Raw genomic sequence first — 72,089 nt, 5'->3', positions numbered from 1 at the left:
AAAAAACGTAACGTCTTTTTGCAGGAGTGAAGTGAGCGAGTGCGCAGTTTGGGCGAATCCTTGGATGAAGTGGCAGAAATATATACATAGCCACAGAATGCATCTCAAATGTTTTACGTTTTGAGGTTTTGCAAAGCCTCGTACCGCAGAAATCGTTTGGTTGTCGGGCCGAACACCTTCCTGATCTTCGAAACATCAAAGCACGAAGTTATGCCGTTCACCGAAGTGACACCTTTTGGAGTTTAAACTTAGCCCGGCATTTTGAATACAGTGCAGCACAAGGCATAGCCGGTCATTATGCTCCTCAAATATCTTTCCATAGATGACTATTTCATCTACAGAGAACATTCCACTTAAACCACGCAGGATTGTGCCCATAAATAGTTCGAAAGTAGCCAGTGCATTACAAAGCCCAACGAGTTATACATTACATTTATAAAGTACGTCAGGTGTCATAAAGGCTGTCTTTACTCGGTCTGATTGAAGGATCAGGATCTGTCAATAGACAGACCACAAATCTACTCACGAGAACTAGGAAGCGGTTTGAAGACAATTTATGGCATCGTAGATATGTGGAAGAATTCAAACGTTATTTTTGCTACTGCGTTTAACCGACATAGCCAACGCTAAATGTCCGAGAGGTATTCCCTGAGAAGGCTGGGACAGCCCAAGGACTGGAGTACTCGCGTATAACACTTTTCTTCAACATATCCTCAGCCTGCTCGTTACTTGCTTTGCGTGCGGCTGGCTATACTCGGAAGGGCTTCTCTGTGGTTGGGGTAGCCTCACCAGTGTTTATCTTATGTGATTACGCGAATGTGGCGGCATAGAAAATATCGCTTTTTGGGCAAAGTCCAACACAACTGCCTAAGGTCCTAGAACTTCATATACGTCTTGATGCGGGTGTGGATCAGGAGGCAACGACCGAATGGTTACGACCTCATAGTAGGCATATGTAGCCTTCTTGAGGGCGAGTGGTGAACAAAGAGGTTCCAGCGAAATGTTCGCATTCCACAATGGGAACAACCAATTCCGACCTCGACAACAGCACGGGCACTACTAAAGTTTTCTTTCCGTCATTCTTCATGTCAGCTTCAGCACAGAGTGGGCACCCGTGCAGCTCAGCAGAACTGTTATCCTGCACAAACATTGCTGCCATAGACTGCGACAATATATCGTTGGCGACATTAATGCGACATCACCTGGGTTAGGTGTGCCGTCTATATAGGCAGAGATAATATTGCGGCACGGAGAAACTTTGCCTGCTGAGTAATTTTGCGTTGCTCCGCAATCGTGCCGAAGATCAATGCCGAGAATAAAATTATGTGCTGCTCATGCTACATCTAAAAATTCTAATAGAAAAGTTTTACAGGACCCACAGGAAGCAAATGTTGTGCTCCAAGACAGGGAAAGCTGGCACTTCGGTCCCCAGCTAACATTACTGTCCAAGGCGATTTTTAGAGCTGAGACTCATCACGAAGTCATTGGCACCACTATCCACTAAAGAATTTTACTAACACCATATACAGTAACATTCACTTTTTTAATCGACATCACTGTAGGCAGAGAAATCGGCGGAGAGGACCGTTCCGTAACCCGAACTTCGTCGGCGGCTCCTCCTAGTTACCCGGCAGTGACCTTTGCAAACGTTGACGTGGTGACGGGTACCGTTCTCGGCGAAGGGGTGGTGGTGTGAAGCTGTGGTCAGAAGCGGAAGAGGCACTGCGAAAGCCGCCGGGGCGAGGCGGTTGTTGGCGAGATTGACTCCAGTCAACGTTGTCGTAGTCCCGAAAACCTGCCCAAGGTCGGGTCTAAGAAGTGAGGCCTGCTGTCGCCAGCGTTGACGAAACTGCGCGATGTACCCTCGGCGGCCGCATTTGTAACAAACGGGCGACTAACGAAACGTGTAGGTACTTGAGCCGAAGGTAGGCCACGGTAGTTGATAGACGGTAGGAGCTGCGCGACGCAAGTTCGATTGTGGAGAAAACCGAGCGCTAAGAGGTTCAGAGGCGCTCATTAACGTAGGAATGTGCGGAAATTCTGGTGGCCATGGCCACGAGGCGAGGTATTCATCCTGCTGTTGCTGGACTGTGCATTCCGACCACACACGTCGTGCGTGGGAGCATTGCTGGTGCTTGGCCATCTTTTCACCCACATCTCTCCGGACCAGGGAGGCAAGATCATTGTGGACAGTGTAATTTACGCTGGCCACGGTTGGGAATTTGGAGAGACGTCCACATTTGAAGAAATGTGCCACGTTTTAAGGCTTAAAATGTACGGCAGTACTGGATGACTCCCGAGGTACTGGCTGGGATTTGTTTTGTGACAAGGAAATGATAAACAACTTCGGTGAACCCATTTAAAATGTGGCCAGTCTTGTCTTCCTCACGCATGCGTCGATTCACAATGCGCTAGGACTTCAGGAATTCAGGAATTCTCGATGTAAGTCGTGAAGGACTCTCTAGGCGACTGTGCACGTTGGGAAAGGGTATCTTGTGCCTTGCGTCTTTTTGATGTGCAGCCTTCAAAGCAGCCATCTCATCCACAAACTTCTCTCATGTAGAGAGGTTGTTTTGTGGTTCCCGAACAACAGCAGCGATGTGGCTGACAGAAAGAAGTCCCTGCTCTCGAGTTGTAAGGCTGAGTGCCAGCAATTGTATTCGCTGACAAGTTTGTAGTGTGAGAGGTACAGGAATCATTACCCAGCACCTCCAACAATTTGTACTGGGATGATTTTATTATATACTAAATAGACGGGCAATACATGAATTCCAGGATCAGTCACATTAAGCGTTGTATCAGAACCAGTCGTCCCGCTTTCACTTTGTCCCTCAATTTTAGCATGCGCAACGCCGAGCTGCGAGACGCAATTGTCGCAACAAAATTATTGCCTATGTCCTAGTCTTATTCGTCCACTTCGGTTTTTCTATCACGCTGGCTACATTTCCTTTCTCTTAAAATGCATTTCTTTCGAGGTATTTGACCACCCACGTCCTTCTCCTGCTCTTGATTTTAAGCAGAATATTTGCACCTGACCGGCTCCGAAGACGATAAAATGGCTATTTTCCTTCCCACAGATTTCAGCGTTGGCCAGTATTTAAGTTTAGCTTTAGAACCTAGCTTTACTATAGGCGGGGTTCAAAAAGGCTGTTACATACTTTCCGTTCATTACAAATGACAGCCTATCCAGGCAAGAGTTTCTTGACATCTTATAGGTCACCGTCGATGCAGTTTCCTGTCGAGTAACCTCAGAAGCCTGAGGGTAGCTCGGCTTATGGTTGAGAAATATGGTAGCAAACTGCTACAGAATAGTATCCATAATCTAGTCTTGTGGGGGACCATATTCTTTAGAGTAATCAACAGATTCTGGTCACACTCGATACCTTTTAGGCTATTCTATCAAAACTCAGATATTTTTCTTTGATCTCATGTGGAATGGCTAGGCAGCGACGTTTAACGCTTGTTATTTATGACTCTATACAAGAGCTGTTCCTCTGCCAATACTGACTTATGACCTCCGTATACCTTCTTATCCGCCTAATCAGCAAAAAGCATAAACATTAGTCTTTATACTCTTCTCATTATGTTGCATATATCTCGCATATTTCACACTACTCAAGAATTCTATCAGGTAATAATATTTTCCAGTACCATTCAAGCCCTCCAATGTCCCTCAGTACACATCGGACGATGTTTGAATACCGGATATCATTCTTCGCACTTCACAGTTCTTAAACGACAGCGTAAGAGACTGGTTAAGGTACACCATAAAAATTGAACATCCAAAATGGTTCTTTCTTGTTAAAGCAGCAGGTATTGTTTGTTTCCAAAAAGTGTTTTACACAGATCAAAACTCAAAGTTGGAGGCTTCTTCACGATAGGTAGGTGCTGAATTATGGTAACACTTGCACCAAAGCTTGCTATACTTCACTACTTTCGAGATTCTCCAGAGTACAATATAGGTTTTTATGTCCTTTATTTAGGAAGCGCCAGTGCACGAAATGAAGGCAAACAGAGGTGTAGTCTCTTTTGTTGCGCTTCACTTCGTTTGTTCTTCGATTGCGAAAGAAATGCTCACCACCCGTCATACATTGCGCATATTCCGCAGGATATAAACTGGCCACCTTCTTATAGGGAAGTCGAGGGCACAATAAAGCGACAAGATAAACGAAGCAGCCTAAATTAGGAACCGTCTTTCACGACGCTTTCAGATATTTTGTGGGTGAAATTCTGTTACAGAATGTTCACACAGAGCCATAACACTAAACCGCTGTTTAAACAATTAAAGAATACCCTCTCATACGTAGCGAATACTGTGACTTCGCAGCATATCCTCCATTTATCATGCTTTGTACAAAACAATTTTGTTTGCCATCTATGAAAACTGTTCGCCTCTAATACAGTTGCTAAAAGTTTGAATAAACTGCCATTGGCGGCGAAACAATGACATTGATATAACGAGGCCTAGTCTACGCCATCAACGCCATGCCTCGTATTTTGCCGAATGGCACATTTAATGAAATTAGCTGCTACGCTTACTCGATAAATTGTTCTGCCTCTGCATTCTGAAGTATTTTATCAATTTCAGTAACTTAAAGCAAGTTCGATGTACCATACAAGTGATTTTAAAGTTTACTTTGTGGTTTCAGTTTCACACATACTCAGGCGAAGGTTGCAGACCGCATATTTTAAGCCAATATGATTTACTCATAACTAATCATGCACATACCGACAGCCTATATAGCTTACAAGAAGAAGCTGTTCCAATCATGTGGATCTTGAGTCTAGTTCTTGAGATGGCATGTATAAATATAGTATGAACGTTTATTGCGCTCTCTAGTACGAAATGCGGGTGCAGGTTGCTTAGAGGTAGCGACAAATCAATCATTTTGAATGGTTGCTTCGCTGTTTTTTTTTTTTGTAGGCAATGCTGTGAGTGGGGGCGTAAGAGGCAGACAATATGTCCTACAAACTACTGAATGCGGTAGCTTTCGTCTTTCAACCCCAAGATGGCCTGAGGTGCCTAGAATATTTTCCCCAATTCAAAACGGACGCCAGAAGAGCGCGGTAGGGTGGAGCCAGACAGGAGATTAGAGTGAGCGTCTGGGGCGTTCGTTGAAGGCTATCTGCTGAGGCCCGCGCTCTGCCCCGCTCGCTTTCTTAGGTGTCCGATGACCCAGCGGCGCAGATGTTTTTTCTTTCCAGAATTTATCTGTGGTTCGCGCCGGTATAATGGCTCGACTCATTTTTGCTTGATTACACCGCCAATAGCATCAACGGCAACTGGACCCAACCGCCGAACGGGTGCATTAGATCGGCGGTCTAAAAATATTGGCGAAGCTGCGTCATTGAGAGAGGTAAACGAGAAGTATGAGTGCTTGTCGGACTCAGCAACTTAGCAGGTCAATATGGAGAATACTGAGTGAATTGAATAATAACTAAGAAACGAACGATATGAAAGAGCACCACAATTAGTGGCAGAATCTTTAATGCATTCCTCGAAAAGAGGCCGAAAAGTAAGATCAGTGGATTTATCTTTATCCTTGCACTGTATGCAAGTCTGCACCAGTCTTGGCAAGCCCATCATGCAGCTCGCCATCATTCATCAGATGAGCGTGAGTGCGTCAGTATTTCAAATGGCATTCGTGGACTATTTTTGGTCAAAATTCGTTGTTTAGACATTCTCCACTTTCTGTTGTTATTCAGTATGTACAACTGGTCGAATCTTATGTCTTGCATGGCTTTTAAATGAATACTCTATGAAAAAATCAACGCCTGATGCGAAATTTCGAGGCTTTTGGAGGAATTACATGGTAGTCGGTTGTGACAGGAACGAGGAAGTACAGTTCCTTGAATAAGCATAATCTAGGCACCATAAAGAGTTTGACCACGTGGGTTTGAATGAGCTTTCGCCTTGACTACCCAGAAAAAATTACACATTAATTCTGTTTTACTGCACATCGCCAGTATAGACGCAGATTACGTAGTAGTGTACATAGTCGTTCATGTCAAATAAAAATTTCATCACGGCGTTTAAACAGTATTTCGTGGTCTACAACGAAATAGTCTAATTTGAATGTTTCAACACGGCAAGCCTTCTAGCTGATGCAGGACTGGCATAAAATATGGCAATCGTACTCGCATGCCAAAGAAAGAAAGGAAAATAGAATGCCACTACCTTAGTACGAAAGCAGGGAACATACTGTCCACCCTGCATCTAGTGCTAGCAAAGTAATTTGGCCATTACTATACCGTGTGTTCCGATCCTCACTACTATAAAACAATTGTATTATACCATTCAGAATAAGTTTATATTAAGAATAAAGACTTTTTTTTCATAGATGAAGTAGTCTATTTTCTATATATGCCGGCAGAAGTGACGCATGAACAGACACTTAGACAAACAAACTTTTCTCGTCGTGAGAAACAGATCGGTCTCCTCTTTGTCGAACATAGGGATAGTTTCCGATAATTACGGAAGTGGTTATTTCGATAGTATTGACAATATTTAGATGAGTTGTGTCATGGGGAGGATGATAGTGGCAATGGTAACAATGTAATCGGCGACAGTGATGATGAGAGTGGCGAAGATTTTGGTGATACATCAATGCGAAAGCGATCGTAGGCACACGGTGAATATCTCGCGTCTGCGATAAGCTTCTGTAACATTTCGCTAGATGTGTCAGCTATATGCCGTGAGCTGTGTCACCAAAGCGTCGCAATATCTTCTGACGCAAACATAATTTCTCCGATAAGGAAGTCGCAATAGATTTGGACGACAAAGCGAAAGAATGTTGTGAAAATATAACGAGTCCACAAACACGCAAGATAGACGAACAAGAAAGAAGTAGACAGCTGAGGAAGGAGAGGAAAATGAGGAAACGACTTCGCCATTAAGCTCTCATACCAAGCTAAGTTCAATCCTATAAGTTTTGCGTTAGCGGATATTAGTTTTGTAATAGTCATATATTTTAAAATGATGGAATAACGTCAAGGACTTGAGAAGAAAGAGGCGGTCGCATACACCGCTTTATATAAAGAAAGGCAACGCTATAAAACGTTTTACATAAAGTTATTTTTATTGAGTATGCTTTTCTAAAACAGGCAACCACTAATATTTATCAGACCCAATTTATAGAAAAAGTATAAAAATGCAACTCAAATTTGTCTACTAACGCGAGGAGAAATTACGTAATTGCTTTCTGAAGACTTTAGGGAAGAGCTAATTTTTTATATTTTTGATATTTAAGACGCGAACTGTTATGATAGTGAACGCGTTAGATTTCTGAACTCATTATGAGTACAACATTTCTGATTTATATAGCTAACAATTATTTGATAATACACTTCAAGTGACACCATTCATTGAAGTGTAAATACGTAATTATGATAAGCAGCATTTTCTTATCTCTAGTGGCATTGCAGTAACTTAAAAGAAGGAATTGTTCATGATTCTAAAGGATCTTTTTTATTCACAGGAAAATTAGTCAGTAACAGACCTCCTGAATACACTAACACAACATCATTGCCTGAACCCTAGTCACAGCAATGCTGAACAATTTTGAATATCCTTTGAGTCACTTTTTGTTTACGGATGCAGGCTCAAAGAAGCCGCATTCCGGAAACAAAAATCACTCAAATGCGAGGAGTGTACGATGAGGGGCTATTTGGCCATGCATCTACTTAGAACAAAAAAGGCACAAATGACGAACAAAATTCTAGAAATGAACAGGACGAGCACGGACTTGCAACAATTTATTGAATCGTGGCCTAAATTCCGCATCCGGACATTCGCATGTACACTAAGCAATGCTACTTTATCGAATTTAAGAACTTCCATTCTTCCTTATCTATAAGGATGTAAACCTCGCTGACACACTTTCTGGACCTATATATATTTGGGACGTTAAACCCCACAAACCAACCAACCATATATATATATATATATATATCTTGACTTCGTCGAAAAATTCACCTGCTCTATTACTATTGGGGCATCTCAGTGTCACAGCATGCTCAAAACTACTGAATCATTACCTGAAAGTGTTTTACAAATGAATACCGCTCTTTGAACTCAAGAAAATCTTCTTTATGGACCATTATTAGTGCAGCCTCCTCTCTGCACCGAGTAACTAAACCGCAGCTGAGTATAATTCCATGTACTATTTCAGTTATGCATGACAAACATTTTTCTCTAAGCTTGACTCCGCAGCCTGCATTCCCTTGTGCATTTTAAAGGCAAACAGCTGCAAGTCTATGACACCTGGGTCCTGTAAATGTCTTTTCTGTAGTTCCTCCTTTGCTCTGATTTCGTTCTAAAATAATTTTCTTTATTCTCTGTTTTGCATCTGTGCGGATATACATGAATTTCCTGTCTCTTTAAAACGTCAATGCGTAATTATCAAGCAAATTTACGCGCGCGCTGTTAGGTAGGATGGGGATAGGAGGGCACTCCGATAAACCGCAGCGGGCGTGAACGCAGAGCCCCGCGTAGTGAGCAAAACGTTGCTCTCCTCTTTTCACTTGCGCTTCCTCCTTTTTTCTTGTTTTTTGTCCCCCCGTGCGCTAGTGGAACGTTGGCTCTCTACTGCTGTTGTATTTGAGTGCTGTATTTGTCGTGTACTGGAGCATAATAAAGCCTCTTGAGTACACAACTCATGTTTGTTCTTTCTGACCCGAGCCTACCGCAGTGACGACTTTTCGCACCACGAGATAGCAGTCAGCGCTCTCCCTGCTAGGGCGGGCAGGCTGGGGCTACAGGGTGACTTCTACATCTAGCCACCCCTTCCCACCTTAGGAGTGTTATACCGAGTGTAACCCCCATACATTGCAATCGGATGCTGTTGGTCGGAGGCACCTCCGACCAACAGCATCTGATTGCAATGTATGAGGGTTACACTCGGTATAACACCCCTAAGAGGGTTCGCCGAAATAAAAAAGTTCATTGTTTTAACATTACAAGAATTTCCTGAAATCTGGAATTAATTATTTCAAGTTAAAAATTTCTTGTGGATAACGAAATGTTACCAAACATAATTCAAACATAGAATCAATAGACAAGGAAATCTTTCTTAGTCATTAAATATCGCAGTTTACTCTTACCATCAAATGGCTGCACCAAAAATATTCCACAGGACAGGTCTGTGCTTGCGAAAAGAAGAACTTCAGTACTTGTCACAAACGGCCCTTAATGTAGGAAGAAAAGAGGACACGGGTAGTTATTTCACATTCAGAGAAGAATATTATGCAATGGCATATTTAAAATTTAAATTAATACTTAGTAGTTCAATGAACATGCTTTCTGCTCAATACCTTCGCGCACTCTGCAAATGCTTTGGAGAATTCGTCCAGAGAAAACGGAGCTTTAAGAACACAGGATATATATATATATATATATATATATATATATATATATATATATATTTATATATATATATATATATATATATATATATATATATATATATATATATATATATATATATATATATATATATATATTCACATGATTCACGGTTTGTAGGCATAGTGCGAGATATGATGTTAACTCTACTGTTATCTCCAAACTTCATATAACTCGATTTGATTCATGCTATTTTAAAACCGAACTTTTGAAGTTTTTATTTTCGCATACTGTCAAATGATCGTCAACAACAACGGACCAAAAACGCGCAACATATTACTTTAAGCGAAGAAGCGCATTTACTCTGAATAAGTTGAAAATCGCGTCATGTTGTTCCAAAACATATAAATGTCCTCAGGGTGTTGTTATTTCCAATAAGAGTCATACTTAGGGCAGCAGATACATAGAAATGTGTGCTATAGAACTTCATCAAGTTACATTTTCTCGGAGCCGTAGAGAAGTAACGCATCCTATTAAGGGATTCAAACCCGCGAATAACGATTCAGCGCAAACCCACTGGCGAAGCTTGTTATACCTTGTCCCAACCACGTGACAATATGACTAATTATTCATTAGGATGCGCCGAAAATCGGCTGTGCGGGGAAAACGAGAAATATACAGCTTTCAAGGAAATTTTTTTGTGGAAGAAAAATTCATCCCGTTTCAGGGTTAGAATACAGGAACACTGCCGCACTAGCAGAAATTCTGCAATGTGAGCCATCTGGGACAGCTGGCACATTGTAATGCAAGAAACTATTGATCATCAAATCAAAGGAGAAACGGTGCTTATCTCACTGGTATGGTTATCTTTATGCGAAAAAATATTTTTGAAAACGAATAATTCATTTCTTGCGTTCACCCTACCGAAAACAGAAAAATTTATTATTAATATAAGAACCTTTACCTGCTGGTCCTACCCTCATCTTGTCTATGCTTGAGCTGTCGAAAACCCCTTGTAGTAGTTCAGCGTGTCTATCGAAGAAATAAAATTCAATTGTAAAGCTTGTTGTTAAACACACACCTAAGATCAGAATGCAAAAAAAATTTCTTACGGCATTGTCTCAATGTATGATCTCAGGAAATAAATCATCCGATCCGTTATGTTCACCATTTTGTCCATTTTGCACAGGCGCGGAACAGTTGCAGTTGTATTGTAAGTCCATATCCGTTTAGTTGTATTTACGAACTGAAGGGAGAATAAATTAGTAATAGCCCTATGTCATTATGCTACATAAAAATGTTGCTGTAATATGAAAATGTTAGCTTGCAATCTAACGCAGGAAGTTGGGCGAGTTGTAGTTTAGATTCCACAGACATACGGTAGTTCTAGCGCTTTAGACCTGGACGAAGGAAAACGCCGATACTACAAACGCTAGAAAACTGAATTTACTGACTGTAATCACGAGTTTATATACGCAAGTACGCTCGTGCTTCAAAAGTGTCAATGGCTAAATCTCATGCGCAACAGCACCATCCTTTACAAAAACTTGACTTCCTTTTTCGTCCAAACAACGTTAGGCTTGCTTACGCATCACTGACTTTCCACATGTATAAGAAATGTTACAAGTATCTCGGGCTCTTTTTTATTTGCGTTTACAGATATGACACGCATCAGCTCATACAGGGGAAGCAATTGTTTTTGTCGTGTTTGCATCGTTTGCAATGCGCCGCCAAATGTCCCGATCCTGGTACTGCGTCTACCAGCCCCTTGTGCTGCATGAGCCTGACGTTAATACAGCGGTTTCTCGCATGATAACGGGATTCTGTACACGACGTTGGTCTTACAGGCAGTATAAAAGTTTGTATGTTTTCTGGGGCAAGGCACTTCTTTGTTGGCGTCATCATTCACAAGCTTGCAGAGTTTGCCAAGCTTGTTCGGTGCTATAAGGCTCTAATCTGCGTGCTTCGAAAAGTACGTCTGGGAAGATGAACACTGAGCGCAGGATGGTTGCCCGCCTTGGGGGGTATGACATTCTTGGGGATTGAAAAAAAAAGCTCTATGTTTCAGACCAAAGTTTTGCGCAGAACCCTCAGAGAATGCAACAGGCCTTGTTTCAATAGTGAAGATGATTGCCTGGAAAAACAGTTCTGGAAAAACTGATCTGAAGGTTAAGGTCACTCTTGACTATCTGAGATCTAATGAACTAGCTCTGCTTGTATCTCTTGTTGCCATTAAAATCTCTCTCTCTGTCCTCTTGTATCAGACAAGGAAGGCGGGTTTCTTGTTTTGCCGAGAAAAGACTTCCTAACCAAGGGGAATGACGCAACCGGAAGAATTTCGTGCAAACGCAATTAACAGGTGCGGGTTTAAAGAAGAAGGCTCTTGCACTGTGTGATCAGATGAACCTGAACACTGTCCAAAAAAGATAAAAGGGGCGGAAAAAGAAACGCTCATGGTAGTTTTCTCAGCAATAACACATAAAGATGTGCGCGTGAGTGTAATTGTAGCAAGGTCTTGGCAAGTTGCCCCTTCCAGGTTCCTTCAAAAGGCTTGAAGCTCCTTCTTGTGACTGACCTGTGTAGGGTAGCGAATTCGAACGAAGTAGTAAAATTTATTTTGAATGAAGGGCTCTGATCGAGGGCTAATCATGCGCTTCCAATTGAAAATTTGTCCTACTCAATTCTACACGATATTTTGACTTATGTGAAGGACAGCATTGAAACAAAACAAAGTGCAGGCTTTTTAAAATTATGTAAGGTGTTTCGTGGACACCTTTTTATTGCTTTTAGACTTTTACCTCTCTATCACTCTAATAAATTTCAAGGGCAGTAACCTTGTGCAGCAGCAAAACGTCTACATGAGATCATGCATTTCCCCAGGGTTAAGTGAACTGTGTTTAGCTAGTTTGGACAAACGCAACAAGGTTTTAAAGACTTTTAGATATGTAGATGATTTCTTGGTGGTCACAAAATTATCTCAGGAAGACGAAAATGAGGCTCCTGTCCTGTCTACCCTAGAAATGTTTAGGTCTTACGCCCGCAATAGGAATTTTATACATGAACTGGTCATTCAGGATACCCTACAGCTGCTTGACATTCGGTTATTCTTTTGTGTTTGACATGTTCGCTACATGTATCAGCCAATGTCCAAAGAAGAAATTTTGTATTATAGTTCAGTCCACTCCAAACAGGTTAAAAGAGGCATCGCAAAGGCGTGCTTGCTGCCTTTGATTATTCCAGTCCGCGCAAGGTCCATGATAGTGTCATGGTGAAGATGGGGTTGCCTATAAAAATGGTGGTTTAGGTTGCAGAGACCCTGATAAAAAAAAAATAAAAACTGGTACAAAATGCAGCGAGTGAGCGAAAATAGGCTAGGTGCGTTCCAATGCACTGCATTCATCAGCTCACGCACCGCATAAAAAAGGCGGCAGGGAAATATGACGTCAAAGCCGCGCTTACCGCACCATACAAGTTTGTCAAACACTTTAATGTTGTGAATTGTGCCATCAAAAACATAGTGTCTTGCCATAGGAAACATAAAAACTCGTATATGGCCTACAGGGTGAGCGTTGTATGCAGGATGCCTACAATCTTCAGGCTCATGTTGCAGAAGTGGCTGGTAGACGCAGTATCAGGATCGGGACACTTGAAGGTGAATTGGAAACGGCGAAAACAATTGATCTCTCCTGTGTGAGCTAACTCGTTTCATATCTGTAAACGCCGATCATGAAAAGCGCGATATTTGAAGCCTTCTTTTATACGCGTGGAAAGACAGTCATGCGTAAGCAAGTCTAACGTTGTTAGGACGAAAAAGGAAGTGAAGCTTTTGGATAAGATGGTGCCGTTGCTCATGAGGTTTAGCTCTTGACACTTTTGAAGCACGAGCGTATTTGCGTATATAAATTCGTGATTACCGTCAGTAAATTCAGTTGATGCCTTGCGTTTCTAGTGTCTGCGTTTTCCCTTCGTCCCTGTCTAAAGAGCCAGAAATATGTCTGTTGAGTTAGGTTGGAAGTTTTACCTCTTTAATAGGCCAAGTGATCAGACTTAGAGACCTCTTCCATAGCTCTTTCATGAAGTTACACTTTTCATGTCAAGCTACCTTTTAAGTTTATATTGTTACGGGGATGTACTTAATGTGACGGCACTGCGATGGGCTGAACTCGACGCTAAGACTTCGGTAGCCGTGCAGAATCCACTCTCTCAGCGTCGTTCTCTTTTCAACGCTTCGTCGTGCCCGCGTTCCTCGATCGTCGTCTTTGTCAGTAAGCACATCACTTTGGTCCCGCATTTCCCGGTAACAATATCTTTAAGAAATAACTGTTATCGTTTTGCCAAATACATTTATTGCTTTTGGTTTGTCTCATATTTAATCTCGCGGGTCGCACAAACTTTCCTGGTACTATGCGATGACATTTTATATTTATCCTTGGAGTAATATTTTACCTCTGTATTGTTATGCTCGCGTTTCCTGTCGAACAAAAGCACGTTTCTTTTAGTTGTATTAAAACTCGAATAATGGTTTCAGCTCTATATATGAATGACAATGAAGTTTTAGAGTATACTGTTCATTAAACTTAATAATGCAATTGTTTTCTATAGCGTAAAAACTGACATTTCATTTTGGCGTTAGGGCGGCAGAATGAATTAATACTAAAATTTTGTTGGAGGTTTTGGAATGGCGCCGTATTATTTTATAATTTAAGCACAATTGCAATGTAGTGTCACATAAAATTAAACCAAGGTGCAATAATCCCATAGAGATAGTACTGGCGGGTAAATGGGAACTATTCAGGGTGCCGTCATTCGTGATACAAAAGTGTATCATCAGATATTGAGATCAGATCTGGGTAGTATCTTTATAGCTTGTTTTTCTTTTGTTATGATCAGTTATGATCTCGAAAAAATGTACTAAAACCACTTTTAGTGTTCCCATATATATAGCTGATAAAAGCTATCTTGTAAAAACTAGCATACCAATTTGTTTGCGGAACTTTATAATAATATTACCCACAAATATTCAAAAACTAAAAAAGAAATAGCGACGGATGTAAAATAATAACGCATATTGTAGTTTTGTTGTTACATACTATGTGAATATTCTTCTACCCTATAATTCTGAAACTACTGCTTCAGAGGTTTTTTTTTTAAATTTTATTCGTAATTGCGCTAAAGAACCTCATATATCACATCCCATCAAAGCGTGCACAGGAATGCACAGTGCTCACAGAATAACAGTTCCCCTTAAAAGTTATCCTTATAACTTTCCAATAAAAATACAGTGAATAGCTTTTCAGCGTACAATTTGTGCCATCAGGAAATAATTTAGGGGGACGCATAGTGCTGTTTGCAAGGTTTCATATTTTTATTCGATGTACCTAAGCGACTCGCAGCTTGAACAAATATACGATTTTAGTTTTAAAGCGTTCAGTTGGGCGATTTGTTATCACTTGCTGTGTTTAGTATTTCTTAACAAATTTCTCTTGTGTTATGCCGGAAAATAGAGCATTTATTCCCCCCCCCCCCCCCCCGCGCATCCGAAACTGCTCCTCTAATTTAATTCTTACAGATTAGGTTTGCGGACTTGTGGTCTTTATTTGGTAGAAATTCCATCTGATTGGCGAAGTCAACGTTATAGTAATAACAAAGTGCTTAATATAGTAGAATGTATTCGTTCAGGTAAAGTAAAAATTAAAATGATTCTCTTTCTACAGGGTTCAAACTTTGCGGCACATTGCGAGAAATGGAAGTGCTACAGACAAAAATATGTAGCGCTTTTATGTGACGGTGTGTGCGAAAATACATATATTTCATCCGAAATTGCGAAATATTAATAAGCCTATGCTTTTTGTTCAAACCTATTAAACTATAGACAGTGTAAGAAAACTAAAGGCGAGTAAATTAAAATATTCGCTGTCTCACTTGACATAAATATTCAAAAGCAGGTTCAAAGCCTAATTCCGCAATGTTTGATAGAAGACACTAAGTATGCCAGAACAATTTCAGAATAAAATTATGTATTTGAATAAGAACGACGACTGCAACATTCTAGCCAACTACAAAGTAGCAATTTTATTTAAAATATTGAGCGCTCAGGGCACATTTTACGCAACAAGTAACCTCAATGTATTAAATGAACACATTGCCAATATTTCCGTAATAGGATGTGCTTGGATTTGTATTTAAAAGGTGTTATCGTGGTGTCAGTGCTAATATTTGGCCCCTCTCAGAGGACACAAGAAGATAAAGAATCCTCTAGAGGAACATGCGCTGGGCTAAAACTGTAGTTCAAATAACAGTGGGAAGAAGGGAAGAGATTTAAAATGACGTGAATGATTACGTCGATCTTCAGCATCGGCTGAAAACGTGAGGCCTGTGCATATACCTCGAGTACATAAAGTCGTATGCGCTGATATGATGAGCAATCAGGCTTTCATGTACACTAAACAGCCTCCAATATCACATTTATCAGTGGAGACTGCATGCGCTTTGATTTATTGAATCTATTATCTTGCAGCATCACACCTTGAAACATCTGTATACAAGAAATAGCTTGACTGCAGAAACACTCTTAAAATATGATACGAGACCTTTGTTTCGACCATGGATTAGTGAGACCTAATAGAAAATAGGAACATACTTGAAGACAATGTCGAACGGTCTACTGAGGATGAACTAGAATAATACAAGACGATTGCCGTTGAGAAAAAAGGTAAGCGTAATATCATCGTACGGCTATTAGCAGTGCGTCGCGTTCTAGAGCAATGCAAAAATTTATCAATGTAGTCGACCTAGAAGAGTGTTCAATAAGCAACCGGTATGGAGCACCGTTTCAGCCAGGCATTTATTTATAATTAAGGGGAAGTTTTCGCATCTCATATACTCAATTTCGTGTCTCTTCGCAAATCTGATTAATTATTATGATGTACCCATATATGAAAAAATAATCAAATTGTGAGAAGACTGCGTCATTGTCCAGGCATCTTTTCTCAAAGTCGCTTGTCATAGTCGCTTGTCTTTATACCCGAATAACCGAAACGTTACGCTAACCTAGTCGCAATTGCCTTAGCGGAATCAAGTCACTGCTTTGTAAAAAAAAATACTTTAAGAACGCACGTTACTTTGAGATAAAACCAGATATGCCTCCAGATTTTATTAGGGCACCTCGTAGTACTAAATTAAGTATGTACCCTGATAAGCTTAAATATTTCTACGGTTTATCAAGTCTTATATGTCAATTCCTTGAAAAAAGACGCAGAATATGCCTTACCATTTTAATATCAGCTTTAGGAGGGTCAGTGGTCACTGCATCAGGAGTGGCATTGGTGACGAGATTATCTTGCGGGCATACAATCTTTATAAAAATTATAACAATACAAAACGACAGGCGGTTCCTTGCCATGACGCCCTCAAAATCGTGGGAGTTCAGCATATTTGTGATCCGGCAATTTTTTATGGTAGCGAGAGCACGAGTAGTAAGAGCGTTTAATGACGTTATACGTCACCCATTAGTAAATGTGAACCAATATGATGTTTGTGCGTTTTCATAAGGGCTCTTGGTGCGTCACATTGTTTTCTGTTGAGGTTGGCGTGAAGGGGAAAAACACCAGCTTCTTTCCTGAAAAGAAAAACGGGGTGAATCGCTTCCGATATTCGTACCGACAAATAATCTTTTCATTGTGATAGCACCTTCTACGTGTTCGGAAAGTTCTGTCGTCATCCGAAATGTGTGTAAATGCAGCGTGTCAACTAAGAAGTATAGCTGAATCTATTTTGAAATAGCAAGACAATATCTGCTGCGTTTGACATTGAGACTGTGTTCCCTGATTCCTTTTTTCGAGATGTGTTTTTGCAGTAATCGATTTTCCTAAAGGGCAAAAGCATGAGAGGGCTTCGCATTCGAGATGATATGTGAGACAAACAGGGACAAACATGTTCTGAATTCTAACAAAAATTTGAAATACATTCATTGGCCTGGTCGTCAGAGGCTCGGTATGTAGCAAACTAATCATCGGTATCATCGTAATGTCTTGGCCAAACGTGAGACGTCTGCTCAAAACAAAAACAGCAAACCTGCCAAACAAGAGGGGAAAGCCTGCGTATGAGCAGGTGTCACTCTAAATTACAGCTATAAATACGAACTCCGACCTTACGCGCCGCCCTCCTTTCTCGTACCAACAGCTCGTGCCATTTCAAGTTTCAGTCAGAATCAGTCCTTGAATTGTTCCTTTCCAAATATCGCCATGTTGCGCTTGAGCGTTAGCAATGCATATTTGAAAAACCACATTAATTCAAAGCATTGACAGTGATTTAAAATAAAAAAAACGATAACAATAAATACGTTTAAATAAATAAACTAATTCGAACTAAATTTCTACCGTGGATTTACGGAATTCAACAGGTTTAAGAAATATTGAGGTGAGCTGCGGAGTCCAGGTTTCAAGGTGGTATAACCCGTGTACTGAAGTGCATCCAGAATGCTACCTTCCTGCATCCTGTAGCTTGCAACGTGCTAACTATTGCACATTTTTCCCTTCGTCGTCTTCATATGAAGGCTGCGTGTTTCAATAAAAGGCCTTATCTTGCACTTCATTATGCAAAATATGAGCTAATATAATTGATTATGCTAAAAACATTCTTTGGCCGTATACGAACAATAGCACGTTGTCAGTGTCTAGTCTAGGCCGACTACACTGCATAAATCTTGCAGCCCACAGAGGATGGTACATTGGGGAAGGGCTCTCGTCATCACTCTTTGACCAAGGAGCGCTGATGGGCGCCCTTGACGGTAGTTCATAGATTGGCTCTGAGAGAGATTATGCCAGGTGGGAGAGAATATGCACTGGAGGCTCAAGAATATCACAATCAGAAAGAAACAAATTAGAGAAGTTTACTATTGACGTTTCTTGATTGGCGCAGTAAAGAATATGCTAAAGAAGAACTCGATCATTGTGGACGTTATTGGCGTACCGCTTCCTAGAAGCAGCGGTACGTATAGTGACAAAGATGGCGAAGGCAATGGTGGTTCGCTATAAGTCCTAGCAAAAAAAAAAACACATAGCGGCTCATGGGCACCAGTAAAAATGCATTTTAGGAAACGTAACGCAAAGAAGACTTGTGTGTGTATCCCTCATTTTGTCTTTGTCATCTTTACGCTACGTTTCCTAAAATGCAAATTCACCAACTCGCCCAATTCAGCATTCTTTTGCAGTAAAAATGCAACTTCCGCACGACACTCATGCCTTCTAAAATGGCTCCAAGACATATACGGTATAAATGGTAATATTCCTTGGTTATCAAGGCCAGGCAGTGATGTCAATACTGGGGTTGCATCTGCATCTGCTTAGAATTCTCACCTGCTCGTGTGCCTGCGGGGCTAGGAATTCTTGAAAAATAATGCATTGTGACGGAATTTACCTCTATCAAAGTGCTGGACTGTCTATCTTTGTATTTGACAAACCGGCGGGAGAAGTGCTCGTATAACATTTATTCGCGAGTGAAAATATGGCTGCTTGAAATTACAAGACTATTTGACGTCTACACGTGTTGCGTGTCCAGTTTGTTCATTTCATTTATCTCTTTACATATTTTGGCTACAGACGCCTCGCTTCATGTTTTGATCGAACATTAACCTATCAGGACTAATACAGTTTTCGCACGCTGAGGAATCAAATCTTTAGGGCCATCTTTTGTATATTATGAGAAGCATAGACTACTTAAAATACTCACAGAAGAGAAGCTATTGAAGGTTAGTTGTCTAACGATGGCGCTTTGAAGCTCATTGATGATATTCCGCTGAAGCGATAATTACGCTTTTAAAATACATAGTGGGTTGGTCTTCGAGCGTTACATATCTCGATTCTCCCGGGTACAAACTCTCCTCAACAAAGCTGGAATACTTTCTCGAGCACAGCCATAAATCATAGCTGATATTTTGAGCACAATACATTTTGTCTCAATGTTTTCATTTCATATGGCCTAGGCATAACCTTTTGTTCAGTGCGATTATAACCTTTGGGTCACAACTATAGAAATGCTTTATAAGAACACAAAAATGGTACAGTGTGTATTTTTGGTATATTTATGTTGCCGTTTAGAACAAGTTGGACTTTCCTCTGACGGAGTACAGCACACAATTATTACACAGGGAAACACTTTGCGCTTAGAAATCTAGACAAGAACAATTATAGTTTCAAAAATGTTACGTGGCGTATGCAACCGGAATATTATGCCTCCGCAAGAAAACAAAATGTACTGATTCCAAAAGGTGTTTTCACATCTGCAGAAGTACATTGTAGTCAACAAGTGGTTTTTCGATTTCAGTACAAGTCACCAATCTCACAGGTAACCTGTTACTTCTCAAAAATCTATTTTTCTTCCCAGTAGCTGCGGAACATTAACGAAAATGTAGTTCCGAATAGCGACTGATGACTTCTTCCAAGAACAAGTGTTGAAATTAAGGCGTCCAAGTCAGATTTGGATGTAGCCATGGTGGCTACTACTGGTAAAACATTAGCTGTCGTTTAGCTTATGATTATATCTGAATTTACGCGATAGCTATCTGCATGGCTACGCTTCGATTCGATAACAAAGTAAAGACATGGCTTTTACTTATAGTAGTCTATGGCTTCAACTTTATTTTTCCTAGGTGGAGTCACTTCCGGTATGAGCACACCTCATCGTTGACCATTCTCATTCGGGTGTAAAAGAGTTCTAGTGATACAACATCATCTCTACGTCGATCTCCGGTGTACAGGCGTCATCAAACGTTCGAACGAACCTTCTCTCCTAGCAACTCACTTTTATCGTTCGCCTCTACTAACTACCGATTTAAGTGCCTTCTTTTTCGTTTTTTTTTTATTTTATGTTTCTTCTCCTTTTTTTCTTATTTGTCTTCTCCTCGTTCTTTTTCTTCCTCTCTTTTCTTATCTTTCTTTCTCTTCTATTTCTTCTTTTTTTATGCTTTCTCCTTTGGCTTCTTTTCCTTCTATTTTTTCTTCTTGTTGGATGTCTTACATGTTTCCACGGTAAGACGGTGCCACACCGGCCGCATGAAAACCTACCGCAGTGTAGCTTTTGCTACAAAATTAATGTGGTTTATCTCTACTACACCCAGACCCAGCGAAAGGTTTTCTAAGCTTGGTGTGTTACACATTTCTCCTCATCATCATTATCACTGTCGCTACTATAACAATCACAATAAATCATCGTCACTGTCATCGCTACTATGATGAATATCATTATCATAACTACAGCGTCATTATGATCACTACAAAATTTAGCATCATCATTATCTACTACATGCATCACTGCCACCGCTACTATCATTCTTACGCCACACAAAACAGAATTACGATCAGTTTCTCACAGGGGTCTTGGGGATAGTGGTTCCATTTCGGGGTGGACCATTATTTTTCGTCTTTAGCATATGGGATATTTCAAGACCGCAGATATGACCAGTTGGCAGGAGCTATCAACTTTTGTTGCTGTTTTGCGATGGGAAGACGAGATAGGAATAGAAGGCTTGAACATTTTATCTGGAATATGAGACGCTAGTAGCCAAACATACGCACTTTCGCACTAAGCAAACGCACGGTTTTATATCCACGCCGGGTGGTTTTGCAAATCCTCTGGTATCTTGTTTCTCTGTCTAAGGCAACAAAATGAAAACATCAAATTCAAAACCATTGACGTCAAGGGGAACTGCACGTACGACAACAAAAATCCTCGCGAAAATTCAAGATACAAAATGTAGATGTTCAGTTACACTCAAACCAAGTTTCACGAACATTAGCCATCGGCTGCAGCGTAATGCCTGCTACCACTTGAAGATTGGCTCGCATTCGTGACTGGTAATCTTTTCTCAAACTGGCTACTCTGACTTTTTGCTGTACAATAGTCTCGGTAGCCTTATTATCACAGCTACTGCTCCTGCATTTATCGATCTGTCTGGCATAACTACTTTGAATAATTCAAGGGGTAGCACAGATGCAACTTCATGTAGATAGCATTGTTTACTGCATAGCGGAACATGAGACATGTTGTACAGGTATATGTAGAACTACCAGTGGAAAGTATGAGTTACTAGGTGTAGAATTGATGCAAGACTTGGGAATAAATGCAGTAAAGCTAATGCTTTAAAGAAATTTTATAGCATTGTGGAATCTAATTTGCATAAATGCGAAATCATAAGCATTGCTAGTGCACACGGTGCATCACCTTTGCTCTTATTATTATTATCATCTATATGCGCCATTATTATCATTGCTGATTGCATCACTGTCATTAACACTGATCGCTGCTTCCATTGACATCACTGCTATCATCCTCAAAGTAGACAAGGAGAAATATAACGTGCGTTTAACAATTTCGGGCGTGGTGCAGATGGTTAAAGCACTCGGCTGGTGTTCCAAAAGATGGAGGTTTGATTCTCGGTAGAGAAAGGAATAATTTATATTTAAGTATCCTCCTTAGGAGCCAAAAAAGTAATCATGATTTGCGTTTTGTTTACTGACGTCATTTTGTTGACAGGTAAAGTGGGACTGGACGCCATTCGTATGAGCCAACAAAGGTTTTTTCATTAAAACAGCTCACTGTAATTCGCAGCACAGAGCACTAGAATGGAGGCACTCAAGTCTTCTTTAATACACGATAACATCTGCTCGCGCTATTCTCAAGGCAATCCGCAGCTAGGAGGTAGTAACGCTTACACATGATAACATCAAAGACGGAGATTATGTGTACTCCAATTATAACACGGTTGAATTAAAGGCGACGCTTCTCAAAACTCAGATGTCGGCATCGATGGCAGTTTCAGCTTCGCCATTGTGAGCAAAAATCAATGGCATAACTTTCCAGGTCGTATCCGGCAGCTGACATGATTATATGACTAAGCACTAATTCCTCAATGGGTTGAACGACTCAACTGAATGAATTGATTAAGAAAGTTGGAAGGACCTACCAAATAGGGTTGCTCATTTGAATTGTCAAGGTGGATTAAAAAATCAGTACCCAGTCATTTGGTATGTCGAGTCAGGCACACTACTCCTGAGTCGCGAATGCATGCTATTACGCCCTAATTAAAGTAGAGTTTTTAATGCCGGATGGTAGCCTATGCTGTCGTGTCACCTTCCTAAAGGCTGAGGTTTAGTGTGTGTCATATTTGTTTTTGTCTTCGTTGTCTTAATAACTGTCATGGGGTTTCTATAGTGCTAAGTGCTCCAAAATCAGGGGTAGATACCATCTCCAGTGCTTAAAAAATAACACAAGACAAATAGCACTGAGCCCTCCACTACGGATGTTATAATAAAAAGCAACAGGTGGGGCGTTTGGCCGAAACATTATTTTTATGTATATATATAAAGGTATTGTATTGAGAGCTAGAGCTTCCAACTACAACACTCAGGACAACAAAGTAAGGAAAGTATACATTATCCGCAAAATTAATTTATTTTAGAGCAATTTTTTTCAGTAGCCTGCCATTACGTTTTGTCCTTCATGTATAGACGTTTTTAGTGTCCTTTATGCGTAGCATCAAAACAAACGGCAATATCTAACACTGTCAATACACCTAAAGCTAATACTTGAACTGATGTGGGAAGTATTTAGAAAGATCCGCAATTTATCCGTGAGACTTTCTGACGTTAACTTAAGATATTCTCTATCGAAAAGAATAAATTCTTTTTTCTTTGCAGCAGCCAAATTCATTTTTTTACATACGTGGACGGATTAAGACAGCCCCTTTTGAAGGCTATGTATAGCTAAGCCTGCTTTTGAATACTTTCTTAAGTAGCACAAAGTGGGGTATCAAGTGGGGGCCCATGCTGGGTTCATGGGAGCAATCCAGACGGGCGCCATGCGGAATTTGCAACTCGTGTCCAGAGGGGTCTAGCGTGGGCTCTGCAATTTTGCGACGATCATTCTCCATTCGTCCCGCATTGACATGCCAAATAGGGCTGCCCGCATTCGTTTCCGCTAGCAGAATGTGGGCCGCATACCAAAATCACTATCGGGCCATACTTTTGTACATGCGGGCGCCCCCTCAATTCTCAAAGTTTTAATGGTCATGTCGATTTATCCCTCCAATACCCGACTAGTACCAGCGCGGGCTATACAGAGGCCAGTCTGATTTGGGCTGGTGCACATGTTGCTCTCACGGAATGAAGTTGGCTTTTTCATTGCTGACCAAGTCCTATTAAACTTCAAATGGGAAACATTCCGCAATATTTATTTATTTGGAATTCTAACCCAAGCAACATAACAGAAATTCATTCCCAACACTATAATTTGGGCTCGCCAACATTGCGCTTTAAATCCCGCAAAGCGCAAAATATATTGCAGCCTTTTTGATACTCTTACAAGCTTTGTGTCTCACGTCGCAGAAATGTCGCAAAACATTGCTGCCGAGCGTCGTAGCGGTTTTTGGAACTCTCTCGTGTAGATTGACACGAAAGCTGGCGAGCTACTTCCGCTCTGCAGGGTGTGGTAGCGACAGAATAATCATCACAATTTAATAACAATGAGAACTGGCAGTATGATATTCAGGCCAGAGCGAAGCGAGCGAGCATAAAGCAGTTAAATGAGGTTGTAGCGAGTTGTATCATGTAGCGCCGTGTTGTATGCATGAGAAATGAACGGGAGGACGCCATCCTAATTCTTATAATCTGCAGCGACGTACATAGACAGCATGGTGGTGTCCGATTAGTGCGTTCTACCACACCGTTTCGATCATGAAATGGAGTCGAGTAGAGAAAACGACAGGTGCTGAGGTGAAGCAGTTCTACGAGAACGTTCACTGTGAATTGATGTCGACTGTCACTAATGATTTCTGCAGGAGGGCCGTGCCAAATAATAGCGATTCGGAGTAGGAAGTTGGTACTTCAGAGCAGTAGCGGATGGTAGCGCGGCGGTCTCACATTACCGGGTATATATTCTAAGCACACAAAAATTCATAGGTTTCCTTTAGAGGAGCGTGAAAAAGGTCTACAAACGCGAATGCCAAATTGCTCAAATAGGACTGCTAGAGATGTAACAGGTCGCAGTTTTTCCGCTGGACTTGAAGTCGGCTAATTAAAACGCTGGCATTGCACACAGCTGGCTATATAGCGCTGGATAGTCGAATGCACCTTACTAAAATGCGACTAAAATTGTTGCCGTGTGCGGTGAAGAGTTCGGGCCACTTCCTAGTGCCGAGACGTGGCGTCGTTATACATCAATTAAAGCACTGCGATGCATAGGCTTTCTGGAACGACAAGGAGCATGGGAGCTTTCCCAGAGGCGAAATTCGTTTAGTAAAACAATCATTCGAGAAGCCAAAAAGTGTTCGTGATAGGATGATTGGAGGAATGAAACCAAGGGATAATTTATTGGTCTTTGCGTTGCTGAATTCGGAAAACTCGGATATCGGGGAAAGCTTCTGAAACTGAAGCCTGATAATCATCGAAGTTTCTTGCGTCATCATCAGTTGTTTGAAGCGGCATACTTGAAAGACAATCAAAATCTTCGTGCTTATGACCACCTGTATGCACTTCAATAAAATAAAATCTTGGAGGCGCAAAGCTCATCGAGCGAGCCGTCGACATGGGTTACGAAGACTCATGAGCCAGCAAAGCAAATGGTGGTCGGCCACGACGTGAAAGCATTGCCCTGCAGATAAAAGAGGAAGCTCTGTACAGTGTAATTTCTTTCGCACTTACTCAACGCGCGCAAGACATATGCTATGGCGTGCTGATCGCAGCCGTGACGTTGTGGAGGTACAGCGCCAATACCGATGCCATTTGCGTCAGTGTGTACTTAAGATGACGGAAATATTCGTAACGTTCGTTGATCAAATGAAATGATGCGTGTTTATGCAGCAGACACATCAGTGGGTAAGCGAAGTCTGGATACGCTGGTATAAAGCATCGAAAGTACAAACATAACCCTACAATGCTCTGCAGCTATTTTACTGTTCGGAGCACCATAACATTTTTGACAGCTTGAAGTTGAAAGGGGGGGGGGGGGGGGGCTGGTTGAACACCTTTGTGAAATAAGTGCCCAATAACTACTGTTTCACAATCCCCAGAATGACATTTCTCTGAATTCGGATAGATCCAACTCGTTGCATGCAATCGAGCCCAATATCCAGATGACTCTTGTGCTCAACAAATGTTTTGCCGAAAATTGCAACGCCGTCCAAATAACATGAAGTAATGTGCCACTTTAGTCAATGCAGGATTGTAACCATGAACCGCTCGAATCTGTCAGGCGCATTATATAATCCAAAAGGCATAACGTTGAATTCATAAAGACCATCTGGTGCTACGAACGCTGTTTTTTTCTTTATCTGTAGTGTGCATGGGGATTTGCAAGCAGCCACATCTCAAATCAATAGAAGAAAAGTATGAAGCTTAGTGCAGACAGTCAATTGCGTCGTCGTCTATACGTGGAAGCGGGCAGATATCTTCTTATTTACTGCATATAAGCGACGGTAGTGAACACAAAACCTCCATGTGCCATGTTTCTTGGAGATGCCCAAAGAATACAACATTCTCGAATAATCAGGAACTTTAGCATGTCTTTAACTTACTTTTCTCTTCCGTTCAGCTTCTGACACTTAATAGGGCTTCTGGCGTATCGGAGGTGCGGACCCGATGTTGATCATGTGATGAATATTATCGGTAGGCAGCGGTGCTGATCGTCCTTGCCAAAGTCGAACACTGTCACATGGTTCCAAGTAGCTTCACTTAAATCCGACTTTGGGTTGGGGAAAGAGGCTTATAAATAATAGCCTTCAGTTTCGTCTCCGTACCTGGTTCAACGTACTGCTGAACGATAGAGCTGTTTAACACCGCGACATAAACTTATGTGCCTTCCTCGGAATTGTTGAGTTTTAGGCCCCGCGGCAACACAGCTGGCTCTTTAGAGTTGACAGTCAACAGATCAGTGCAGCCTTTGGTCATGAGAACAACGTAAGGAGGGAGGAGGATTTTCTTTTTAAAACAGGTGAGTGTAGGTTATAGTACAGCTTCAAAGGATTCACACTGATTGCGAATAGAGAAAACCCACACAAATGATGCGGATAAAGCTGGTGCAATTGTGTCTTCTCCCACTACAAGTGCTACAAACTCAGTTGTCGAGCCACCCACAAGAGCCGAAAGTAGTGCAGAATTCAAATCAATCTTTCCCGTACGACAGTCGAAAGCTGCGCTACATGCTTTCAGAAAATCAATTCCAATAATCACATCATGATTCGAATGTTGAGAGCCGTACGAATCTAACACACAATTGCTTGACCACATTGTTGTTGGGGATGATGATCGCACACACTGAGACACACACTAAGATAAAAAGGGTGCCGAGATGGTCAGAGCTGCAGCAGTTGCCACAAAGCTCATCGGGGGAAGCACCGCACGTGGTGAGGGCTGCTGTAGACTGGTCTGGTGAGGAGCGTAGAGCTCACCGCGGAGAGTTGGCCTCACGGTGACTGAAACAGGATGCCGGCTTGGTGAGTCACGAGGAGCTCGCTGCGGGGCGTGGCACACGCAGCAAGATGGGCCGCCGGAGGACAGTGACTGGGGTTGTGAGTAGGTCGCACAGTGAATGCGGCAGCACACCAGCTCAGTGAGACTCGAGGAGCCAGGATCAAGGAATACACCCATCGGAGAATGCGGCAGCGCTCCGGCTCGGTGGGTCACGAGAAGCTCGCGGCCAGGCGCGGTGCACGTGGTGAGAGCGGCAGGACGCAAGTACTAGAAGCCACGAGGAGCCAGGAACTCGACAAGCGATTCACCACAGGTGCTTGCGTCCGCATCTCCAGTTCTGGCCGCAGTCGCTGCTCGTAGTCATACAGAAATAATACCTCCCCGTAGAAGCGTCAAACATCAAACATAACGCTCGGTTTGTAGCCTACCCACAGGTACCACCGGGCTGCTTGATCGACGAATGCGACTGGCAAAACTAGTCTCAGAATCTCACTCTTGCTAGGGTCACCCGCTAGCTCATGCCGGTGCAAGGCCAGCAGGACCTCATTGGCGCTCTGCGTGTCGCTATAGCCTGTCGTTATCGGTACGCCTATCACAAGGATCAGACGAACGCGCGAGCTGCAACAGCGGTTGCAAAGCGGATGCGAGGACGTTTGCTACGTTTCCCTCCTGGTGGCATATTGCGCGCTCATCAGCCATCTTGACGAGCGTGCGGCTGTTGAGGGCATTTTCAAATCGAGGCCAATGGCCATCGCGCCTAATGCCGGGGGAATAAAGCCTTCGCCAACAAGCGGTAGCTTGTGATACAGCTCGGTCCTCCTGATGCTGGGTGCGCTGCACGTCTCTCCGTCAAAGGGGGGGGGGGGGGGGGGGGGGCGCTCGCCGCATTCGCTCGTGTAGGCACTGTGGCCACCGTGCCAGCCTGAGTGCGCAGTGGGTGAAAGGAGCGAAGAGTAGCCGCAGCCGGCTGGCGATGGTGGTACGAGTAATTCAGGTTTTTCTGTTTCAGAACTTGCTTGGTGAACCGCATTGGCAGTCGCACCTGTTACGCGGCGGAATAATTGAACCGGGACGCCACTGGCACTAGGCACGAGCTGGCCGGAACTTCCCGGCGCGATTATACTAGCGCGAGCGGCAATGGCGGGTGCGCCAGGTGACACGTTCAAAATTACGGAACTTTTGTAGCCACAGCCTTCGGATTGTTCCGGCTCGAAATGTTTACCGGGAAAGCCCAGCACAACGTTTCGAAGAGTTGCCGCGCCTGCGGTGTCATGCGACCCGTCCAACTGACCTCTCAACGTCCAACCTGCGGTTGGATTTGGTGTAGCCAGGGGGCTAATGCTTGAGATCTCCCGAGCTTAGCCACAGGCTACGGCCTACATTATTAGGTCAGACAGCCCGTAGCGCGGGCTGGTCATGTTGTTAGTGAAAAGCTAGCCTTCCCCTCTTTAGATCCAGTAGGGACTCACTTGGTGCGCCAAAAATGTGGGATTTGCTACTTGGCTGCAACTCCCCTCTCAGAGCCAAACGCCACCCGCCATCTCAAGCTACACTGGTGGCCCCAATGAACAACACGAACATCGAGGGCCAAAGGGTTAATCGTTTATTGGCGAGGTCCTTCGCCGGTCTTACTGGGTCGGACGCGCAATATTGCGACATGCAGAGTTCACTTACCAGTCCGCCGGCGTCGTGAAAGCGTCCGCTCCCTCTGCTCTTCCGGTTCGCACTCGCTCTTCGGTGTACGCACACGCACATTAACTCACTATCTGCTGTCTGCCATCGCCACACCTCGCCAGCCCATGGAGCGCTGCTGTCGGAGCAGAAAATAGAGGGGGGAGGCTGGCCACGTGATGTGGAAAAGAGAGGCAGCGTTCTTCTCCTCCCTCGCCTCTGCGTGGTGTACAGGAGGGGAAGTGCAAGAGAAAGCCTTTAATGTACGTCTTCCCGCAACAATTATCTCATGTTACTGTTTCAGAGTTCCCATTTTGGCGCCACCTAATGCGATGTACTTTTATATTCACATTCTGAAAGATGATATAATCAGAGGTCTTGTTGCGAGTCATGAAAATAACAGAAGCCCGCACTCCTCCCACCCAACTTCCACATCGGCAATCACTGTTTATATTCTCAACCTAATTTCTCTGAATTTAACGGGTATCTGTGGGTACTACCGCGCGTATGTACAGAACTACGCTGAAGTCGCTGCACCACTCACGTCGTTAACGAAGCGGGGTGCCAAACGCGATACCTTGTACTCCGGAAGCGCAGCGAGCTTTCTAATAACTTAAGACTTCTCTTTGCGAAGCAACAGCGTTAAACATTCCTTTAATCTGCAAGCGTTATTGGCTCTGCACGGATGCGTCCGATGTCGCGGCCGGTGCTTGTTTGGCGCATATTAGAGATTCTGGTAGGTAGGAACCGATCGCTTTGCCAGCCACCGATTGACGGCAACTCAATCCCGCTGGTCAACAGTCGAGCGTGAGGCTTTTGCCGTCATCTGGTAGGTAAAAAAATGTGATCACTGGGTGTTTGGAGCTCAGAGTAACGTGGGTTCTGACCGCAATCCTCTGTCCTATCTGATGACGAGCACGCCTCATGGGGCAAAACTGGCAAGATGGGCACTGGCATTACAGCCCTACAATGTTGTAGTCACACATCGTAAAGGCGCCTGCCATGGTAATGTAGACGCGCTGTCTCGCATCCCCAACTCCGCGTGGGGAAAATAACAACGAGATGATTGAGCCATGGCCCCTCAGTGGTGTGAATGTTCCCGCCACCCGCCGTGTTATGCGATGTGAACGGTGACTCGTGCTACAATTCAGCGCCGCGGAGGGGTGTTTTTGTGCTGAAACTCGGACTATGGCGAACTCTACGTAGCCTACACGCGTTCTTGTAGTGCAATGCTTTTTTATTGGCTTTACATTTGCCTCATGTGTAGCAAATGGTAGGACACATTGCTGTGCGCAATGTAAAACTTGGCATGCTGGCATGAAGAACTTTCGTGTTTTCAGTGCCGTTGTTTTGCATTGGTTTTATTTACCCACTTCGAGTGTACGGTTTCTCTCAGTGGAGACATATTTATGTGTGCTGTAGCCTGGCGATATGGTCGTCTGAAAGAGCAATGTGGCGGCCTCTTTTTTTTGTGTGTGTGTAAATGACCGAATTCCAAGCTCATTTACCCACTTAGGAGGGACATGTAAGGCCGCAGTGAAAAGCGAGTCGAGCGTGGAGTTGAGCTGGCGATCGAACCCTCGCGCGTCAAATCCAAGGAGTCGGCGCTGTTATTTTTTTTCTCATTTCCTCCCCTCTACTCGGGCGCTAGCCGCACTCCGCGGGGCGCGCAAGAGGCTTGGTCTGTTTCGTCCCTTCGCCTCCAAGGCGTCGCAAAGAATAGACGGCAGACGCACCCTTATCGACAGGGAACAACAGCGCGCGCTTCTCCGAAACAATTTCCCGCTGTGGCTCCATACATCAGTGCAGGGAGACCTCGTTAATGAAGCTGTTTGCACTGCTACAAGCGCTCACCTGTAGAAGGTGACAATAAGCGCGACCCTTAGCCCCCCCCCCCCCCCCCCGCAGTGACTCATCGGGTCCCAGTAACAGCGACGCTGCATTTATCCGGGACAGTGCCGCCCCTCCTCCCCTTTCTCAAACGGGACGACCGGGTGACTAGTCCCTAGACCCCCCGCGGCGTTTCTTCCAGAAAGGCACCAACTTCAACGTCGCGTCGCAAACACGCCGGGGATAGGAGGGGAAGACAAGCGCAGTGTGAGAGGGTTGGGGAAACCAGCGAGGGGAGAGAGTGTGTGTTTTTATGTTGTATTTTCATCTGATAGAATTAAGGACCTGGGTCCAAGATTATTCCCAACCCAACGGGGTTGTAGCATGTTTTTCAATAAGTTGATTGGCTGCTTCATTTTCGTGGTGGGCCACCTAAGGTGACCGCCCTCGGGTCTTTGTTGATGTTTGTCATCAAAAAGCGGTCCTCGGCCCAGGTTGAGCAGTCAAGATTGAGGCTCCGTGCTTAGCACGTAGCTGCAGTCTCTAGGACTTTAACCAGAAAGCTCGGTAGGAAAGTAAGGGCTTCTAGACTGACTTCTCTGTGTGAGACTCTTTATTTTCTTTTAAGTTACTTTTGTCTATGTGACTCTTATTGTGTAACCTACAGTTTGCCCATGTATACTATTTTCCTTGTGTAAATATAATTTTTCTCTTCACCATCATCTGATCATTGTCTACTGCTTCCTCACAGCTGAATTACCACTTTCGGAGAGGCTCCAGCCCCTCCGAAACTTGGCAACGAACGAACATAAAATTACTGTAGCCACTGTTGTGGGCCACAGCCACCGTGTATTAAATTCGACTGTTTATAACAGCGAAGCGCGGCTGTTCATTATTTCTTGTACTTGGACGACGTGTTGCAGAATGCACATGCATTGTGTTTTTGAATGGAAGGTTTAGACATGGTCGGAGCGCAGATTTTGGACGCTGATCTTGAGTCAAACTGGTTAGGAAACTTTCTTCAGTTCCCCGCAGGAACATTTATGAATCGCGACGTTCAACTAGCCTCGCCAAAATCCGGTTTGTAACGATGATTATACGGATAACACGCGGCTTAGTTCAATAAAATTTTCATGTGCTTCCTGTGGTGAATCCATTCTGAGTGACAGTAACGACTCATGGCGATTTTGCATTTGCCATGCAATGTTTGCATTTGCAACTATTTCTCTTCCCAGAATCTACAATTAGGCTGAGGCTTAAGTTAAATGCTCAACAAAGATCGCAGAACTAAACTGAGCACAAAACAGGGCATAAGTATGAAGCGATATGCTATAGCGGCTGAAAGGTCGTGTGTAAAGTTGTTTTCTTTATCGTGAGTATAGCTCTGCTATGAACACTGCAACTACAAATAAAATTTAATGCTCGACATTGAAGCACCGGAGCAGCCGGCTTTGCGCGAGCGTTTTTACCCACGCTGCTGTCCACTTGTTCGCCGCACTATCCCGCAACACTACCTTGGGCCACCGAGTGACCTTCTCGGTCATAGACACGGAAGCTCTCAGCTATGGTACCCCGTGGTGAGACGAGGGTTACAACAACTGCTTCGCCGGTGCTTACTTTCTTAATCTCGCAATAGATAATGTGCATGCTAGTCCAGGTGCTCCAAAGCTAAGGGAGAAGCAGAAGCGAGAATAAAGCGTGGTCGGCTCGAGGTACAAACCGACAAAGAGAGAGAATTTCGTATAGGGTTTGTAAGGCCGCAATAAACGGCAGTTTTTTTTTTATTTAGGGGAAACTGACCCTGTGAAAATTCGCGAAGATGTTTGCACCCACGCATCTTCGCTACTAACCCGTCGGACCAGCCGCCAACGACGCCTGTCTCCTTTGCCGACCGATTCAAGCTCCCGTCACGGTGGGGGATTAAGGGCCGGTGCCATCGCTTCGCGACACCTTTCTTGGAACGCGACTCGGATGGGCGCCACTTCTCATTCAGGGACTTCAAGGAAGATTTACCAAACAATGCCCCTCTGTTTGGACGCTAGGCGCCGGCTTACCCCTCAGCTTCTGTTGTCAATAGACGCCCCCGCGCGCGTCTTGACAATCCCTTTCAGGCCCCCTGTGGCTAGAAAAAAGCGTCTCGTCTTAACCCCCCCCCCCCCGCGCGGCGTTTCTTCGAAGGAATGCGGCAGTTAATGGAGCCGTTGGACAGACGGTGTATCTCCCGTTTCGGGCAGGAGCGACGGCGACGAGCATTTCTATTTTTCCATGTAGACCGTGGGATAGAAAAAGGAGGACGAGCGACGACAGTGAGAGATTGTTACCACTCGAGTGAAGAGAGTGGGCAGCATGCACAGTGCATTTTTATTTTTAAAGAATTGAGGACCTAGGTCCGAGATTATGGCCATCCCACCAAGGTTGGGTCTAATTAATCAACGGGTCTGATTGGCTGGGTAATTTTGAGGCGGATCATATGAAGCGACCGCTCTCATGTCTTGGTCTTTGCCTTGAAAAAGCGGCCATCAGACCTGGTTGAGCAGTTCTAGCCAGTCGAGCACAAGCTGGCGACTCCGTCACGTAGCTCTCCTCTGTGTGAGCTAAGCGGTTCTCTGTGGGAGATGTTTTGTGCTTGTGATGTACCCTTTTGCTAGGGCGGTACCAGCTCTGTGTGAGGCCACCAGTGTAAATTCCCTTGTCATTTGTGTATATAAACTCGAAATATATTATCCCTCTTCGTTCAACTTCAACACTATCTGACTTGTCATCTTACTTCATCAACCTGCCGAAAACCAACTTCACATTACAGAGTTGAGACACCAGTATATCCGGGTAGCCACGTTTAGCAGAGCTTCTGCTATGATAACTAGGATTAGCCAGGTTTAGGCTCAGCTATGTTTTGCAGGGTGGTGGGAGGAAATAGTAGTTCTAATATTGTGACTGTCTGAATTAGGAGGTGGATGAGGCGAAAACTATCTAATGAAACGTAAGTATAAAGCGTCGAGAATGCCTGAGATTGTATCACCAAATCCATCTTGTATGGCAGCTGCTGAGAGGCTAGCCAAGTCCGCCACAATATGGGAGAAATGTGTGGAACATTATAGGCAGTATGGCGATGAGGTGGAGGTAGACCGACGTTTTCGACTAACATATGATTCAGGTAAATGTTGGTACGCAGTAGAGTACCTGATATGCTAGAGAAACCATCGGGCAAGCGTACGGAGTGTAGTTGAGGATTTACTACGGCAAATGTGTAAATGTTTCTTTTTCGATACACCTAACAGCCGCCTAAGGTTGATAATTGAGTAAGGAGACACTTGAACAATCAAACACAAAGTAACACAAAATTATTATACAAAACATTGGAATAAGAGATTCCACCTTGTCACTTTGTATTAGGCTTCATACAATTTTTCCTAAGTGTTTCGAAATGACGTCCAGGCAACTTCACACACAGTTTTGTCGTGTAGTCGATTCCACAGTGATATGAGTCATTGAAGTCTGGCTGAATTGAAGCAGGCGTTTTGCCAGAATTCGTGAAATCATATATGTTTATGCACACAAGATGATATGCATGATTGAACAAAAAGGGCAAAGGGGCAAGGTATTGGCTCTTGCACATATTTCTGAAAGTCACGTTAGAGCGCAAGCTGTCGATAACGTTATATGGACCCCTTGCAAAAATTGTTAAGTAGGCTTTCCCACGCTGCTTCTTTCCCCAAACATGGCGTCACTGGCCGCCAGAAAAATGGCGATATAGACCTGAAATCGCATGTTGCTTCTACACAGATGCATATAGTGGTAATAGAGCAATTATGCGAATATGTTTTGATGCATAAATGATATGAATTATGGCCATAATATAATGTTTCAATACATTGCTGTTCCGCCATTAGATGGGAATGCAGCATAGAGGTGAAGCTGACTTAGCATTTATTTCTGTAATGCTGCAGTTTCGTTTGTAATTGTCAGATATGAAATGAGTCGTTTTATTCTGTTAAAATTCTGTTTGAGAAAATTGGTTTTTAATATGGTTATCCTACCGGTGACGCAAATTGTATGTGCTGACAAACGAAGGTTAAATAGGCAAGGATAAATACGATGGACACAGACTTGTCTCAGTTACAGCAGAAGTACACTAACGGGTTTGATACCTTAGTATAAATATTTGTAATGTGTAAAGACGCCGAAAGGTTGGGATCAAAATGAAAATGTATATATTTGCGGACGGAAGTCCCGGATACAACAGGATCAAGCAATACATAAATAAAATTTGAAGCGGTTTTTTTTTGCGGATGTATTGAATATATTTTTGCACTCAATAAGGTTAAGGGCCTCTTTTCCAGTCCAGAAAGGCTGTTTAGATCAGCCTGAAGAGCAAGATGATCCCTAGTATTGTTAATTTTGGGATAGATAATGCAATAACTAATGTTATGATGCAAATAATGTATATATATATATAAATATATATATATATATATATATATATATATATATATATATATATATATATATATATATATATATATATATATATATATATATATATATATATATATATATATATATATATATATATATATATATCATCAGCGTGACTATACCCACTCCAGGGCTAAGGCCTCTCCCATATTTCTCCACTTAACCCTGTTCTGTGCTAGCTGCATCAACTTGACCCCTGCGATCTTCTTAACCTGATTCGACCACACAGCTTTCTGCCGCCCCTGCAACGTTTTCATTTTCTCAGAATCCAGTTTCTTATCCTAAGCGACCATCGGTTATCCTCTCTTCGCACTACATGTCCTGCCAATGCCCATTTCTTCTTCCTAATTTCCACTAGAATGTCGCTAACTTTAGTTATTTCTCTTACCCACTCTGCACGCTTCCCATCTCTTAATGTTACCCCTAAAATTTTTTGTTCCATAGGCCTCTGGGTTGTCCTCAAGTTAAGTAGAACTCTCTTGGTTAGCCTCCGCGTTTCAGCCCCATAGGTGAGTGCAGGTAAGATGCAACTCTTGTATACTTTCCTCCTTAGCTATACCGGTAAGCTGCTGGTCATAATCTGCGAGTGCTTGCGAAATGCGCTCCATCCCAATCTTATTCTTCTTGTCATTTCTTTTTCGTGGTCCGGATCGGCGGTTACTACCTGCCCTAAGTAGAAATATTCGCCAACTACTTCCAGTACTTCGCTACATAATGTAAACTGCTGTTTCTTCCCGAGGCTGTTGAACATTACCTTAGGCTTCTGCGTATTGATTTTCAAGCCTACCTTATACACATCCTTATTTGCAGTTCATCCTCCGAGTTGCTTAGCAAATCAATATATATATATATATATATATATATATATATATATATATATATATATATCAAAACCAGTAAAGGGCTGAGGGTACACAGCCTTGCGGGACCAAGGAAGTTACATCAGACAAGGGCACCGAAAAGCCATTGCTATTGACAAATGCTGAGGCGACGACAGAAAGTTGCGAGCAGATACTGTTAGGGTATCGAGTTTAAGATCTGATAGTATACGATGTAGGTGTGGGCGACATTGCCAATGGCTTTTGAAAAAATAAAACGGCTGTCTATTCGCTGGTTCTTATTCATATGAAGGTGAATACCAGTGGAATATTCCAACAACTGTGATTCTCAAGAGCATGTCTTTCGAACTTCACTCTAATTGAAAAAAAAGTTATTAGATTCTTGCTGAAGGAAGATATTTGATGCTATTCTATGTTCTTAGTAATTTTCGGGAAATGCGCGTGAGTGAAATCGCTCGGTATTTTCTACAAGAATATTTATTACCAGACGTAAGTATGAGGGTTGCCTTGAAGATTTGTCACAATCCAAGGGTAACTGGCGAACACATGTGATTGAAGAAAACTGTAAAAAATTCACGTAGGACGCACTTGATGTAGATACCAGACAATGCGGATACTTTAAAATTTGCTGTTCGAGATGCAATTGTTTTTGCAGTGAAGTTAATTGGTGACGTGCATTGGAAATCGGGTAGTGTTACAATCCGCCTATTAGAACCGACTTTGATTGTAAAGCCATATTTATCATACACATTAAATGCAGATGAGCATGCACTGTTGCAAAAATGTAATCGATTATCATAATGGAACGAAATATGAACTGAGTCATGCTTAAGGATTATTAGCCACGAAAGTTTTTGAAGGATTAATCATGATGATAGCCATGAGATCACGTGAAAAATATTTCGATTTACCATCACCCAAGGATTTAAGACACTCTTTGTATTTAGAAAACGTGGATGCGTTTACCACGCTTTAGGCATTCTGCTAAAACCATTTTTTTCTGATTTCCAGACTTTCAATCTGTCAAAGATCTTTTGTGAACCACAAATTCGTTTTGGCATTAGAAATTGAAATGACTATATGTATTTGTAATACAGAAATTGTGCATTTGGATAGCGTGAATTTCTGTCAACAGGCGATTGAAGAACGAGGGCAAGAATTTTCATTGGGAAGTTTGTCTAAATCAGCATTGATAAGGTCCTAATTATCACCCCTGTAATCTGTAATTACCTTCGATTCTTTTACCGGGATATGGAGGTGCATGTTAAGCAGCATGGCGTCACAGAAGCCATTTTGATGTCTGATTGAATCCACATTTTCTGGAACATCAGGGAAAAACAAATCCAAACATAATATATCACGAGTAGGTTGGCTGCAAGAAAATAAACTTTAATAAAACGTTGATAATATCATAAGAAAGTTTTTACGGCTGTTTCAAAACGAACCTATCTACATGTGAGAAAGTTTAGTCGCTCAAAGTACTCGCTATAAATAGGGAAGAGTTCAGTAGCGGCAGTTATGCTTTTAGGCAGATCACTAACAAATGTGTGGCCAAAGTTGTGGGTGTCAGTAGCAAGCTCGTATCAAGTATTTATAGGGTCATGATGACCAGACAACTCACTATATCTAACGCCGGTTTGAAATATGACGTGAAAGACGAAGCAGTATTTCTCATAGCTATCAATACCTCACGATCTCTTCTCTCAGCCAGATTACGCGGGTGTATGCTGCAAGTGTTGTTTTCAGGGAAGACTTTCCTGTTAGCTATAGCAGGCTGCAATCAAGTGTCGGTTAAAATAGAATGTGAGCGTCATTATAAGTTGCGTTGTGGTGAAACTTTTATTCGGAATAGGAAGTGCATAAAACGAATCTATAAAGGTTTTCTTGTCAAGGTTGCTTACAATTTGCAGTGAATCCATTGCAACCGGTCTTGTAGTTGTCGGGTGAGGCTAGACCCTACGTCGTTTGGCAGGGATTTGAGGGTAACCAGGAATTAATTTCAGTTGACAGTGTTGGCCATTGTTTGCAGAGAGCTTCATGGTAGATTATCAAGCAACTGTAAATAATATTTATGGGACCTGCTACAATTAGCGTTCTCTGTCTGGTCTTGATGAGCACTAATACTCTTTCGCACATGCCCATTACTGAATGCATGATTTAACACCCAGAACGTGCAAGAACTCCTATATCAACTTTGCTTTTTGCTAGTTTTTGGTGTTTTATAAAATTTAGAGAAATATTGGGGCTGGTTTTTGCAGTGGAAAGAAGCATCCTGAACCATAACTGCAATGTCAGGAGGTAGGCTTTTATGTTTTTCGTTGCCCTATCATGCGCTAAACTTATTTCTTGTGAGCGGATAAAGAAGCCGTTTTGAAATCGTGTTTGTTTCATTCAGTACGAGAACAATATTCGAAAGCGCTAATTTATCACCGCGCCACCTCCAGGAATAGCGGGATCAAGGTCATCTATATTTCAGGCAAGGCATGTTGAATCTTCGAACTTTCATTTCTTTTATTCGCATCATTAGTTTTTAGTGATCTAATCGTTCGAGATCGAGAAAAAAGTTACAACACAAACACGTTCGCACTTTACTGAAATAAATCTATAGTCTAGGTGGGATGCTCAAATTTGACCACAAAATAACTGCTGAGTAAATGCTTAATTTGTGTGAGTGCGGCTTGAAGCCACGTCTTGCTCGCCTAAACAGTGTCCCATAATACAAATGAAAAATAATCTTATTCCTGTGCGAGCACTACTTATTGTGACTTCGTTCTCTCTCACACGTCAGCTTCATGCCGAAGCGATCCAAGTACTGACAGCCAAAAAATGCGAGCGAATATCTAACGCATGGCACATTTCCATCAATAAGCGCTTGAGATTTGATTTTTAGATTATGGGTTTAGCTCCCCATAGCGAATCCGGCTATATGAGAAGACGAGACGTTCAAGACTGAATGCGCGATGCCACTATGAAAGTACATGTATTGCAGTTTCGTAATTAGGGAAAGGAGGGAGAAATCAGCTACTCAGGATTATAAACGCACACCAAACTTCTCCCATTGCCTGCGTCTAACTGTTTTCGCAACGAAGACCGCGTCCACTGTCGTATAGTTGTAATTACATAGCTGTTATAAATATGGATTGGGGATGCTCTAGTCTATATGCTAAATCACCAAAATCAATTCTGAGTTATCAATAACTGTAAAAAGATAGTGTAAATATTTAACCGTCTGCTGTAATATTCTAGTTTTTAAAAAGGAAGTTTCTTATATTAGACGTTTTCTGCTTCCCTCTGAAACAGCTGAATGTAAATTTTTTTGAAATTTCTACTGGTGTTTGCAAGCGAGAAATGTAACAACGTTTCCGTATGAAACAATCGCCTTATTAATAGGCCACGCACCCTACGTTTGATTTTGCAGGCTACATGTATGCATTTCACTGCTCCGAAACGTGTGAAATACGCATCTACTACCCTCGTGAAGCAGTTAATTGATGTTTGTTTGGTGCTGTTAATCGTTGTTCAATCGTTCCCTGGAAAATAATCGCTATCCTGATACACTGAAAGTTGCTAAAATAGTTCCAGTATATAAAGCAGGAGATCGTAACCAGCCAGGTAGTTACAGGCCGATATCTGTACTAAGTGTGATTAATACACTTTTCGAAAAACTAATAGCAAAACAAGTAAAAATATTTCTTCACAACAATAATATCATTACACCTCAGCAACATGGATTTGTCGAAAATAGGTCAACTTCCACAGCAGTGTTAACTTTATCACAAGCTATTAATTCTGCCCTGCATCAGAACAAAATAGCTGTTGTTGTTTTTTTAGATATTCAAAAGGCATTTGATACGGTATGTCATCCTATATTGTTGCAGAAGTTGGAAAGTTACGGTTTTGTCGATAACTCGTCCAAATTTTTTCACAGCTATCTATCTAACCGTAAGCAAAGAATACTTATTAATGATTTTATATCAGATGTGAACGATGTAACCTGTGGTGTGCCACAGGGTTCGGTTTTGGGTCCCATGTTGTTCTCACTTTATCTAAACGATCTCCCGCAAGTGCTACGCTTTTCTCAAGTACTACTGTACGCAGACGACACCGCTCTTGTGGTTACTGGGGAATCTCTTCAGGAAATTCAGACGATCATAATGAATGAGCTGACAATGCTGTCTTCCTGGTTCCTCAACAATCGCTTAACGCTGAACATTGCCAAAACTAAGTATATAATCTTTCATTCTAGACACAAGACTATTAACAATACATTTACACTTACTCTAGGTAACTCGTTAATAGAACCAGTTTCTTCTTTTAAATATTTAGGGGTTATATTTGATTGCCATTTACACTGGAAAGAACAAATTAACAACGTATGCAAAAAATTAGCCTTTGGGTGCCACACGCTCATTAAGGCGAGATACTATTTTCCTTACGATATACTACGTTCCCTCTACTTCTCGTTTTTCCATTCACATATCAGTTACTGCTGTGAATCTTGGGGTCTAACATATAAAACATATTTGTCGCCTTTACATCGTCTTCAAAAGCGGGCATTGAATGCAATAACAACTAGTAATTTTGATCAATCCAGCAGCAACATTTTTGATGCCAACAATATACTATCGTACCTAACCTTGCGTAACTACAAAGTTGCGCTTGTGATCAACAATATAATTAGCACTAACTCCCCCCTTCCATTAAGCCTATTTGTCCAGCCTTCGCGTAATACTAGGCAGGCATCTAACTGTAATTTTAACCTTCCCAAATGTAGAAATGTGTATGGTGAACGACTGATGGAGTTCAATGGTGTTAAAATATGGAATGAATTGCCGATCGAGGTAAAAGCCACCAGAAATTTTAAATTGACATGTAAACTATATTACCAGTCTAATCAAATTCTGCCTGAATTGCTTTCTTAGTGAAATTCCCACATGTAGCCTAGTTTTTGAAACATGCTTTACACTTGTATTTGTTGTTGCGCACATGCAATAGCGTGTGCGCAATAATTTTTGTGAGTGTATCGTGTACTTCGCTTGCACTTTATTGTACTTTGTAACCATATTCTTTCTAATTTTCCTTCTCTTCATTGTAGTACTATTATGCTTATCGATTTTATTTGGTGCTCATAATTATGTGGGTATATTATTTTACTTGCAGTTTGCTGTATTCTTGCCTATGTACGCAACTATAGCAGTAATGTTGCGTTAATATCATTATTGTTCCTTTCAATCATTGATCCTCTATGGCTGAACCTGAGAGTAATATTTGTATTTGGACCGGCCACTAGCCTACTGAGCTATCGGTCCAAACAGTGTTTGTACATTTTATTTGGTTTTGTCAATAAAGTTCCTTGGAAAAAAAAAAAAAAAGAAGCACCACCTACTTCCTTCAGTTTTTAAATTCATTGCATGACGTATAATCACATTCAAATATCTGAGCAGTTTTAACTGGACCAAAAAAATGTACAATTTTCCACTAATCACCGCGTCGATGTTGTGAGTGCAATATTAGGGCTTTGCCTCTAATAGGAGTGATTACGAAGTTGAAATGGGTTGTGTGTGCTGTGAAAAATGACGAGAAAATCACATGTATAAATTGGCAGGAACTGCAGGCTCTTGTTCTTCTTATGCAATTGAAAGGAAATATGAAACGTTAACCTAGTGGGACCCTCGGTTGACGAGTTATGGCAACCCTATCCCACTAATGAGCATTCGTATGTACCTGTCAATTCATTACTTTTTGTCTAATTGGCATATCATTTTAACTATCGTATTTAGAGGGCAGCGCAGTTTTTTGATATCATAACCCATGGCCCTTAGGTTAAAACGAGTGCAGCAAGAGTAGTTTTGCCAATTGTTTAGTCGCAACCTTTCGCAGTTTGCAAAATATTGAGCGCAAATAGAATACATTGAAGCTCCAAATGAAATTAGTTATTCCATATCAGCAGGATGGAAAATACGTTATGTGCTGAGTTGCCATCAGTAACCTAATGGCGCAGTTTGAAGTGATGACGCCGTAGATTTAGGCGTATTAGGAGGACTCACATGTGCTTTTCCTTTATCTGAAAGGCAGCGTAGCCTTACATGTCTCGTGTTTGAGTGCATCGTTTTTTCCGTTTTGCCTGCGTTGATGTTATGCGAGCTTCTGCATGCAATCAGCATGCGTCGCTTAAATGAAGCGGGAGTAAAGGCAGTCTACAGCCGGACACGAGTATAAAATAATTGGATTATACTTGTAGATCGCATCACTTGCTGGCACTATCGAGGCAAACATTCGCTGACTCATCACCAATATGTATTTTATATACAGTTGAACAACGATTAACGATATTCAGGGGAGCCACAAGATATTTTATTAATGCGGCAACTTCTTTAATTTAGTAGGCTATTCCTCTATCACTTTTTCAATATATTCGATTGTATGGTATAGCGGCATCCAGAAATCTACCCGCACGTCATATTGACAAAGTGTAATGCACCCGAAAAAGAAATGACGCAGACGGGAAACCAGAAACCACGATCTTCCATCAAAGGAAATCGCAAAAATTGTTACCTACACTATAAGAGCCGCAGGAAACTACTAATGTATATCTCAGCGAAGAAACCGGTGATCTTTGCCGCACCCGCAAGGATTTCGCGCACGCTCTATGGGCACCCAGCACGTCTTCTGTTACCTATTGTGTTAAGGCAAACTGCCGCAGTAGACAAAGGGCAGCAACCGCTTCAGCCGCTATTTGGCAAATTCAATTCTAAATTATAAATCTCATGTTTGCATGCCCAGTTCAGTTAAAGCGGGATCAGGGCGCTCCGTAGTGTTACCGTTCGCTCGCAGTCAATCAATTTTATTGCATTCTCAGAAAAAAAGACCACAAATTGCAATTTTCACCTACATATTTAAAAAAAAGCTTTAGGTAAATTGGGACAGATCAGGAAATGGGTTACTTTATTTCGAGATATTCAACACACTGGACCCCATGGGAGTCTGATGGGGAATCGGGGGTACGCTTCACATGGAGGGATTCAAAAAATCGTGTTTGTTAAATTGAGTTTTGAGTGTACTAAGAAGTACTTTGCTCTTGGCTAGTTGGTTCATGGTTGAAGTGGATTATGAAGACGGCGCGAAAGGGACGAGGACAAGGTGTTGGTGTTCCTTCCTTGTCCTCGTCCCTTTCGCGCCGTCTTCATAATCCACTTCAATCAGTGTACTAAGATAGTCATGTTTAGTGTATGGTGGCACTATACTGGGTTTTTTCATTGATGCGATATGGTATATGCTTGAAGTATCTCATTTTAACATACTAAATTTGAATATCTGACACAGCGTGATAGAGAGGTATTTGTGTTCCTATCAGTATAAGGCAGCCTATTTTGTCGTCATTCAAAAAATGACAGCAGCTTTGTGTTTTCTAATATTGCTTGGTTTTCTTTCAAATTGTGTTAAAAACGGAACATCAGGGTCCCCAAAGATGCCGGTGTACTTGTGGCGATTGCTGCACTGCCATTGGCAGCGATGCCAAAAGCAAAAACTGTCAATGGTATGTGTGGCAGATGTTACCAAGTTTACTTTTGTTCATGTGTGCATTTTACATATATGTACAGCTATATTTCTGCACACGGTTATAGTTGCAAAAGATATGTGCGTCTTACTCAGTCGTCAATGCAGTCGTTGCGTTCATACACCCGCATTGTTACCACACTAGCTCTATGTCGTGTCTATGATTTCAGTGTTGGCAAAGCCTGCACAGTTGAGAAAACAGATTACCGTACGGGAAACTAAAGTTTTAAATTGTTCTGCGGTGTTTGTCAACTGCAAAGTTGATGATTCGTTACTTTGGGGATGGAGCTTTAGAACGAAGCAAGGAAAGAAATGCTTCAGAAAGTCATTATAACCTGCTTTTGAACTAGGCTCAATTTTTCTAAATCTGTTGTAGATGCAGAAGTCACAGCCCACTGACCTATTCGATACACACAATACATTGTTTTCAAAGTGTCTCTTGTTCTTCACTCACAACCTGTGATTTCAATGATAACAACATTCGCATCATGGTTCGTGAGAATGAAGTGTACATACAGCTCCAGCTGCAGTGCAATACATATTTGCTTCGGTTTAATGACCGAGGTGACAAGAAACAATGCACTGAAATGGTTGTTTGTGGAGATATGGCAAGAATATCCCGAAGATGTATTTAGTTTTAAAGTTCATATGTTCAACTTTATTCCAAGAGACGCCGCCTTACAATATACACCTTCTTTATAACTCGTGCATTCAGTTTGGCCTCATCCAGAGTTAGCATAAATCAAGAGGTGTTTTTCAGTTGAATTGGCTGTGAGTTATTCCATCCTTTGCACAGTAGAACAATGCGTCTACGGGCTCTGAAGTTCTCAGCTAAGTCCTTTTTTAGTCTGCATGTTTGTTTTCGGGGGGAAGAATCGTTTACATTCTGGATTGTAAATTACTTCGCCTTTTTTTGGCACACGCTCAAAATATTCATTGCATTGTATGTCAGGCTTGCCTATCCGTTTAGTATCTTTAAATCGCAGTTCGTACGAAGGAATAGCACCTGGAAGTAAAAAGAGAGCGGCATTTTATATATACTGTTGCGATTGTATATTAAAAAGCAATGGATTCTAATACCAGTCGAAGCGTATACTTCGGTGCAGAGAGTGAATATGGAAACACAGCTCTCGAGACCCGCTCGGTATCCGGTTTGTATAGCACTTTATCTATTCTTCTAATACACGTACTTTACCTTTTAGGTCATCTATGCATTCATACCGGTATAGCCTGACTAAGAATCATATTCTTCGCCATTTCAGCATTGCTTACAACTGTTTTACACATCTTCATAGGGCGAAAATTGCTTAATAAAAACTTCTAGTGGCGCAGACGAGCATAGCATATGTTGACACAAGTTTGGGCAACTCGGCGGGAAATAAAGACATCATAACGCGCTGTTTAAGCAGGAACGCATATTTTACATGTCTTTCATGAAATACTAGATTGAGCTGGTAATAGCACTATGCTGTGTGGTTTATTGGCGCCAAATATGATTTGCACCTAGAAAAGTGGAAATTGAATATACTATTTTTTATGACTATGCCGTAGAGTCATGCAACCAGCTATATTCCCTCATATCAACATAGAGCGGCCTGCATTTCCCTCTATCATAAGATGTAGGTACTTGTATTATATTGTCTTGTTTGGCTGGCTTTTATAATTGTTTCGAGGAAGGCACGCGGCCGAAGATGTCATTATAATTAAAGAAGCGCTGCCATCACCACCGATACGACAGTCAAAACGTTGTTGGTACCTCTTGTAGATATTGTCACGGACCATTGTAATCTTATCTATTAGTGGTAATAACCACTGCCGTGCATTCTTATCATTTTTTCTTGTAGCTCTTGGAACAATCATACGCTCGTGGTTTTCTAACTCTTGGTTGAGCCGAGGCACGGATTTATCACTCTCTTTGGGGTGCAACATCCAATGAGATCAGTCGCACCTCGCGAGTGATTGCAGCCACTCGCGTTTGCCCCCCACCCCCTACATTACTCCTGGCTGTTATCGTCACCTTTGACGAGTTCATTGATATGTTTCTTCGCTGAGTTTCTATTGAGCGCTGCCGAAGGTAGCGGGATTTGGTACCTCCACTTCCATAAGAAATATGGTTGCTATCGCTTCCAACCAGTTGTTTATTTATTTATTTTTTGTAGGCGCAAGTCGGAGTACATGCAGGAGCTTCATATCCGGCCACCAGTCGTGTCTTCCCTGCGGGAAGATATTACAGGGTATACTCATTTATTTTCATCGTCCGATTTGAGAGCCTGGTAAATTTTATTTATGGCTTAAAATTTTTCTTCATCTTGTTTATTGGTACGCTCTGCACTGGACCTAGGTGGCGCTGCGCAGTTGTCGTGTTCAAAGAGTCGCATTTTTCCTGTTGCAATTCTATACGTGTTCATGATGCGAGTGTTAGCAGACGGCTTGTACCTTTGAATGAGAAAGAGAGGATAGCCTTTAATTACTTATAAGTGTTGCGTACGTAGTTTTTGCTTAGTCCACAATCACAGGGCACATCTATGAGCTTGCCTCCTCCGCTCTGGTGTTTACACTGAGAAAAAATTCTACCGTGTGAAAAATATTGTTTAAATTTTTTCTGCTTTACTCAGCTGCAAAGCTGAGTTCTTCAATATAAGGATGAAGCTTACCGATGACGCAAGGCGACAAAAAGAAAATGTGAGTAAGGTTGAAGCTTCTTTCGATAGAGATAGAAGGACAGCCGTAAGGACACACAATAATTATCTCATTGCATACTTACTACCCTGCGCATCAACCCTTTGCGCCATTGCCGAGAACGGCCACAGAAGTGTGAAATGATGCATTTGAAATGCGGCAGTGTTATATTACTAATTCCCTATTCATGCCAATATGCTGCCTCAATCGAATCCTCGATACATTTAAGGCTATACAGGCTATTTAAGCCAGCTGTAAAAAAAAAAAACTGCGCCTTGTTTGTTCCTGTGTGTTTCTTACGTCCCGTCGTTTTCGCGCAGTTTTACTTGTTCAATTAATATGAACCAAATAGCCCTTCAGAGTATAATACGGAGGCATTTGTACCGTCCAGTTATTGAAAAGAAGTATTACGTACAACTCAAACAAAGGTCGCAGATGTCTTTCAATACAATTTAATCCCGGGCTTGCTTACACACGAGCGCATTATTGTGAAACTAGGGCTAGCCATAATTATTATTTTGGATTACCTCCGCAATACACAGGAAAACAATTTGATCAGCTCTGCCAAAGGGTCTACGCTTACAAGAATGCACCAGTCATGGTGCCTATGAATTACCTACGATGGATAAGCCACATTCATGTTTCCGCTTCGAACAAAAAGCAAATATCCATTGCAGAAAATATCTTCAGAGCGATGTGAAATGTACCTCTTTGAAGCTTTTGAAGGATAATACGTTTCCCAGTGCCATCTCATACCAATTTATCCTGGGTTATCGAAATAAAAAAATGATGACGTACCACTCAATATTTTGCCCCATCGGCACCAGCATCCGCTGGACTGCTTCTTTTTGAGTGCATCGTGAGGACGGAGAAATGGCCGGATTGTCCTATGAGGCGAGGCCTCGTTGCTCCTAGCTTTTGTCCTTCGAGTGTACAGGTAGCCTTAATAAAACCGTGTGTTCAAAGCCCAAACGACTGCGTGACGCTGGTGATGATGCCGAACTGAGGTCGCATAACAGCGGCCTCTCTTCAACGCTTCTAACCGAATCCCAATCGGTTGAATCCCATCGATGTACGTATATCACACCATCAGCCGCCGTGTGTTTACTCTCGTCTGTGAAGAAGCGCCCTCCGATCGAACATTTGATAACCCGTCCACGGCGCAGGCCAGCTGACATCAACCATTTCGTAAGCAGATGGAATTATATAAGCCTGTGTGGGAAGAGGCCAGCCTTCGATGACCAAGGCCCACGGCGCCTCCTTCACAGGAACACGACTTGGTCCCCTCGGCGCACTATTTCGCTGCAACATCTTTAATGGCTGCACATAAACCTTGGGTATAATAAACAACACGTTTAAACACTCTGACGCATAACTTCAGCGGACATCACATAAGCTATAAAATACAACCCAGTTAGTCCTGCAATCAAACTTAAACGCGAGTCGTTCCTTTGCTCGGAAAAAAATACAGAACTCCGGACGCTTTGAATTTACCTTCCATCGGAATTTCGCCGCTGCGCTGGCGCCTCTGCGTTCAACATTTGGTTAGTCTCACTAACTTGGAAGCCACTTCTGAACTTAGTTGTGCTAAATGTCTTTGCTGTCGTTCATCCGTAGTGGCGCCCAAATGTTGAACAAATTGCACTCAAATGAGTGACGTATTTCTGCGCGTACAATGGATTGCTACTCAAAGCTAAATCGTTCGACTTCAGAGCTCAAAGTAACCAACAAATTGGCATTTTATCGTCGATAGTTGCTTATACAAATTTGTGCATGACGCTTGCCCACTTCGTTCAAAAGAAATCGCATTCTCGCATACGCTCGGGCGACAGCTGAGCGCAACAAGCAGCCATCCCTCCGGTAACACCGGTGGCGCCAACATGTTGCCTCCTAAGCTTGAAAGATTCACAACGGTCTTCAAACCTAGCCCATTTTGGCCAACCTTGGTCATGGTGATATTTATCATATAGCAATTGATAATGCTATTGGAAACTTCTACAAGATAACTCCGTTCTTATACTTTTTTTTTGGTCTAAACTGCATAGCAGCGTTGCTACAAAAAGAAAGCAATCCGGCGTTATCGGTGCGACCTGGCTTGCTTTGCGTCGCCGTCGTGGAATCGATGCGAACACTTGAAATCTACTCGAATCAGACAAGTACCGTAAACTAACTTGATATAGTGATTAACAGCCGACGAAAATCATTATAACTCATAATTTGAACTCTAAGAATTTAGTACTTAAGTTGAAAAAATCCTTCCACGGCGCTCCTATGAATTCAGTGAGGCGCTGTTTTAGAGCTCAGTTAGGCACGCAGAGAGAATTGTCGTCTTGCACTCAGTCTCTCATAATATACATTTCCTGTTGTTACCGTTCTTCGGCCATTTCAGGCACCTGTGAGAGTTGTAATTTTAAAAAGAAGACGGTGCACCGCACAGGTGATGCTTTTCTCAGAAGTACATCAGAGTATTTTCAAAACCACCAAAATAGGAAAAATGTTAACGCTTAGAATAATGGTAGAGGCGCAAAACGCTTTTAGACATTCTGATAAAAAGTGTAGTCCAAAAAAGATGTTTTGCTATTCATCTTAAAGCTTTGGAAATTGAGTTTCATACATACCAGTTTTTAACGTAATAGCAAAAACTCCACAGCAGAGGTCTTGAGTAGCGAACCATAACAATTCAGTGTAGGAAGCAACGCCACCCGCTGTGTAGGGAAAAACATAAGCGCAGAATACATTGTAGAAAAGAAAGAGAAAATTTATCCAGGTAATTTTTCGCACCTACAAAGCTCTCTTTGACCTAATATAATTTGACGTAGTGTGCGGGGCTTTCGAAAAGTGGCATGTATTTTTATAATGATTTACTGGAAAACATGTGGACCACAATGCAATTTCGAACAATCATGGTGGAATATGGGAACATGTTTATATTTACGGACCATTTTGTCGTCCTGTCGTGGCGAGGCCCGACTGCAGTGCTCAAGACAGCGAGATCGAATCCCAGCCTCGGTGGCCGCTTTTCCGTAGAGGCGACAAGCAAGGCGCCCATTTTCTCAGTGATGTCAGCGCACATTGAATAATCAGGTGGTCGAAATTTCCGCAGTTCTTCACTACGACGCCTCTCATAGTCTGAGTCGCTTTGAGACAGAAAAGCGCATAAACAGATATTTTGCCTTTGTTATAAAACGGTATTGTCGTCAGAATATTGCACCTGCTTTTAGAACTGGTAATCAATTTTGCGTATTTATACTACTGTCCAGGCGTCCTTGCATGGATACATATCAATAGAATTTTCGACGCAAGAGGGGAGCGGCTCTTGCCTAAATAAAGGTGCGTAGTTTGTCACAAGTTGGAAATTAAGGGATGTAGTTTCAAATCCAAACGTGCGGCTCATAATGCATTCCTAGAATTAGAAATCTATTCAAACTAAGAAGACGATTGGACCAATGCGTTCGAATTTTTCTAAGGATTCAGCGGCTCAGCAGCACTGCGCACAGGTAACTCGCAACTCTAAACATCTCTCAAATAGCCAACCTATGAACATAATGCGAGACCTGTATATGTGGGCACTTCAAAAAGGAAGCTTGTTTTCCTTCGTGTAAATTTTTATGCTCACCTGTGCATTGTCTTATATATATATATATATATATATATACATATATATATATATATATATATATATATATATATATATATATATATATATATATATATATATATATATATATATGAAGGAAAGAAGCCAACAGTCGGCGAGGCCAAAGAAAGCGTTGGGGATGGTACTTTGTCTTTTTTTTTTAATGTTTACTTGGATAATCACAGAAATTAGTAGTGTAATCTGTTTAAGGGAAAGATAATTAAACACAGAGCATAAGAAAAAACAACGTGCCGATGGTGGGAGCCGAACCCACGACCTCCGAATATCGCGTCCGGTGCTCTACCAACTGAGCTACATCGGCCGCTGTCCCCCCTGCTACTTGCTTGGGTATTTATGTTGTCTGTATACGAACCTTGAGAGTGTTCACCAGCGCCACCCTCAGCCAAAGCGGCGGACGTGGAACGTCCTTTGTTACCGCCAGCGTCACGTAGAACGTGATCAAGAGCGAGGGCGAAAGCTGTGCTAGAACCCTCTTACGCTACCTATGGCCTCAAGACACTGTTGAGCGACTGTTGGCTTCTTTCCTTCATGTATTATAACGAGCACCCTCATTTCCCCTTAATTGATCTGCTTGTAGCTTACGAGGGTCTCGGTTCTGGTAGTCTTGAGGCCATAGGTAGCGTAAGAGGGTTCTAGCACAGCTTTCGCCTTCGCTCTTGATCACGTTCTACGTGACGCTGGCGGTAACAAAGGACGTTCCACGTCCGCCGCTTTGGCTGAGGGTGGCGCTGGTGAACACTCTCAAGGTTCGTATACAGACAACATAAATACCCAAGCAAGTAGCAGGGGGGACAGCGGCCGATGTAGCTCAGTTGGTAGAGCACCGGACGCGATATTCGGAGGTCGTGGGTTCGGCTCCCACCATGGGCACGTTGTTTTTTCTTATACTTTGTGTTTAATTATCTTTCCCTTAAACAGATTACACTACTAATTTCTGTGATTATCCAAGTAAACATTAAAAAAAAAGAGAAAGTACCATCCCCAACGCTTTCTTTGGCCTCGCCGACTGTTGGCTTCTTTCCTTCATGTATTATAACCCCTTAATTGATCTGTATATATATATATATATATATATATTATTTTTGTCATCTGAAAGATAGCCCTGTGCCCCCCCCCCCCCCCGGCTTACTAACGCCCTAGGCACACAAGCATGTGCGCTCCCCGCACTCGCGCGCTTCCTTTTTATTTCCGTGTGCGAGGGCACTCGACAGCCTCCAGATAAGCGCGGAGCATGCAGCCGGCGTGGGGAGTTTTCTGGAAGACTCCTGCTACCCTAGGACACGGTGCGTGTAGACACCGTTGTTGTGACGGCCTGTTGCAGCCCGCCGCAATGTTCTCGGACTAAGTTACGAATTTATAGCCCAACCTGGCCCTACAGCGGAGGCGCACTGGCGTGCATGCCTCGATACGGATCCCGTGGCGGTACCCGACGTGAGTGGCTGCCTTTCCCGCCGCCCGTCTTTATGCCGTACTGGTCTGTATTGTTTACATAAAGCTTCTTTGCTCGACGATCGGACCCGCTTTTTAGGCGCAATTTGGAGCATTCTTTTCCTATTTCGTTCTCTACAATACCTTTGTAGCACCTTGTGGTTTTTGTTGTCCCGGAATAAACCGGTGTTTTATCTTCAAAGTTCGTGACGTGTTAATTGTCGGGTGGTACCATGGCTCACGAACACAATTCAAGGGGGCATTGCCTTCAGATTATTAGCAAAAAGTTTCGTTCTGCACATATCATTTTGCATCACCCTAAGGTCGAAATTTTTTTCTAGCGTTTACCTTTATCCACAATATTTTAATTCGTGCTTATCTCTAGCGTTCTGCTTGTAAAACTAGAGCAGGCTAAGCTGTTTTTAAATTTTTGCTCTAACCTGCGCATGGAAGCGGAATTTGGGCTAGTGAATCACTCTGCACTCTCGCATTTAGCACTTGTTAACGCTGAGATGCTTTAACTTTTAAACACTCTCCCTACTTACTTCACTTGCCATCTTTCTCGCGTTCATTCATAGTGTGTTATGTATTTCGATTTCCGCAACTTTCAGCTATGTATTTTGATATCATCTGACTAGTTTTCAATGACAGTGCATGTTAAACCCACAAATCTGTATACATGGCTAAATTCGCGAGGACGATTCACTGGTTGAGGTATGTTTTCAAGACCGCTGTTAGAATGTAGCTTTCTTAACTAAAGAGAAAATTTTCGGCGAGCGCTGAGGGTATATTTCGATTCTGAAACACACTACTACCACCTAAACTCACAGAAATATTTCTTCCTTCATGATGCTCAGAAAACAGTACTTTTCCGTAAAAAGTGAATGCCCAACTTGTTAACAAATTGTTCATGTCTGTTTTTAGGCAGAAACACTGATTTTCCTAGAAGAAAAATTGTGACTCAACGGCTATATATTCACGAGCAACGTACTTATCAAAGAAATAGCTTTTACATTTCCGAGGGATTTTCGATATAGTCTAAAACAGCGGCAGAGACGAAAAACTTTTGCCCTCACCTTGTCCAACTAGCATCATAGCTTTGTTATCTTTTTTGAATGTCCCTTTCAAGCGGTCCGTGTGGACAGTTTCTAAGTCCAAGGTGTACGATCGGCTAAAGTATACGTAGTCCTCAGTTATGTTCCAAACCAAGTCGTTTTGGCAGAAGCACTTTGGAAGTTCTGTTGAATTATACGTCCATATGCGTAGTGATGTGTTCATGAACTGAAATGATAAGGCAAGAAGAACGTAATCGTCAACATCGCTATATATCAATAACTATAAGTAGTATATAGCTGCTTCTTTGAGACTTACCTGTCATTTAGAAATATTTACATTTCTGCTGTCAGGACGACACACTTCCTTTTTTGACTCAATACACACATCTTTGATTTTACGTGTTCCAACAATGTCCCCACTTCTTTGTTAAGAATACGTTACGTCATAGTTTTAATGAGATATGTGCTAAGCGCTGCCTGTACAACTTTCATTTCAACATTTACGTCTATTGGGCGCAACTTCAACATAAATGCGAGCGAAAAACGATCGCTGCAAGAAAAGTGGTAAACACTATGTAAATAGCCTGCTTGCGAATAATTCACTGGCATACTCGCATTGCCTCTCACTCGTCTTTTTCTTAATCCTAGAGATCATCAATCACAAAGGCGCGTTCCTCACCGGTCGTACTGCACTGCATACATTTTACTTAATGTATCTATTTATTCAGGATTTATGAACAGTTAATAAGGGTTTTGTTATGTCTTATACCTAATATCAGAAACTTTGCTGCAGGAGCAACCCACTGAAAAAAAAAGTATATTTTCAATCCTCCATTCTGTCAAGAATTATTAGTTGTGACAAAAACTTTTTTTCTTGGCTATAGAATCTACGTTCTCAATTTCAAGCAAATGTAAGGCTCTAGACTGTTCGGTGCTTTCTACACAATGCATCAAATTCAGCCAAATTTCTAAAACACCAAAGTAAGGGAAAACTTTAACTTTGATTTTAAAAAACACCATCTTCAATTGTTAACAAAATGTCCTTGAAGAGCATTCAGTACACCGAAATCATTAGGGACTATAATGGTTTTGCATTGTATTTTTCAAGCTTTTAAAAACTAATATAATTGAGAGCTTGTACAGAACATTAACAATATTTAGCCCAATATTCCGGCACCATCCAATAAGTTGTCTGCATTACCCTCTTGTGATATTACACAGGCCTTGCTCTTTACTACATCAAAAGTTTGTAGCTCTGGATTTGTCGATTCGTCTTCCATATTAGTTCGAAATCGGCCCCCAAAAAATAAATGAACAACTTTGATTCGAGTTTCAAGAACATCGTCCCTTTTGATATTCATCTAAACCTCCTATAACAATACTCAGTTCTTCATTAAATACACTACAATAAAAGGTATTGCATTATGTAGGATATAAATATAAAATTAAATATAGAGAATAGAGCATGATTTTATTCTATAGAATTGTTTCGGTTTTTCCTTCAAGAGTAGGCGTCACACATTCGAATCATTGTTTTCTAAATTTAGTCACATTATATCTCACGCAGTATTCAATGCCTTCTCAGTGGTCAGAAAGCTGTTTTCTGCTTGTTGGATGAGGTAATGATGGCGTAAATTAAATAAATTCGCTATTTCAAGCCAGTTATGGGGAAACGGAAGCGATGGCTTCGCTTCTACTCCGTCCTGTAATCTTTTTTTATTGTGCGGTGCTGTGATATTTATACGAGCTCTGGTATTTATTATTTATTATATGAGTTATGACAAAATTTAGCAATAATATGTTTCCGGAGGAGATTTACCTCAAATGCACTGACGTACAATCGCAAGCAGAATCCCCTGCAGCATGATATATATATATATATAATTATATATAATTATATATGTCGGCACTCCTATGGCACGAATGAGCCAGTATGGCCGGTATTATTGACAAAGGCGCTATCTATACCAGAGAAAATTTGAGGCGAAACAAAGCGGACGGTCAATCCACAATAACCTGCAAAGGTTCTAGATAAAGGCAAGACCAGAGGCTTTCTAGAATAGGTGGATGGCTTGATCGCGTTGTGTTCACCTCTCCTAGGATATATAGGCGGAAATACCTCAAGAACAGAGCACCAAATATCCATCAAAGGTGACCATCCATCCAAAGAAGTCGACAACAATTGTTGCAGTTAAACTAGCGGGCTTTCTGTTGCGCTAAAGGGGAAGCTAGGCAGAAAAAAAGAAGCAGCCACTCCATTGTTACTGTGCCGTGGGGTGCATTTTTTGACGTAGGAGTGCGGTGGTGTCAAGATGGAGTCTGAGAAATACTCATTAGGACCCACTCTTCCCGGGACGAGGACAAATCCTCGTCTTTTTCTTTTTCCTGCCAGATCTCTGCAGAATCATACAATGTTCCCCTTTAATACACGATTCACTACGATTTCACGCTACGTGTGTAACCACTACGTCACCGAAGCCGGTCAACGCAGTTCAACGGAGGGACTAGTTTGACAGGTATATGTCACTTCGTTCTTGTATTCGCCAAAAGGTAGCTCTTTCTACAAGACACAGGTTATCTCGGCTCATTTGTGCCGCAGCCATAAAGACATATATAGTTCCACCAATGCTACCATGCGGCGCAGCATTCTGCTTAAGATAGTACGTAAGTGCACTTGATTTAAAATTGTTCAAAAACATATTATTGGTAATGTTTATCAGACAGGCGTACGAAATAATAAAATTATGAACGGGATTGAATACCACTGCATCGCATATGAGGAAACATCTACAGGATAGAGTAAAAGCTTAAGCATCACTTGCTTGTTGGCGTAAATGCACGAAATAGCAAATTTATTCTATTTTAAGTAATCGTGAACGCTGCCAACAAGGAGAAAACAACTTTAAAATCAATGAGCAGGTTTGGATATTGCATGAGATAAAACGAAGTGTAGTTCCGCAAATAATGAATCGAGTTTAAGACCCTTTCTCTTAAGTGGAAGTGCTAAGAAAGTCTGTAAAATAATTCATGCTCACAGATTTGTTTATTTTTATACTTTTTATTCTACTATATGCAATACTTATAAGTGCCTAATATTTCTAAAAACTGAGTGTTGGTATCAGCAGTTTAAATAAAAATCGATGATGGTAATATTTTTTTCTAATCGATTTGGTTCATTTTTTATATTTTTCAACTCTGGCCAATTTCGAAGCAATATAGAGAACGAACAGAGAACTGACGAGCAGCACATTTACCCAGTAACATCGTCTTCATAACAAAGAGAAACAAATTCAATGACAAGAACTTGTTGGATGTACAGTGCCATTATCCAGGGCTAAATATTAACAAATCTAAGCAAAAGCTCTGAGCTTTCTATAATTTTTTTTATTTTAAGCAAAGTATAGTATAACACCTTTCCAGTCCGTAATGATTCTGAGGTACTATGGGTTCTTCAGGGAGATATTATTAAAAGCAGAGATGCTGTTTCCTTTTAAACTGGCATCACATCAGTCCATTTTTTTCCTTGTTTTCAAAATTTGGTCGCATTTGTTGCATTGTCTCAAAAGGTTTCATATTTTGCCTGAAATCAAGTGCACATATTCTATAATGAAGAAAATAGTTGAAGTTACAGCTTTTTTTTTAAGCCAGATTATAGTGTTTAAAACTGACATTTTCAGCGCCTTCTCCAGGATCATAATGGTCATGTAACATTGATTGTTCTGCTTACCTGACCACATCCATATTATAGAATATGTGTTGTTACATATATATATTGAAATGTGGATTTAATGGTTGGTTGGAACGTCTAGCGCTGGCAGTACTTTGGGCACAAGGGATCGAATTACCAGCCGCAGGGCACAGCTTCAGCGCGAGCGAGATGGGCGCCGGAGACAAGCGATGGTGATGGCGATGCCGCAGCGTTTTTTGTTCTTTGTCTTCTTTACATTTCCCCCGCGTGAAGAAGTCGCCATCCTGGCGACTCAGGGAGAAGAGACGACCAGAGGGTTGTAATATGGCTTGAGGCGGCTAACGTGGACAACCTCGCGGCCGCGACGGCGGTGGTCGGAAGAAGGGGTGACTGGCTCGATGACGTAGTTCACAGGGGATGTGCGTTCCAAGACGCGATAAGGTCCGTGGTATTTGGTGTCTAGTTTGTTGGTGGCAGGAACGCATAGCCAAACGAAGCTGTCGGCCAGGAACGTGGGAGCAGGGGTATCGGTATCATGCTGATCTTTGCGATAGCCTTGAGTGTTGGAGGTAAACGTGCGAGCTAGCTGCCGGCATTCCTCGGCCTTCTGTGCAATATCTGACAAGGCACTGTACTCAGAGGCATCTGGATGGTATGGCAAAATTGTGTCCAGAGTACAAGATGGTTCACGGCCATATAAGAGAAAGAAGGGCGAAAACCCAGTTGTTGCTTGGGTGGCTGTGTTGTACGCGAACGTTACGAATGGCAGTACCTGGTCCCAGTTGGAGCTTCCCGATTCAGATGTAACATACATTGCGAGCATGTCCCCAAGCGTACGGTTGAAGCGCTCCGTGAGGCCGTTTGTTTGTGGGTGGTACGCGGTTGTAGCCCGATGTATCGATTTGCAAGACGACAGGAGCTCTTGAACTACTTCGGAAAGAAAGACACGACCTCTGTCACTCAGTAGCTCGCGAGGGGCGCCGTGTCGAAGAATGAAGTGGTGTAGAAGAAAATGGGCTACCTCTCGGGCTGTCGCCGCGGAAAGTGCAGCAGTCTCGGCGTAACGGGTCAGGTGATCGACTGCGACGATGACCCATCGGTTACCAGCGGCCGTGCATGGTAGCGGACCATAAAGGTCGATTCCCACGCGATCAAACGGGCGAGCTGGACAAGGTAAAGGCTGGAGAGGGCCAGCGGGGTGGCGAGGAATCTTGCGTTGTTGACAGGCGGTACAAGAGCGAATGGTGATGGCGATGCCGCAGCGTTTTCTGTTCTTTGTCTTCTTTACAATATATATATATATATATATATATATATATATATATATATATATATATATATATATAAAGATATCAAAGATCTGTCGCATTTACACATTGTTCGATCTGTTTTACAAGACTCATTCTAACATTATTAGCAGGAGTGCTCGCGCCAGCGTTTAAAATATTTATGGTGCTATTAGGCCAAAAATTAAACAGAGGATGTACGTTACCATTTTTACATCTGGTGCTGCAGGGTCCGGAGTTTTCGTCCATAAAGCATTTATAAAGCACATAAGAAGCAAAACGGGCAAATGCTCTCTATCCATGATGTTTTCTGATAAAGGGGACAGTAGGTATGTTTATGTGCACCATCGTAAATAAGCACTTATATCAAGAAGCTAGGCAGAGTAAAAAGAGTAAATTTCTGAAGTGATGTTTACCGCCTCCCATTTTCGCCTCTAGATCTCTTCTCATGTGAACTGCACGTGGTTTGTTTAGCCTATTGGTGCGCGACACTTTGTCTAAATATCAGCGAGAGATAGACTGAGAGAAAGGCGCATGGTTTTGAAGTATTGAAGTGTGAAAAAACTATTGTCAGACCCAGCAGAAGCTGAAAAATAAAACATTTTATTGTGCAAGGCGGACCTCTCCTTGGGCAACATCTATCTGATTGATGCTCTCCCTAGAAATGTTATATCTTAGACACTAAGCGTTCTTGAGCATCGTATACGAAAATAGCATAACGTTTAACCTTTTGACGTTGTTGTGCCAAGTAGTTGTCTTGTAATGCTCTTGAGCAGTTTCTTGCTCGATAGCTGCCAGATCCTTTGGCAGTAGCGAACACTCTGAGTCAGCCTCGATAAGATGGACAAAAGGCGTCGTATGCACAATTTATAGATATTTCTATGAACAAGCTAGGCGCTGTCCAACAGCTACTAGATGTATGGCAGTGTTCTGGCATACTGACGGCTAGAGAAACTTCACGACGTCGTCTGCTTGCCAGGAACCCTGCGCTCGTAGGACGCTCGTGAGGTCTCTATCGCCAAATGGCAGCACTCATGCTTGAATAGCCTGGTAAACCATACCCAATCAAGGTACGCCATCCGACGGCAGCAATTTTCGTCCCGAGAGGTGCATTAAGCGAGCATCCAGGGCACAAGCTTCAAATTTGCGACTGCGCGAGGAGTTCCTCCCTCGGGGGAATAGCGCCACGGGGTTTTGGTCATGTCTGGGTACGATATTCTCCGATATTCTCCATTTTACGCCTTTGCCTCATGGCGAAAGTACACGAGTGGCGAAGGCTGTGCCTAAATGAAGTTTTTGCGACGGCGGCCTAAGCAGGAATTGGGCAGGAAACTACTCGAACAAGCAAAGTATACAACAATCTAAAAAGCAATGCAACAAAAGAAGTATAATAAACAATTCGTTGCCATGTTTTGTGAAAGAGTTAACAAATTTTATTAGAACATCGTTGACTTTCTTAAATCTACAACACTCTTGACGTTGCTTCAGCACAAGTGAGAATTTACGTGTTCGGTTAGGTGGTTGCGAAGGAGGCAAAGAAGCAGTCTTTTATCGATGCCGTCTCGTCGTCTGCTGAAGTGCTCTTGGGAATTGCGGACTCTCACTTGCCTCAAAATGTGCCGATTGAATGTTTTTAAGGTTTGGTTATCATGCTGGTTATCATAGGTTCTACTTCCCACTTATGAAAACCCTCTTGTTGTTTTCTCGTTAAAAAAACTGGGTCAGCTCAAAGCTTTGTATACGGCGCCGTTGTGCCGCCATTTTCGTGATTAAACTGAAATCGCGATTTGCCAATGACTGATGAGCTATGCAACAGCAAAGATTCTGTCACTCGTTGTCACTCTCCATTGTTCCCCGTTATAACACGCGAGCCTTTATGTGCACTCTGTTTTACATATGCGCAACGGTCACTGATATATGTTAAGCGGTTTAGGCTTTGTCTCACATTTTTGTTAAAATTATTTATCAAAATATCTGTGTGGTCGACATAATAAAGCAAGGATATATACGAGCCATGCTTCTTCGACATTATATATCGAATTCCGCGGTTGCATCAGATGGTTACAGGTTCTACTGCAATAAGTCAGCTGAGCCTATCACTTTGATTGAAGAGCTAGTTTTCTCCCACCTGAGCCGTCTTGTAATGGCCAGGTTTGGTTTTCAGCTCTCTTCAATAGCAGCTTCGAGCCCAAATAAATGAGAAAATTTGGATAGCGCTGAAAGACACCCTTCAAAATGACGGCCTCCTAAATGCTACAGGAAGGATTGAATTAAATGTAACCTTAATGTGGCGCCAATATTATATTTAGGTGACATGTGATTCTGCGGGACAAAAGTGAGTCCCTTTGTCTTCAGAGTGCGCTGAAGTGTGTTTCTTGTTTTGAACGTATGGGTGTCAATGTTGCCTTCGCTAACACCATACATCTACCGTGGCGTATTATTGCCGTATGAGTTTGTAGTGTTCTCGCAGGCCTGTTTGTTATTCAGATAAGTGTGGGGATAAACAAAACGATAAAATATGGATATTTAGTAGGAATTTTAGACCCTGTGCGCATTGTGCCAGCCTTCTCAACACAGGTTGCTGCCGGGAAGAAATGGATTTAACCTGTGCTGATGTTGAAATCGGCTAATCCTACCAATACGACGTGATTATTATTCCCGGCAATTTTACTAGCCTTTTTATTGTAAGCTGATTACAATGTAGCTCAATTACGTGCAGGCTTACAAGAGCCACAATTTATTCCTACTGCTAGCTAAAAGTCGTTGATTTTTTGTACCTTTAGCTGTATTTTCCGCTTGCGTTTGAGTAATGTTAGTTTTACCGCTGTACCAAACTTACAATAAGGAAGACAGGTTGACTCAGTTGAAAGAAAACAGTGCAAGATTAATGTTTTGTAAAAAAGAACACAAAAAAAGCAAGCGAGTTTAAACTGAGATTGCGGTGATTAAATGTATTTAAGAAATTGCGCAGAATATACTTTTAGTGGCTGACTCACTTATTGCAAACGTTTTGAGGTGGCAATTGAAATGTCCAGCATTGTGCCGCTTGCTTTCTGCCCTTCGTCTAAGGCACGTTAGGGAGCATCAGATAGCAAGCTGAGTCAACTCTTCGAGAAGTGGATATATCTTAGCCTGGCCGATAAGTAAGTTAACAAAACGAAGACAAATCTCCTTACGAAAAGTTTGTTCGGAGTATGAACAGAGGCTCCCTCTCAATCTTTGATCAGTGCTCTTGCATAATTGGTTGGCATTGTATTTTTAATCGAGATGTATCACGGCTATTTGCCTGAAGGGATTAAAACATTCCGAACAGTCACGTCGTATTCTGGGTTGGCGAAGTAATACAATCCGCCATGCCATCAATGACAAAGGTGTCTGCATCCTTTATATCACTTGAAAAAATTTCATGTGATGCAAAACAAAAAGCAGGAAATACAGAGTAACCTGGGCAAATGAAGCTAGTAGAATTAAGAGCGTTATTAGACTTCCTGTTTCGCGAGAACATTTGCGTAGCGAATTCGTGAACTGATGGCTTAAGGTCAGCAAGAACATTCAAGATAAGCAGCCGGAGTGCTCCGTAATTTTTAAGATGCGGCTTACTAAGGAGCTCAAAATATTACAATACATACGAAGGCAGTCCAGTGAATAACCACCGGTACCCGTTACGAGCGGCGTTGTTTATGTCTTCATTGTTTGTTTTCACCGACCTTTTCACTGATTGAGCAGAGACCTTTTTCCTATACATAAATGAAATCGAAAGCAGAACAAGAGATGTCACGTGAAAACATGCTGTGGAAAAAAATGATTTTATGCGGATCTACAATGCCTTTTAGACCGCACCCCATCATCAGACGTCGTTTCTCTCATAGGAGACTGGAATGCTAAGGTCGGGAGTGAAGAAATATCCGGAAATATAGGCACGTTAGGTCTTGGCGAGCCAAATGAAGCTGGGCAGAGGCTAGTAGAGTTTTGTCAAGAAAACAACCTGACCATAGCGAATACACATTTTAAACAGCACAAGAGGCGCCTGTACACATGGACTTCACCGGACGGTCTGTACAGGAATCTCATCGATTATATTCTTTGCCGGCAGAGATGGAGAAGCGCTATACAAGCAGTAAAAACAAGGCTTGGGCCGATTGTGGCACCGATCATCAGCTTTTTGTTGCCAAAATTAAGCTTCGATTGAGGAAAACGCAGAAAACTAGACGGCCTTTCAGGTATGATCTGGATCAAATTCCATTAGAATAGGCAGTGGAAGTGAGGAATCGATTTCAAGAATTAGATCTAGAAGACAGAAAGCCCGAAGAGATGTGGACTGATGTTCGTGATATAATACAAGAAGTTGCTACTAAGGTAGTTCCAAAGCAAAAGAAATGAAAGAAAGCAAACTGGTTATCTGAAGAGGCTTTGCAAATAGCTGAGGAAAGGAAGATGGCAAAAGTTATGGGGGAAAGAGAAAGATACAAGGTTCTCAATGCGGATTTTCAGAAAATAGAAAGGAGAGATAAGAATGCCTTCCTGAACATACAGTGCCAAGCAGTTGAGGACAACAGCCAATTAAGGAACACAAAAGCTCTGTATAAGACAAACAAAGATATCAAAGGAAGCTTCTGTGCTAAGCTGGGCGTGATAAAGGACAAACGGGGCAAGGACCTCACTGAAGCCTCAGAGATAAAGAAGAGGTGGCAGGAATACACAGGAGAGCTGTACAAGAAGGACCCGATTGTGCAAACCCAACATAAGACGGTTGTGATTACTGATCTTGAGCCGGGCATCCTGAAGAGTGAAGTTGAATGGGCCTTACCCAGACTTGCTAAGAACAAAGCTAGCGAAATTGATGGCATTCCAGCGGAGTTGCTTCAAAACCTAGACAATGACGCTGTTAACATTCTGCATACATTATGTCAGAAGATTTGGACAACCCTGCAGTGGCCACAGGATTGGAGGTTGTAAACTGACCGTTTACATCCCCATTCCAAAGAAAGGCAGGGCCAAAGATTGTTCCAACTACCGCACGATCGCACTCATTTCGCATGCTAGCGGTGGTGTTGAATATCCTCCAAGGTAGGCTGCAGCATTATTTGGATTGGGAGCTTCCGGACGTGCAAGCTGGGTTTCGCAAGGGCAGAGGAACTAGAGACCAAATTACCAACCTTCGCTGGATCATGGAAAAAGCAAGAGAGTTCCAGAAACTCATCTACTTCTGATTTATTGATTATGCAAAATCGTTTGACTGCGTAGATCACAGCAGATTGTGGCAAGCTCTCCAAGAGATGGGACTTCCAATTCACCTCATCTGTCTCCTCGGGAACCTGTATGAAGGGCAAGAGGCCACAGTCAGAACTGGGCATGGTCTTACTGATTGGTTTCCAATCGAGAAAGGAGTGAGGCAAGGCTGCATACTGTTGCCCTGCCTATTTAACCTATATGCAGAGTGCATCATGAGGAAGGCCGGTCTGGACGAGTCTTCAGCTGGAGTGAAGATTGGTGGAAAACGTATCAACAACCTTAGATATGTGGATGATACCACTTTAATGGCAGAAAGTGAAGTGGAACTCAGGAGACTTCTGATGCGCGTACAAGAAGAGAGTGAGAAGTTTGGGCTTAAACTGAACATTACAAAGACAAAGGTCATGGCATCTTGCCCTATCAAGTCCTGGAGCATCAATGGACAAGTGGAAGCTGTGACAGATTTTCTGTTCTTGGGCTCCAAGATTACCTCGGAAGGAGACTGCAGCCATGAAATCAGGAGACGCCTGCTTCTAATAAACAGAGCAATGGTTAGCCTTGACTGCCTAGTAAAGAGCAGAGACATTAGTCTGCCAACCAAGATCCGTATAACTCGTGCTATGGTATTTCCAGTTGTGATGTATGGATGCGAGAGTTGGACTGTGAAGAAGGCTGACCGCCGAAGAATTGACGCGTTTGAATTGTGGTGCTGGCGAAGACTCTTGAGAGTTTTTTGGACTGCCAGAAGATCAAATCAGTCGATATTGTCGACCATAAAGCCTGACTGCTCATTGGAGGGTCAAATTCTAAAGTTAAAGCTCAGCTACTTTGGTCACCTGATGAGAAGAGAGGAGTCGCTGGAGAAAGATTTGATGTTGGGAAAGGTTGAGGGTCGCCGGAGAAGGGGTAGGCAGCGAACGCGATGGTTAGATGGCATCCTCGAGGCACTGCAGATGAAGGTATGTGATGTTAGGAAGATAGTGAGAGACCGGAAAGCGGGGCGTGACATGGTTCATAGGGTCACGAAGAGTCGGACACGACTGAACGACTGAACTGAACTGAAGACAAAATAGGACGTTGTTAGGAGAAGACGGGGACGAGGTGTTCTCTTGCCTCGCGGAAGGGAAAGGCATATAAATGATGAAGTGAGACTGTTTCCGGGGTACAGCTCGCTGCTATGCCACTTGTAAATGTCTATAAATATGCTGTAAATAGATTGATTTTTCAAGGAACAATATGTCCAGAATGTATGCATAACAACCTGCATAATCTGAAAAGAGTATGTTGTTGAATCGTTCATAAACAGGGCAGCGTAAGTCTAAAACACGACGTAAGAAAGCTGTGGCCCGCAGTCGAGACATCGTTTTGCAATTTGAAATAAATGCATATACCGAAGTATCATTTAAAAAGCACTGGTTTCTTTTCGAATGCAAGTGAGCTAGTGATCAACGGTATCTGCAATTCTAAGCCATCGCTAGTGTCAACGTATTGCACTTAGACTGGAAAACAAATTCCCGTCTAACAGCATAGTTAAGTCTATCAAACGTAATAATATAGTGATTGAAAAAACGTTATTCTTGTATACATGTCAAACTTGTGAAGAATATGCGTTCAGCTGGACAAAACTCATGCTATAAATCTACAAATTAATTGTATACTCCTGTACCGAAATACAGAGGAGATCCAAGGGCCACTTACACAAAGGCAAGCATAGGGGACCTATTGTTTTGAATTTTGCTCAATGTGAATGAGTAAATAAACCTGCATATTGTTAGTTCATATCCAATATAAAATTATTGTGAGCTCTCCATGGATTTTCTTTCATTTGTACATACCATGATCCTCTTCTTCCTCTTGTACATACCATTTTATTCGTCCCCTCGAACTGAGAAAAAAAAACATAAAAAATTGAGGGGGAGCCCGGACCAGCAAAAGCTTTGCCAGGCTTAAACCAATTAAAAATAAATAAAAACGAGCAGGAGCTCGAGATAAAAAAAAAAAAACACTTTTTAAAAGCGATAGAAGGTATTAAAAAAAAATAAAAAAATAAACAAGCAAACGAGGTCCATGTCGAAAGGTGGTCCACGCTGGTTTAAGAAGAATAAAAGGAAAATCCCAGAAGGTAGCATCCAGACCTGCAAGTGAAACAAAACAAGAGCCAGAACCAGAAAAGAAGAGAACAGCAGCAAAACCACCGTCACACAAAATGACAAATAACAATGCGGGGAGAGAGGCAGACGTACGAAACTCAAAGCATAAAAAAAGAGAGACTGGGGTAGAAAAGTAAACAGGACAGTCCTCAACAAAGAAATAAAAATCGGGTGAACAATAGAGAATTGCTGTCTCCTACGACATTGTAATCGTTGGTCCACAAATTAAAGAGAGAAAATACTGATTTTAGGAATAGAAGAATCAAGCAAAAGAAAAAAATTAACTTCCGACACCACAGACAACAGGTAGGGGATGAGAAAGAATGGCAACACCTACACAAAACATTAAGAGAGAAAAAAAAACTTAAATCTAGTCTGATGCGAAAAGACGTCCGTCACTATGCCAGATTATATTAACCGCTAAATGCACGGGTAAGAGAAACGATGGAGGAAGATTCATAAAAAAAAAAATTACTGCACCACTATACAGGACTCGTGTGACAACAGCAGCAGAAAAGGCAAAATAAGTAGAATGTCAGATATCACAGAGGAACAAGAAAACAAAAAATAACTCTATTCATTTCATAGCAGTATGCATGCTGCCCATACGGACCTGGCTCTGTAGGCAAGAGTGCCTGCAGTCACGGGCACATCCAGGAAAACTTAAAGGCAGGCCTTAAGCACTCTGCTCAACACAGGAGCACGGAGCCCTCCCCTGTGCAGAGCGTGGTAGGAGGTCTTCAGGACCCTCCGACGAGACCCTCGCCCCCACCACCATCAGGCTCAAGCACAGGGTCAGCAGGTCGTCCGCTGGTGCTTGTAAAAACCAGGATGGAGAGTTGGCGGCATCGAAGGGCACGCCACGACGAAATACCATTGGACACGTAAAAACGTGATCCAGTAGGCATAAGTGACCTGCGCACTACAGCCATAGGCGCCTCCATGCAGGCACGTGGGCGTGTCCGTATCAGACAGGCTGAAAGGAAGAGCAATCTTCCTCCTCTGTACTGAGCGTGGTTGGGGGTCGGCAGGAAACTCCGAGGAGTCCCTCATCCCCAGTCTCAAGTACAGTACGGATCTAACGGAAATCCACTGGTGCTTGTAGAGCCAAGGATGGACTGTTGACATCAGCAGCGTGCACGCCACAACAGGAAATAGGTCAAAATTGCACCCAAGTAATAAGGCAGCCAGAAAAAAAAAAAGAGAGAGAGAGAGATAAAGGGTACCTGAGAAGAAAAACAAAGAATTCAAGAAAAATATTAGAGAGAAAAGAAAACGAAATCAACTCTAAATGATTACGTACATAATTGGAACGCATGTTTCGAAAAGAATATATATATATATATATATATATATATATATATATAATTTATTAGGACAGAAATAAAGAGAAAAAGAAAACGCATAGGTAACCTTTCAGAGGAGATACGTAGAAAAATAAACCCTGCGGCATATAATTTAAAGAATGCGAAATAACAAGCAAATAGTTTACCTAACAGAATGATGTCAGCGACAATAGTCAGGTATAGTGCTGCTTATGTGTTTAACCATTTGAATTAAAATTGCACAAGCGACAGGATTCCGAAGCAACGTCGGGTCGAAGCATCGTCCCGCGGCGCCGGCTCTGGCGCGCGCTTGGGTTTTCTCCATCAGATTAAACGCTGACACGGCATACCTTGTCTTGCCTTCACGACCTTGCCGTCTGGACCTGGCCTTTTTCACAAGTGGTGGAGGTGCTGGGTAAGGTGCAGGAGGATCAGGTGTGACAGGGTGGTTGATAGTGGCCATCTCTTCTTTAATGATGTGGCGGAGGCCGGCGTCGTAAGAAGGAGGAGACGAATGATCGCACCCGTGCCGGCAGAAAGGGCTGAGGGCTTGGAGCTCCTCGCGGATGATCGCTCGAATCATGGCTCGTAGATCGAGGTCAGTAGAGGTCGGGGCAGTAGTGGAGCCGGGCTGCAATCGGGAGGACTGTAGCTGGTCGAGGCGTTGGCAGGTCGTTATAATGAAATCAACACTTGATGGATTTTGGGCAACTAGGGTGGTATAAGCCATTGAATTGATTCCCTTCAAGACATGGTGTACACGTTCAGATTCCGGCATGGTGGGAATGATACGCCGACAGAGTGCCAGCACGGCCTCTATGTATGACGCATAGGACTCATCGGGACCTTGACGGCGGGTAGCGAGCTTTTTCCTTGCGATCTCCGTCCGAACAGCCGGGTCGGCGAAGTACTGTCGGAACTGCTGCTTGAAAGTGGGCCAGTTTGTGGTGTGGGGCTCGCGGTTAATAAACCAATTTCTGGCGACCTCAATAAGGTAGAAAGATACGTTCAAAAATTTCAAAGCATCATTCCACCGGTTGTAGGCACTGCAGCGTTCATAAGTGTCAAGCCAGTCATCGACGTCTTCGTCGCGACGACCAGCGAACAGCCGCGGGTCGCGTTGTCTTGTGGGCACCATCGGAGACGGCAGTGTAGCCGAGGTAGAGGGTCCGGCCGGGTCGGGACTGCTCTCGGTGGACATGACGATGGTAGTTGTTAAACGGCGACCGGAACGTAGCTCCAGCGAGAGACAGGACACAAGGCAGCAAGGGGATCAAATTTCACCTCCACCACATTATATACAACATTACAATATTATATTATATCTCTAGAATACTTATATATTGCATAAAATATACAATAATATTCAGCAAGACTTTCTATCTCCTCTAGTTCCCATTTTCGCAAAAACAAACTCGTATAAAACAATTTTTTTCCCTGAAACTGGGAACGATTGGAATTAACTGCCACCAAATTTTTATGAATCAAACGACTTCCTAAAATAACTGGAATGTCGTTTCAGAACAAAGGCTCCTTAAGTTGAACTGTGTTCTTGAATTTTGTCCATTTCATTACAGTGAAAAACGTTTAACTTTTGTCCTCAGTTTTTTGTCTTTTTTGCTCTGTATTGCTCCATATTCCAATATTTTTTTGTATTGCCCCTCCTGCTTGGACCAATATATTGGCCTGCAGTATGATTAAAAAAATAAATTCAAATAGGGATAGAGTCATTATTAAAACTATAATTCAGTACGCTTGAAAAGAAATTATTTTTTTAGCTATCTTTTCGAGCCCTACAAACATGTGTAATTTTGAATTCGGTAGCTAAGACAGTTCCACGCAAATATGCTGACCCCAAATAAAGTATTTGTAATATTGTCTTTTAGCAGCTGGCAGGGGCGAGTGATTTTGGCTCGAGAATAAATTTTCTCTGTTTGTATGGTGTGGCGAAGAAATGTCGCTACGTGGAGTTGTCTAATTAATATTCGAAAAGATATGCAGGTGCGTGAAAACACATGAAACGTCTTGACCCATAGTGCATTATGACGAGCCAAAAGTGAAGAGGTAGTACTGGCAAAACGAAAAAAGGTAACAATAGGAATGGACCGTCTTTTACTTACCTTGGTACCTTAACGAATTGGTGCAAGTATATGTTATTTTAAATGCAACACTAGTTTATATACAAGTGGTTATTCTCTTGGCCACGGAAATGTAACAAAATGAGGAAGAGCAAATCAGGTGGTTAACGGAAGCCATAATTGGTGTCACTACATGGCAACATGACCTTTAATGTAGCGATTAAGTTTCCCAGAAAGTTTTTACTCCTTTAGACTCCAACAAAACTTTCGTTTCTGAAAGGAGTGAGCTAGAAACGTAAAACAAATATCTACTTTGTGCTGGATTATAAAATAAAAGAATAGAGGCAAACAAGAAGATTCGACGTAATAATTCACTGCGAAGCACGGTATATTCTATCTTTGCCAACTTCACCACGTGTATATATATATATATATATATATATATATATATATATATATATATATATATATATATGTGCACGCTTTGCCTCCAGTAGAGACGTTTCAAGGATTACCAGTCTAATGGCTTAGTATTTTGTAAATAATTGTAGACACACATGTGTAAGCGATGAACTAAAGCATAAAGAATTATGTTTCAAAATATCGATTTCTGCCGCAAGAACATTATATAAAGGCAGGTGCTATGTCCATTTATTTCACAAAACCTAAAACCGGACATGGCTGGGAACTGAAGCGGAGTGCTTCCGGAGCCCAGCGCGCTCATCTCTGACGTCCATAAGTCGACGATCATTCCTTGGCAGTGGCTCGAGAGGTAAAGGGGCGCAGAGCCTCTTTCCTCATTGTCATGATATCTCACCCGCTATTTGTTATGCGTGGCCCCCTGACTCATAATTCTTTGTCGGTTTCTTCACCTTTTAGCTGACTTAGCTTAAGCATTTTTCTATCATTCTTGTAAAGACACAAATCCAGCTTGATGTTCTTATCAAGAGACATGTCGTTTGTTTATTTATAATGTCAAAACCTGGTGATTTTATAATAAACATACCTAACATTAAAAAGAATATGCGGATTGCAAAATGATGCAGCGCGACTTTTATAAAAAAAATGAGGAGGCTTTATTTAACAGCTACCGTTTCTAACCCTCACCTCACCGAACGCTGGCGGCCCCTAACAGGAATCTACGATTTTGGCTTACTATGGAATTGTGTTCTGCTATACACGCGAAGAAAGTTAACAGCCACAGACGGCAACGAAAGCGGAGGAGTTTTTTTGTTGTATTAAGCACCAAAGAGAAAGTTACCTTAGGATAATATTTACAAACCGAAGATAAGATAACCATATGCGACTGTAGGGATCAGAACCGACCAGTGAATTTTACATGTAGTGCTCAACCAATTCAGTAATGCTTACGGCTCTCCATAATTTACATTTCATAATAATACTTTTATTCAATTGTTGGAAGTGATAAGCAGTGCCGCCGTCGCTCATAGTGAAACACGTTCAGCACCTTATTTGCCATGTTTATCACCTGGAACTGGATCCATTCCGCATGGTGGAATATGTGTAGCAGCTTTCTTACGCTGATTATGTCCTAAAGGCTGTGATACTTGAGATCATTGTTAGAATTGTCAGCGAACAAACCTATTGAAGTAACCAAATTTTATGACAAGAAATTGGAGGAAGCCAGTAAAAAATAACTCCAAATAAAGTATATAAATGTTTTGCGTTGACATGTGTGATCATGAGGATAATTACAACATTTAAATAAAGAGAACCAGATGGCTCCGCGGGGATAAAAGCTCCCTCGGAATTAGCCAACATAGTTGTCGTCATTGTGAAAACACTGTATTAAAAACCTAGTAAAATATTTCGCTCGCCAGCAGATTCTCAGCTTTATATTTCTCACTTTGATATTTGACACTGAATAACACGAAGATATTTCTTCGTTAGAAAAGGAGTAAAATGACATAACGCCAACTGTTCATTTTTTTTTCCATAAGAATTGTCAATCTGTATTCAGAGCATTTTCAAATGAAGCTGGTTGACCTTTAGAAAAAAATGTGCAGTCACAGAGGCAGTAATTGAACCGCCCAATACACTTAAACAGGCTCCTTGTAAACTATTTGTAAAGATTTTTCATTCCCCTGATTACAGCAGCGCCGTAGAACGAAAGTTTGTCCCTCTTTAAGGTATCATTACTGTCATATTTACGGGACGTTTAAAAGTCTTCGTGGGCTAAAATAATAAACGCTGCGCCTAAATGTTTTCACTAGTTGAACAGCTTTAATAAATTATACATATTCGGTTAAAAACAGGTCGTGTAGTGTTAGTGGGGTGAATAGGTCATACAGTCGGCCACATGTAGGTCCGTTAGTGATACCTTCTGACAAAGGCGCCACAGGTGCTGTGACAAGTTATGCATCATTGGTATGTGAAACCATAAAAATTTCGTCGATATTTGTTAGGCGAAGTTCATCCTGGCAGTTTTCATGGTAACAAAGTGTCCCCACACCATGGTACTGCTTAAATTTTTGAGTGCACTCCTCCTAGGGGCCTCCAGTTATTGAAATATTCCTCATTCCTAGCTCGTACCAGATGTAATCTGCCAAAAAGAAAACTCACAGTAAATTTAGTTATCGCTTCAGTTTCAACCTTCATTTCTAGCAAAGGTATCGGCACATTTAGATACGTGACCAGAAAAATTACATTATTCTATCTTTTGCCTCTATGTGGCGATAAACACATAATGAGATTTATTAGAAGAGTGGAGAACTGGGCTTGTTGGTTTCGATCATAGTGGTAACACCGCTAACACAGGGCTCAACGGGAACAACACAGGCGCTGCGTAGTTTTTGATCCGTCCTGTACTAGCGCTGTTCTTACCATGAGGTTTATTAGAATTCGTTAGTTGTTGCATCTTTATTAACGTTATACAATTTCATGGGAGGCTCAGCTTCAGCTTTAACGCTATGAGGCGATAGTGTTCCACTCACATAGACGATGAATTTTGACTATTTCATTATATTTTGCTATACACCGATATATGTACTCAGTATCAGCATTATTTGCATTTCCTGCTGATCATTATACCAATTTCAATGCATTTTTTTATTTTTTTCAATTGTTTCAATTCACTGCTTGATCAATGAAACAAATTTTATTTTCATAATTCGAATTTTCAAGGATTTGCTTTTCTTTCAGCGCAACTGAAAACCTTTGTATTCTTTTGATTTACCACTTTTTCAAACATTCACGGTATCTGTTAATCAATAACTTGAAAGTTTTTATAGTTATCATCTAATCAATGGCTTTCACTCTCAGCATTTTGACCTTTGCGCGCCTCCTGCAATTTATTTTTTAAGTACGTAAATATCTTTATTGGTCAACTGCACACTCAAAATATTCTAATTCATTGACTTCAGCCACTGGCAATTGATTTTGAGGAGTTTCGAATATTCTAACTTATTTTCTTGCAGTTTTGTCCCTTTCGGACCTATCTAAATCATCCATTAAGCATAAGTACTTCATTAACAAGTTATCGCTTATCAGACGCCAATCAGTAATCTATCACTACAACCAAAGTTAAAATGATACGAGATTTATATGCATCCACTCATTAATTCCGGTACGCGGTACCGAATTCTACCTCTACCACTACTCTATGAACTCCGACGGCTTTACTGCCTAAAGAGCTACAAAAGCTTTTGCTTTATAACATTACAAGCCATGCATCTTACATACATCTACTAATGCAATAGTATAACACTCGCCTAGGGATCAAAACACTGTCACCTCGACAAAGCGTACCGACCGAATACCTTTCATATTAATGGAATATATAGGTGACGTAACCACAAAGCCCAATTCACAAAGCGAGAGGACATAAAACTAGGTTCCACAGTGGTTTAGATGTTTTTATGTCTAGATTGCTTCCACTCGCCAGCCAGGTGACCCTAGTGAACCAACCACAAGCACTAGCTGTAGGCGTCCGAGAGAAGTCAAATATCGGGATTCTACCCCAAGCACTAAATTGAGTCGAGTGATGTGCTCTCGAATTCACTAATGAAGCCCACATAAACACGTATAGCAAATGCAGAAGAGAGCTCGAATTTTCTGGATACCTGTCTTCAGGAGCCTGGAGTATCCCTGTTTTTCAAAACAATTACAGAGCAGCTCAGAGTTCCGAAAGTTTAAATTGGCTGTGAAAATTGTTTTTTACTTTCACTAAACATCAGTTGATACGCCCAAAACAGTGCCCTATATTAAACCCGAAAATTGGACTTCCCTGCCCTTTTCATTTTGTGCCTTTCTGCGCTATTTTCAGTATTGTCGTACAGCTTTAAATGTGAGAATATAGTCAAAGCGACGTAC

This window comes from Amblyomma maculatum, chromosome 10 (genome assembly GCF_055883805.1).
Source record: "Amblyomma maculatum isolate TAMU_Amacu chromosome 10, ASM5588380v1, whole genome shotgun sequence".
NCBI lineage: Eukaryota > Metazoa > Arthropoda > Arachnida > Ixodida > Ixodidae > Amblyomma > Amblyomma maculatum.
Note: the sequence above shows the minus strand (reverse complement) of the source record.